Source organism: Haplochromis burtoni, unplaced genomic scaffold, assembly GCF_018398535.1.
Source record: "Haplochromis burtoni strain Fernald_Lab_line unplaced genomic scaffold, NCSU_Asbu1 Contig_155, whole genome shotgun sequence".
In the NCBI taxonomy this organism is placed as follows: domain Eukaryota; kingdom Metazoa; phylum Chordata; class Actinopteri; order Cichliformes; family Cichlidae; genus Haplochromis; species Haplochromis burtoni.
Genome location: NW_024582516.1, coordinates 389014 through 459355, shown reverse-complemented (window position 1 = coordinate 459355; position 70342 = coordinate 389014). Strand labels below are relative to the sequence as shown.

Here is a 70342-nt window from a genome sequence, read left to right as displayed (position 1 = left end):
TGTTACTGCCCATCCCTGTTCATTTCATCCATCATGCTAAGAACCGAAAAGCCTTAATTAAATGCTCTCAAAAGACCATCAAGTCATCGCTTTGACTATTTTAAATAGATGCCATGTTTTAGAAGAAGCATGGGAACAAACCAACTATAACTAAGTCTCATCCTTGGGGTAAAAATGCTGTAGGTGTTGAGAGTGACCAAAGACATTTGTCATCCAGATCAAAAAGAAATTCTTCTGGTGTTCCATTTGGATGATTTTCTGCTGTGAGAGCAGTAAACTCATGACTGAACAGCACAGGAAAATAAGCGCTGGAGCATGCAAGCAGCTATAAATCCTTCGATCGCTTTTTCTTTGATTAATTCTCATAAAGAACTCAGGTGAAATTGACACAGGGAGATGAAAGGTTCCTTATACCCCCTCTTCTCTCTTTTCATTCTCCTCGGGTTATTTCCTTCTCTCTGCCAGGGGACGTGTTTGGCTGTGAGCAGCAGAGTTGGGAACAGCATCAGCATCCATTTATCCACATCATTACCCACATCTACCACTGCTGCCACAGACACACAGAGCTCAGTCTCTAATCTCCAGTCCACAAGATGACACTTTGACCTCTGGGAAGTGCTGCCATGTGATTACAGAAGAGCAGCAGAGGAGAGATGCAAAGACACGGTGAACAGTTTTTGTTAGGGTAACGTGCTGTAACTTTGTCAAAAAATGACTATACAGGAAGTCATTAGTACTAATAAATAGACTCACTGACCACTTTATTAAGTAAACTTGTTTAACTGCTTGTTAACATAAGTGTTGAATCAACCAATCACATTGCAAAAACTCAATGCATTTAGGTGTGTAGACACAGTCAAGATGATCTGCAGAAGTATAAACTGAGCTTCAGAAAAACATGGTGATTGTCATTCCTGTTGACTACAACCTCTTTAACATTTATGATATGTTGTTGTTATTATTATTATAATACATTTGTTTGTTGCTCTGGACTTACTCCTTTTAATTGCAAAGCTGATGAACTGCTAATTTCTGACCACTTGCTTCTTTCTTTCAATATCAAAATGACCATTTCCATAACCAAGAACCCACGTACCATTTCTTTTCGGAATATTAAGAAAATCAATCCTGATACTCTTTCTTTTGCTTTCTCTAGTCATTTGCATTTTCATAACCTGCTTACCCAAGAGGACTTAGTTTCCTATTATAACTCTAGTCTAGTATTCTAAACTCTGTTGCCCCACTCAAAACCAAATCTGTATCATTCTCTCAGTCAGCACCCTGGTTTACAGCTGAACTCAGGCTCCTGAAAGCAAAAGGACGACGACTTGAATGCCTTTATAAGAAAACTGGTCTGAATATCCACAAGGAAATGTTTAATAATCATATTATGTATTATAAGGAGTGTATTAATCAAACAAAATCTGCTTACTACTCCACCATTATCTGTTCAAAAGATGACTCAACCAAGATACTGTTTTCACTGTTCAACTCTTCTTTCAGGTCACCAGATTCTTTACCTGCTCATCTTTACTCGTCCTCCTTTTGTGATTCTTTAATGTTATTTTTCATTGAGAAAATTCACAAAATACACCAAGAACTGGTTTCCGAGGTTCCATTTAGCTCTTCCTGTGTAATTCATCTCCCATCACACTGTTTTTCTGCTTTCCAGCTCCCCTCGGTTACTGATATTTCAGATTTCATCTGTAAGTCAAAACCTTCTACTTGTCAGCTAGACCCCATTCCTACAGTTTTGGTTAAGGCATGTCTATCTTCTTTGCTTCCCCTCATATCTGGCCTGGCCTGTATTTATATAGCGCTTTACTAGTCCCTAAGGACCCCAAAGCGCTTTACATATCCAGTCATCCACCCATTCACACACACATTCACACACTGGTGATGGCAGCTACATTGTAGCCACAGCCACCCTGGGGCGCACTGACAGAGGCGAGGCTGCCGGACACTGGCGCCACCGGGCCCTCTGACCACCCCCCCCCCCCCCCCCCCCCCCCCCCCCCCCCCCCCCCCCCACTGGAACTGTTCCTGCTTCCCTCAAAATTGCCGCCATCACCCCAATATTGAAAAAAACTGGTCTAGATCCCAATAATTTTGAGAATTTTCGGCCTATTTCCAATCTACCATTCCTTTCAAAAATTCTTGAGAAAATAGTTGCCACACAACTCCACTCACATTTAACTAATAATAATCTGTATGAACAGTTCCAGTCTGGTTTTCGCCCCTCCCATAGCACTGAAACAGCACTTATAAAAATAACCAATGATCTTCTTATGGCAGCTGACTCCGGTTTACTTTCCATTCTTATTCTCCTCGATCTGAGTGCTGCTTTCGACACTATTTCTCACTCTGTTCTCCTCAGTAGGCTAGCCTCCATCGGTCTCTCCCATACTCCACTAGCCTGGTTTAAGTCTGATCGCACTCAGTTCATTCAACTCAAATCCTTTACTTCTCAGTCCTTTCCTCTGACCACTGGCGTGCCCCAGGGATCTGCCCTGGGGCCCCTTCTTTTCATTATCTACCTTCTACCGCTTGGACATATTTTCCATAAATACAATATCGATTATCACTGTTATGCCGATGACACCCAGCTTTATCTGTCCACTAAACCTGATTCTGCTCTTCCCTCATCCTCCCTCACCCTCTGTTTAGCTGAACTAAATTCTCTTCTAATTTTCTCAAACTCAATAGTAATAAATCCGAGCTCCTCTTGGTCGGCACTAAATCAACATTATCCAGAACCAACAGTTTCTCTTTACTATCAATAACTCACCGGTCTTCGTTTCTTCCTCTGTGAAAAGTTTGGGTGTCATCCTCGACAGTACTTTATCTTTCAATTCAAACATTAATAATGTTACTCGGTCTGCATATTCTCAATTGCGCAACATCGTCTCCGTCCTTTTCTCACGCCACATGCCACTGCCATTCTTGTCCACAGCCTTGCTACTTCCCGGATTGACTATTGTAATTCACTTCTTTTTGGTCTTACTCAAAAATCCATCCACAAGCTCCAACACGTCCAGACCTCTGCTGCCCGTATCATCACCAGGACCCCTTCTGTCCACCACATCACTCCTGCCTTGCAGCAGCTTCATTGGCTCCCAGTCAAATATCGCATCAATTTCAAAATAATCTTGTACACATTTAAGGCTATTCATCATCTCTCTCCTCCATATCTCTCTGATTTGGTTAAGATCACCGCCCCATCTCGTTGTCTCAGATCTTCTTCTTCTCTTTCACTCTCCGTCCCTTCCCCCCGTCTTGCCACCATGGGGAGCAGGGCTTTCAGCTGCTCTGCTCCATGACTCTGGCATTCCCTGCCTCCTGATTTAAGAAATATCTCTTCCTTCTCTCTCTTTAAGTCCAAACTCAAAAGCCACTTGTACAAAATAGCTTATCCCACATAACCTCTCCACTCTGCTATTTTATTTGTTTATGTCTTATGCTTTTATGAGTCTGTAAACTGCTTGGTTTAAGTTGCTTTTATTCTAATGTGTACAGTGACCTTGAGTGTTTTGAAAGGCACTTTCAAAATAAAATGCATTATTATTATTATTATTACATCTTTACCCCAAGGCCCTGCATGTGTATACTCTCCTGTATATCCTCCTCCTGCAGAGTGAGTTCCTGAAGAGAGGAGAGCTCCTGCAAGATGTAACAACCTCCCCCACCAGTTGAAGACTGCCCCTAGGTGGCTCAATGCACCACCGGCACCCTGCGCCAGGACTGGGCCCCCATACGCCCACAACCCCGGCAACACACCAACCAGGACCCAAGCCCCCGAGGCCCAGCCAGGGCCCCAGCCCAGAGACAGAGCGCCCCCAGAACCTCACGCCCGTCCTGGACCCACCCAGGGGCAGCCAGGCTACCAGGTCAGTAACCCACATCCGTCAGCACATCCATCAGACCCTCCCCTAGCCCCGCTGCATGCAGCCACGAGGAAACGGTCACCTAAGAGCCAACAGAGCCCTTAATAGGCCATGACCGCAACCCTGGTTTGAGCCCTCCAAGGAAGATGCTCCTGGGGAACCTTTAGAGATATTAATTAACAGACAGCTGCATTAAGCAGTGTGAGCTTCAGTCACACGGTGAATAGAACACGAGTGCCCTTCTTGTACTGATGGTTTGTGTTTCTTTTCAAATGTTCAAATAAAGGAGGGCACCCATCATTCAGTCACTGCTTTCTTTCTATACTTTTTTATCTGAATAAAACCATATAGCCAGATCTGAAGTGGATTTGAAAAAATGAAAAAGCACTTAAACTTTTTACACAGAACTTTGAGTTCTTTGTCCCACATTCAATTAAAGTTTAGTAGAGGTTAACATAAGGGTTATTAATTTGAAAGGGCTTGGCACTTGCTCCAGGCCTTGAAATTAATAAAACACTTTACCCTTCTATTCTTTATCTCACTCAGTCCTTTGAAGATCTGTCATTAATGAATGAGTGTCGCTTCTAATCCACTGTGGGCCACAAAAGGTGATTTATTCAGAGTATATTACCAGGTAAAAGTATTGATTGATCAAAACACAGTTCAGAGATGTAAAGAATGCTACTATCAAAAGGTACCAAAACTATAAAGCTTATGTAAAATCATAAAAATAAAATGTAATAAATAAGAAAATTCTGCAGAGGGTAGAGGGTTTTTTTTCCACTGGGGAATGTATAAGTGTTTCTCTGCTTTAGTCCAAAAGTTATGCTAATCAAGCAAGCTGCATTGTAATACTTTCCTCCTACTCAGGCCGACCTTGTGGAAGGAGCAGGAATCAAAGCTGGACTCAAGGTTGAAGTTCGAATGATCAGGAGTTTGATATGGCACAATGTCAAAAGGTTCACTTTTTCCATTTGTGATTTCCCAGCATGGCCGAATACCAAACTCCAAACTCATTCAAACTCGGTTCTGCTCTGCTGCACTTTGACTACTCTACAGATCTGGTAAGATGCACGCATTTACATAATAATAGCACATTTAGATGGTGGATGAACAGCAGCTGCAAACCTTTACATTTTGATGCCGAGTCATTCTCCACTGCATACTATGTATCCTTATTCTTGAGCACAATCGATTTTTTCCAGTTGATAAAGTGTTGTCTGACATCCTCAGCTCCTTGCATACACTATAAATGCCTAAATAACAAACACTCAGGTGTTGCACTTTAAGGTAACTGCCTTTGCACCTTGGAAGTCAATCAGCCACAAAACAATAAATGAGTATTTGGCACAAGAACTCAGTTGTGTAAAAAGTTACTTAACAATTCTGGTACATGCACTCTGAAACATGCAAATATCTACATAAGAATATAATACACGTGATAGCTTGTTGGTATATGCAACCTTAAAAGTTATCCTTTAGGAACAAAGCCAATTTTTCAACATTAAAATCCCCTGATTTTGAGTTTGATCCTTTTCTCTTCATTTTGCGACAACCACGGGAGTCTAGGAGTACCGACAAGCTGGAGAGAATTGAGGAGGCAACAAGATGCAAGGAACCTACAGAGCACAAATATCTCCATTATAATGCAATAATCCGGATAATACAGTTTTATCCAGTGCCTGCTGCGTCTCCCTATTATAAACAAATTTTATACACAGTCCCAGGATTTTCAGAGGCTTGAAAGTAAATGGAAAATTGACTGACAATCAGTTTTATCGTCAGGTGAGGCCTGTTCTCTTATTAGTTTGATATTAAACCACACCTAATGTGTGAAGCTGATTCAAATGGTTGAATTTGTGTTTTATAGCTTTTTACTGTAATTTTCAATTAGGGGCCTAAAGAGATGTTAGCTCCAGAGAGAGGGGCCATTATTGGGCTAATAACAAAACCCGACAACTACGAATGGGAACTGATAAGGATTTAGCGATTCCGATTCCATTATCGATATTACTTATCGATTTGATTCATTATTGATTTTCACTGGATTCTCATTGCGTGCACTGGGAGTCACCACCATCGCATGTCAAAGACATTACATTCTGCAAATTAATTGCATGCTGTGTGGTCAAATGATTGTGTGTAGGAGTTATTTTTCCTCTTTGTTGTGATCAGTGTTGGGGTCGTTACTACACAAAATTTACACAGAACACTTTTCTTAGAAGTATTGCAGTACATTATGTAATTATTCCTTTTGCGTTTTTCTGCAAAATTACATGAAATAAAATGTCTCATAATTAGCATTTAACACTATAAATCTGTAGGCTACAGTCCCACACACCAACACAAATCCCTATCCTAATGAGGACACACATACGATCTTTCTCTTAGTTTTTAGGTAAGAACACAAAGCTGACAACACAAAGCAAAGATGAAAACCAGCACATAGACACTTCAAAGCTATCGCCAAACCAATTCTACTGCAGAAACAAGAACAGGTAGAAACAGAGGCAGCAGCCTGACTGCTCATCAGTTTGTTACCTGTTGAAGTTCAGAGTCTGGCTTGGCTGCTGGGCTGGAAGAGCATTTGCTCAGCTTTAACATTACTCTCGGTTCTCGACTAGCTTAGCGTTAGCAAAGAGCCAAAGTTGTAATAGCAGCATAATGCTGTTCTTTCTATTCTGGAAGCAGTTTCCACCATTCCACTCTTGTCCTTTATACAATGACAATATCTCCATATCAATGTTGTAGACTGCACCACTGTTTTCCCTCCTTCAGCACACAAACTTAAATCAGCTGATTGTACCGCAAGTGCAAATGGAACCGATAAGCGGGATCAATACCCAAGGAGACTAACAAGTCCAAGGAACTGGACTGGTAACCTTCTCAACTCCCATCCCTACTAACGAAAGCAAAAACTTTCTTAGTGACCAAATCAAAAATCTGGCACATTCTTAAAAAGGAATGAACTGGCCTGCTCACCAACACCAAAATCCTAAAAGATCACAGAATACACAAGTGCATACAAGTGCATGATGTAGATAATTATTTCATTGGTTTAAAAAAAAATAAACAGCCTCATAACATCTAACCAAGTCAAGAGCACTCCTGAAGAAGCAGGTGTCAAGGTGCAAACCACAGGTTATAACTCAAGAAAAAGAAGACCAGATTTGCCAGAAAACATCTAAAAGTGCTTAAACATGATGGAGCCAATGTTATAGCATGGCCATCTATAACTTCCAGTGGAGCTAATGTTTATTGATGATGTGGTTGGTGCCAGAAGCAGGAGGGTGAATTGTGAAGTGGACAAGGCTGTACTCACAGCCCAGATTCAGACAAATGCTGCAAAAATGACCGGATATAGGTTCACACTGCAAATGGATAATGAGGCAAAGACTTTTTTTAATACATAGAAATTAGATATTTTTCAATGCCCAAGTCAGCCACCTGATCTCAGCCTAATAGAGCATGTCTTTCAGTTACTAAGGATAAAACTTAAGAGAGAGCCACAAATAAGCATTAACTATAAATACAAATGGCTGTAATTTGTAAAAAGTAAAAGCAACATTTTTGTAACACTGCATAAATTAACTTAAAGACAGCATTTCATTCACATCTTGATTGTCTGATTTCAAATGCATTGCAGTAGAAGCAAAACTGCTAAGGTTGTGTCTCCAACAAACCATGGAGCAAAGTATATCTAATACTCATTCATGATTTACAGCAGCTGTAAACTAATATTTGTCACTTCTTTTGAAAGTAAATCACAAGCAGATTGAATGATTTTCAGGCAGCCTTGTGATGTTCACTTTGAACGGCTTTGTACAGTTGAAAAAAATCCAGCAGCTAGTGCTTTAATTAGAGATTTCCCATTTGACCTATCTTGCGTGTTAGTCACTGAAGAATGATTATAATATAAGACGAACTAAGTCTCTGTGTTGTGTCAGTGTGTTTGAGTGGTGGGTGAATAGTATCAGCAGTCTTGTTCATCATTGACTGGGTCACTGGGATCCTCTTGTGGATATGCAAAGAGTGATGAGCATCAGATAAAGGCTTAACGGGATAAAGAATGTGTGAGACGTCCCAGAGGATGTTGAGCCAGCACACGGTTTCACTGCCCTTTTCCACCTGAAGGAAAGAACAAAACCTGGCAAAGAGCCTTAGCCAGATGCTCGAGTTGCCAATCAATAACACAAGACCCAGAGTTATTTCTCTTTATCCCTCTGCCATTCCAGTGTATTGAAGCAGGAAGCTTGTCAAGAGACAAAATCTATAAGTGAAAGGTCATTGGTTTGTTCTGCAAGACCTAAAGCTCTTCCATTAACAGCCGTGTCTCATGTGGCTGGTTTCATATGAATTTAACAGAATGTTTTCAGTCATATCATGGCTGTAATAAACATCTTTAAGTCACAGCGGTAGCAAACAGAAAACAAAGAGTTGTAGATGTTATTAAAACCAGCTCAGCAAGCTGGACTCAAACACAGAAGCAAATATTGAAAAAAGTGTGAGCGCAGGTAAGAAGCTTGCAGGTGCATTCTCCTTTTTAAATGCCAACATAACCCTGAGACTCATTGTTTTTTTTTTTCACTTAAAATTATGTTGATGATCAAGACTCTGGTACATTTTAAAAACATATCTAACTAGGCAGCTAGAGATTACTTATGTGGGAAATTAGTTAATTCCATTAATCAGCATTAAGCATGGCTAAACAGAGCACTGCCTATTTGTCCTATGGAGCAGTGTTCAGTATACAACTGAACTTAAAGAGCAAAACTAAAGGCATACGCAAGTCAAATTTGCTAAGTAGGCTTACCAAAATCTGAGGTTAAATCTTATTAAACTAATGCTAACAACTGGGTTAATCAGCTTACAAAGATTAGCTCTTTCCTCAGCTGAGAAGCTAGCTAACTGTCTTGAGTACTGGAGGAAGCCACAAAGTTTTGATGGTCTCCGAATAGTCTTTGAGACTCTCATGATCCTCCCACCAAGCCTTTCAGAATGGTGACAGTATTTTGGAGGAAAATTTATCAGCAGGCTGCACTTTTCTGTGTCTTTATCTAATAAACCAGCAAAGGTTTCCACTGCAGTGCACCTGAGAAAAACCGCCACGAAACCTGGGGTTGGACCTGAAGTTATCTTACATAAGCACTCAGAAGCAGCAGCATCTGCAGGAGAGCCGTGATACTCGGGAAGAAACTAGATTTTAGATACGCATAGAAAACAGGCTAAACATGAGAAGCAGGCACAGATAATTAAAGATGACGAGGATGAAGATAATTCCAGGATGATAAAAGACATATTCTAGGCCCGGGCGCAGTGAAAAGGGCCACTGTGCTCACTCAGCTGCATTCTAATTCACAAGTTATTGTGTTGTGTTCTGTTGTGTTTAGTTGTCCCATCGGCACTATGACTGAAAAACAATAAAGAGGTATCTTATCTCATCTTATCTTAATGATATGCTATCTTATATCATATACAACAGTAAGTAAAAGTTGGTAATGAAAAGGTTAACCATCCACGCCACACGTTATTATATGGTTAATAGTAGCAATTGTAGCCACATGACTGATTTGGATCAGATGGGTCTCACTTTGGGAAGTACCCTCATGTCTCTTTGGAACTAGAAAGAGACCATTCATCAGCTTGTGAAGTAACTTTTAAAGCATGATCTCGCTCAGAAATTGCAAAACAAATGGAAATGTGCTGAGAATGTTCTGAACTGACAGTCAGTGACCGCGGCTGTCACAGTTCACAGTTCAGTTTCCTGCTTTGTACACCATGTGAGCAAAGACAAATACACTTTTATAACTGTTTTTAAAGTGTGGGTATATTTCATCATGGGGTTTAAAGTAGATCGTTTAGGATTTTATAATTGTAATTTGTTGTGTAGCCTTTAAAGTTAGTATGGTTATAAGTGTGTGTGTGTGTGTGTGTGTGTGTGTGTGTGTGTGTGTGTGTGTGTGTGTGTGTGTGTGTGTGTGTGTGTGTGTGTGTGTGTGTGGTATAAATGTTATAAGAATAATAAAAACAAATAAATCAGACATAATATTGTTTTATTTTTTCAGTTTTAGACTGAAAATGAAAGAAAAAAAACTACCAATTTTAAGCAAACTGCAATTGAAGACTATCAATAAAATTCCCAAATTCTTCCCTCTACTCTAAATTAGAAGAAAAATGTGACTTTTAAATTATTTTTTCTTAATATATGTGGTCCTAATATTCCATCATATTTTCATTTGGTCAGTTCCAAAGTATGTTGAATGGCCAATCTGTCTCAGTTATTCTTGATTTTCATCTTAAGTGCTGTAAGTTGTTATATTTCCCTCAAGCAAAGTGTCCATGCTTGTAATCTAACAGAAAGCGTGAAGAAATGCTTCATAAATGTGTGAGAAAGCACTTAAACACTGGTAGCATTCAAAGTGGGCCATCTTGAAGCCTCCCTTCAAAGTCAAAGTGGTGAACAGGCAGCTTGTGCCCACCTTTAAGACTTTGGAACAGAATATTTATTGAAAAGCTTAAAGAAGACAAATTGGTCTAATTAGAAACCCCAAAAAAGAAACACAGCCTTTATTCTCTAAAAGTTAAATGTCTGAGTTTTTTGCACTGTAAATGTCAAAGTTGTGCCCACAGACACACAATCACACCATGATGAGTGTATTCCCCTGTGTGTGTTTGAATTAGTGCTCTCTTGAGTACTTGTGCAATTTTTGCTTTGTTTATCGCGAGAACCCTTTTACCTTCTTGCCCCTCTAGTCTCCGGTCTCCTCTTTGTCCTTTAGTCCTTTTACTTCTCCGTGGGGAGAACACATTTTCCTCTCGGTTTGACACAATCGATCTCAACCCAGTTCAAGGATGTCTCATTTTTACTTTCTCACTCCACCTTTGTCTACCTATTGCTTTCTCACCATGTAATCATACAATTATTCAATTACTTTTGTAAATCAATCAGTCCACTCAGATCAAATTAAATTCGTTTCAGAGCTTAGTGCCTGTTTCCTACACACAGTCAGAGTTTGGCATGGAGACATCCACGAGACAAATTTAAATGACAGGGTGGAAGCTGTTAACATCATGTTGCTAATAAGACTGACTGAAAGGGAGCAGGTGGTAGAAAAGAGAGAAAAGACTTAAACTATTTCCTGTCTTGTACAAGCTCTTCTCCTAAGACTAATTAAACAACATCTTCTGTTAAGAAATATTTAATCCCAGAGTCAGAAAATTGTCTCAGAGATTTATGACACCCTTTACTCGTAGATTGCAGGGGTTTTCTCTTCAAGAAAAATCTATATTTCATATGTGTTATGGTGCAAACAAAAGTGGACCTATTCCCAGTGTCACTTAATACTGGTTTGTTTGGGGGGAGTTTTTATTTTGAATCTGCAATAGTGTGCAGGGTTAGCAGGGTTATTTTCTGCTAGTGTGAAGTCACTCAAAAAGTAGTATTAAAGCAGACAGACTGGCCTCAGCCCAGTTAACAGAAGTCCCAACACCTCTTTGATTACCATCACTCTGTCCCATAAACTGTTCATAATCTCTCACTCACACTAGCTTTAAACAGGGCAACCAGCCTGGTAGTTTTTGACTGAATTTTTTTCACATTTGGCAAATAATTGTTGTGACTAACTGGGTTCTCAGAGGTTTACCGTGCAACACCAACAACCTCTGGTTGACCACTTTTGGTTGCAAGGTGGCTGCACTTGTTTCCTGGTGGGAGGCAACCTGACTCCTGACAGATTGGCAAATCATTGCCAGCTGTTTGTATTCTGGACATGCTCCTATATAAAAGTCAACCACTTGTGTCATTTTGCAGTTAATTAATCATCCTCCGGCAACTACATCAACATTTTTGGAGGAATTTCTGTGTTTGTGTTTCAAATCTATGAAGTTCTGTCTGAACTCCCGTTTGAATTTGCATCAATACATTAACTTTTCTAAAAAAGCAAAAAACAAAAAAATACATTTAGCTCTATGTCACCAGATCATGATGATGACATTAGCTTACCTTTTGCTAAATGTTAGTGTTCTTCATTTTACTAGTATAAAGTCATTCAGTGAACATAAACAACATGTTTTCGGCAGCAGAGGAACTAATGAGGAGCTTCGGTGTGCAATCCCACTGATTCTGCAGGTCACTGAATAAGACTCTGCAATTTGAGTCTAATCAGTTCATTGATCCGTTCACGTGTCTGTAAGTCCACCCCGATAGTGTTTGGTTCGTGAAAAGACGGTATCTGTTCCAGTAATGCAACTTGATGCTGTCTTATAGACAATTTCAGGTAATCAAACTGAATTAAAATACGACCTTAAATGGCTGTGATTAAAACAGATGCAGCATTGCTGTGCTACATTTCTGTTACATCATATTTCATATGATGATTCTCAGGGAAAATCAGTTTTTACTGATGTATTGTTATCTAAGCTTTTGCTTTATCTAGTGATGCAGTTATAGAGACTTCTCCCAAGTGGTTATTTTGATCTTACAACAGCTCAATCAACACTAACAAGAGAGGTTAACAGCATCCTTTGTTTTAATTAAAAGAAAACCAAATATGCTTCTACAGATATTTTTATTCGGTTTGAAAATGTGGAAAAGAGTTGTGTAGCAGTGCATTGGTATTGGCGACATATTTAAATGATTATAATAATAACAACATGATAAGCTGTAACTGTTCTTTTTTGCATATTTATGGAATGGAGTCTCTGGACCTTTCTGCACATTTATTTTGGGTAATTCAGTTGTCAAACGGAGACTATCAGCCAAACTTAGTTTACCGTGCATTTTGTTGTTATTATTGTTAACTCAATTTCTATAATTTAGCACAATAATATTGTGATTGTGACTTCATTTGGGTATTAAATTAGTTTACTGGAAGCTAGTTTAAGCAAACATTGATGAAAGAACAGTTATAGAATTGTTGAGCAATGGTAAAAAAATAAATAAATGAGTAAGCAAAAATAAGCATGGACATACTACATTCTTGCAAATGCAGATTTGATGTGATTTTATATTGTCACGTATTTTGGGAAGGTAACTGTAGGCAAATGGAAACTTGATCAAATGTCTTCTTCTGCTTTGTTTCTAAAAGTGTCAGGTCCAAAAGGAAGTCTGTGAGCTCTAGAAAATCACCTGTTCCAGGCCTCCCATAATGAAAATGTTACATAACAAGATTTAGTGTGGCTGAAAAGACTGGTTACATTTTTGCCGGCTTGTTTGCCCACTGGTTATGTGCTTCTTTGCATATATCTGTTGTGGCATTCAAAAGCATCTATTAAGTATTTTTAGCATTATTTGAGATTCTTTTCATGTTGCTTGTGTTCTGTGGAGTATCCGGGAACAAAAAAATATCTCCACCTATTCTGTTCCTAACAGAGCATGTGAGCTGTTTCTCTCTGGCTCGTTTATTTTTTCTAAGATTCTAACCCTCTCAAGTACACTCATTAGAGCCTCAGTCAGGCATGGTTGCCAGATTGTGTTTGGCAGGAGCACAAACAACACTGGCAGCACTTTTTGTCTGCCCTCAAAGTTCAAAAGTTCAAAACCAACAACAACCAACCCAAAGACAATGAGAGGATGACATGGGTTTAGATCCAAATCTGCGTCACCATGCTTCTGATTTCAGTCTAATGAGACATGCCATCAGTTTGTGCCTCCTTGAAGTTCCAGTTCATGTGATTGACTGGATTGGACCCAAGAACAAATAAAAGATGGCAGCCCTTCAAATGAGAACATATGAACACCTAAAATGTCTCCAATGTTAAGTTACACTTTATATAAATACAAATGAGAAGCAGTACAAGTTCCTTTCAAGTTCCAGTTCAACCAACCAAAATAACGTATGCTGTCTTAAGATGGCAGATGCAAACAAAAATATCTAGCAAGGTGTAAATTAAGGTTAGGGAGCAAAAGTTTCCTTTAAACAAACCTCCTGTGTTTATTTTTACTGCAATTATGATTTGTGTACTTTAAACTGAATGAACAAGACCACAGAGAACTCTATGGTGGCCCCATCATGCTAGGCACAAATTATTTTGGAGTTGCATCAGAAAAGTGCATCCATGTTAAAGATAGATCAATAAAATCTGTCAAATCAAACATGGAAAGGAAGTTGCAGAAAGTAGCACCTAATGTCCTAGAAAAAATAAATAAAAACAACAGCATCCGTGATGGTGTTTACTCTGAGCCTACCACCAAAACACAGATATTCTTGAATCATAGATTTCAGAGGCTCTTGTCATGAGTTTTAATCCCACAGCATAAATGATCCTAAAAGATAACCACCCATCAGCAAAGGTGGAGATAAGCACTCAGTCACACAGCTTTAGAAACGTGTTGGTGAGCTCCTGGCAACCTCCAGGGTTGCTATAGAAAACTGATCTATATAGCACCTAATGTCAGGGTTCATCCATCATGTTACACAAAGTGAAAACTTTGTGCTCTGTCCATGGTCCTGAAATTATAACTGCTTAATTTGAATGTAATAAAACCTTATTAAGGAAAAGTGTGCTTTCAAAGTTCATTAACATGAAGGTATTGATCAAAACAAAAACAAACAGCAAACTATAAACCAATACAAATTAAATTGTTATTAAGACTTCACTTTTCCGACGTCGATCCAAATCTGAATATTTTTAGGACATTTTTTGGACATTAATTTCAAATTCAGTATCCTCATCCTCATCCTGTGAAATTTCTACCACACAAACCACATTATTTTGGAAGAAGATTTGAAAGTGTTGGAAGACCTCTTGTTGCATGACACCTGTTTTTAGTTGGAGGTTCCAGGTCATCGCTGAGATTGAGCAAATTTAACATTATATAGCTTGGTAATCTATACATTTTTATCACATCTTTGTCTGACATTGCAAAGAAACTGACACAAGCGAAGAAAAGTCTCACTCTTTCAGCACGAGCTCTTAAATCTCTGTAATGCCTTCTCCACACAGCAATAAGTTAACACAAAGTGAAAAACTGAGCTTGGTGTTTTACAAATATGTATTATAATATATTGCACTCTTGTAGGATTCTTCATTCTTGTAGTATTCATACACTCAACATGTACTCATGTATCTCTTTGCCATCATATATATGGAAGCTGTTACAGTAGAAACGGCCTTTAAGTGTGGTTTATCTGGTCTTTGTAGAATTCATCTTGTCTTTGGATGTGTCCAAAGCATTAGAAGAGGTCAACTGGAAACATATAAAGGTATTATTTCATTATACTTTAGTGTGGTGAGATAACCAGCAGGTTGACAGATATTCTCAGTTGAACTTGACATCCTAAAGGTCTTAGCATGTGTGCTAATGGTGGGTTGTGCAGAATTTCAATTATATTTAAAAATCCTCCTCCAGGCATGTTCAACGATAAAAGAATTAATAATCTTCTTAGAACACACATTTTAAATCTGTTTTTTTCTGTTACATGGACAGAAATTCTGCCCTCTACACCTCCTCTCTCAATGAGAAATGCAAATACTATGTTTCCCATTGGTGAATACAAGACCATGCAGTTGGTTGTGGCTCCCAGGAATGACTGATCACAAATCCTATTCGTACTTAAATGCCTTTGATCCTGTTTTTATCAGAGTTTGGCATCAGCCGATTGCCCCACAAGGTTTCCTTTTGGCATTGGTTCGCCATGATGTTGTGCCAATGGTTAGATCAGTCGCATGCCCAGCACTTCAGGAAGGTTTGGCGTCACATGTTGATGGACTGGGCAGCCATGAGAATCAGAATCAGAGAGTATACTGATGCTGATTTTAAGCAGGTTTAATGTTAATGTTATTTTTAGAGTGGGAAATACTTCAATCTTTTAGTTAATGATCTTGAGATCCCACAGCCACCCATCCAATCTCCTTAAGGGACTTTGTTGCTGTTTCAAACAGGACTGTTTGCTTTCAGCATTTAAAACTGTTAAGGGGCAGATGCCAAAGGACTGTGTTTTTCCTGATGTCTCCTGAGGTCTCTAATAGTAGATAAGATTTTTCTTGAAACCTTCATGAGACTTTGTAGGTGTGTTTAAATCCATCTCTAATAGTGCTTGAACTGGAAGCTGAAGCACTGGGGAGGCTCTTTGTTGTAGTAGAGCTTTGCAAACCTGCCAGCATTGCTGGGCCCATAATCGACAAGACTGTGGCAGGAGGTTTAGAACCTGGAAGGGCTAGAGTTTGGCAGCTTCACTCTTTTGAGACGGTTTCACCAATTTAGGTTTAGAGAATCCTCCAAAACAAACTGAACATAAGGCAAGGCAACATCTCTGTCTTGCAAAATGCTCCCTTCTAAAAATCTGTGACCCTCCTCCCCCAAATATTTCAGAAACCTTGCCTTTCCTCTCCCTGCCATCTGCAGATTCCAAGAACAGTACAACTTCTGTACAAGTCAAAAGAGCTACAATGGAAATGCATTGTGAGACAGCCTGAAACGCTTTAAAATTACACTATTTTAGATAAGCTATATTTATCTATGGCTGACTGACTGTAATTAAGTGGGTGGAAGGCACAACAGAATTACATGTTGACATTAATGAAATACAGCAACAGAAATTGTCCAGTGCAGTCCTTATTACACTTAGAAATCTCCCCACTATCGGCAGCAATGTATAGTCACAGGCACAAGTGAGCAAAGAGGTTTAAATATGTACATAAAGTTTGCATATGGAGAATCCAACATGATAATTACATTATCATGGTAATTACACCCATGTCAGCACTGAAATTTATCTTTAGTTGATAGGCAGGTTGAAGAAAATAAGGAGGAGCTGGCATGTCAGTGCAGCAGGAGCGAAGATGAGTTGTCATACACAAAAAAGTGATATTTTATCTTTCCCCTCCATTTTTCTCCTCTTCCACCCACATGCAGTCAAATGGTCTGAGTGAAATGTGTTCTTTTAAAAGGATTGAACCGTGTGATTGAAGCTTAAAGGTAATTTTGACAAATAGCTTTTCAGTGGTTGAGGAAATGAGTACATCTCCACTGACAGACTTAAAGTAACAGCTGAAAGGAAGATAAAGTCCTGCTGTATCACACAAGGTTAAATATGAAGCAATCATGTACGGGACGAGTGAACAAGGAGAGAAGGAAAATCTATTTGTGAAGTAGCCTCGGCATTACCGAACATGACAAAAAGTCTCATCTCTGACCTCTCCATCTTTGTCAGGAGTGTTTGTGAACAGCTTCCACAGTCTGGGAGGCCTGGATGAGGACAGAGAGAGTTATTGGAAGGTCAATTGTCCAGGTAGTCAATCTATACTATTAACTGATGTATTGATCCATCATGTGTTTGATCACTCTGTCAGGTAGAGCAGAGGCAGGTGAGTTCTGAGCAATCAATCTCCAGCAGTCTCACATACAGCCTCCAGCTGGTTGTCGATTGGCTGCAAGAGTCTGCTGATGAGCCAAATGTCTGAAAGGCCCCAAGGGAAATCAATGCACAGCCCCACACAAAGATTTTACACTTCATGTTCTTTAGTTGATCATATGTCTGAAAGGTAAATCACAGGTTCATGTACAGTGCTGTTATAGAGTGAAAAAAAGACAACAAATCAAAAAGCTGAAATACAGTTTTTTGATTAGTTTTTTTTAGTTCTTCCGGCTGAGTTAATAAATCCTCTTGTTTGGTTAAGTAAATATATAGTTCAGCTAATCAATGCCTTTCCTAGTTACTGTTGCTACAGCTGTCAAGTTTTCAGGTTCAGTAAACAGTTGGGGAAAAAATAACAGCAATTGATGTAACAGTCGAAGTTCTGACTCAATTTGACACGGAAACAATGAGGTCATCTTCGATTTATGACAAGAAAAGAAAAACATTTTGGATGCTTGGCTTACAAAAAACAAGTGAGATGATGACTGTGCTTGAATGAGCCTCTAGCAAAGAAGTGTATAGTGCACAGGTGAGCTCCTAGTTTATGGAAACCTCCACAAAACTGCAGTGTGGATATGATCAATTGTTTTTGCAGCAAGACTCTGGAAGCATTGGAATGCTCAATATTTGCACAAGAATTTTATGATGTTGTGGGGAAATAAAATATTTATTTTCACATCCACAGATAATGTCTAAAATTATCCAGTGCCTGCAGCTACTTTAGTTGGCAAGATTGCACTGTTAGTCTGATTATTTGCTGATGTGTCAGACTAATGTAAAACCTGTGCCAAAATTGTGTGGAGATGGTTTTGATTGATAGCTATGGACGGCAGACTTCAAGACCCATATACAGGGAGTCAACTAAAAACAGACTCTAACAGCTGGTGATAAGCTTGCAATAAAGAAAATCCCAAATGGATGATCAATAAAACAGTGCTGCACAGTGTATAAGGAGAGGTTACTATATAATGAGTAAAACAAGGTATTTATACACCGAGGGATGACTGGGGAAACGGGAAGAACAAGTGCCAGGTCAGAGTAATTACACACAGGTGAGAGCAATCAAGGGAAGCCAGAGAAATAAAACTATCACAGGATATGGAAGAAAATAAAATTTCAAATTAAAACAGGAAGTAACCAAAAGATAACTAGTAAACAAACAGACTTAAAGGAGCAAGAATAATAAATAATAAACCAAGAATTCAAACCAATGACAGAACAGTAAAGAAATCTAAATAGGAACCAGAACTCAAAATAATATGAGCTGTAGTGTTTATGAATTTGGCAGACTCGGGTTGTGAATATGGTCTGACCTCGATCCCACCCGACTATCACCTGTGCGGGTTTGAGCTAAAAAAAAAAACTTCCCTCATCCAGTATGCTTTGTATTCTGGGATGCTGCAAGGTACTAAAGATGTGCAAAGGTCCGTACAGGCTAACAACTAGCTGTGCAATGAACGGAAATTTTCCAGTAGTGCAGAACACAGCAACTTCTTCCTGTATTTACTGTTGTTGCTCCTGCCCCAGACACATTTGGCCTATAAGTAGACTGAAAGTTCTCACGTAGTGACACATTTTGGTTCATTTGTGGTTCGCTTGGCTTTTCCTCTGTCTGAAAACTAACCAAACCAGAGGGAAAAGATACAAGTTTACAAACTCATGAACTGATTTAGGCCAGAGTAAATTAACTAGTGTCGAGAAAAACTGGCCACCTTCTGAAACTTTCTGAAACATTTTCATGTGTCACAGTGTTCAGGACAGGAGCCTGAGCACAGAGTCAGCCTTTTTCCTCACACACATCAGTGAGCTTTGGACTCCTTGAACCACGTTTACTAGAAACACCCCACAAAACCTGACATTTTGGTCCAGCCATCTACAGCCATTACAATACATCCCCTGTCAAAGATCCTCCAAACCCATCAGCTACAAGAAGTGAACGATCACAATCTGCCTGATGTATCCCGCCCCTTAAAGGGTGTCATTTCAACAATAAAGCATTTCATATCAACAATGAATCGATTAAGCATCTATCTAATGCTGTAGCTAAGTTTACATAATCATGATAACACTAGAAGCAAATATCAAATTAAGTGATTTTGGGTGATATTAAGCAGGAATTTGATGACACCTCCTGATCACCACAGCCCAGTTTCTACTCGCCTCTTTTGTGTGTGCGTGAGGCACAAAGTGTGTGTGTGTGTGTGTGTGTGTGTCCCATTCATCATCGGTGAAAGTGACAGAGTGCTTACTGCTGTAGCTGAGAAGTGCAGTGTGAGCGTCCGGGTGCTGTCCAGGGATCACACTGGGCAATCAGACCACAATGCACTGCAGCTGCAGTCAATTCAAGGAGAGAGTGTGCGTGAGAGAGAGGGGAAGACAGAGGAGATGGTCCCAGAGGAAGCAGAGTAGACTTCCATTAGAGACAGGAAGCGAGCTTGTGACTAAGATAGAATACTTGGACAGGTTTACTTGAACTCTAAAACTGCGATTGCCATATTTCCTGGTGACTAAAGTCTGAAGATATGCCATAAACATGGATAAAGATGGATACTTATTGTATGTATAATAGAGGTCCCGAAGGTGATTTTCTAATAAAACCATATGTAGATTTCTTATATATTATAGCTGAGAATGCAGTGAGGCAAATGAAAAAATACTTCAATGGTCTCCTGAACTGAACTGAGATATTTTTGGTAGAGGAAGTACAGGAATATGGGAAGAAGAGGACCAACTCGCCCATCATTAGGGCTGAGGTTACAGAGGCTGTTAATAAACTCTTTGAATAAATTCATTGAATGAAATTTGCCCTGAGTCCTTGGATGTTGTAGGGCTAACCTGGGACAGTCTCTGGATTAGCTAACCTTTTAAGATACATGGTCGAAGGATGTGCCCCAGCTTCACAATCCTTTGAAAGGTGACTGGAGAGTAGACTCTCCACTAGTCGAACCTTGGATTGAAGAGGAAAAATGGGGTTTATGTCCTGGCAACAACTCTTTATACTCTTGAGGATATCTGAGGATTTGCATGCATGTGTTTTTTGCACTTGGAGAAAGCATTCAATCACTTCTTTTGGGGTGCCCTCCTAGAGTGTGGGGTATTGGGCCTGTGACAGCCAGTGAGAAAAGGCTTCACAATGACCAGATCACTTTACAGCGTGTATATACCCACTGAAAAGATATGGGGCTAAGGCCATTCAAGGTGTGGAAGGGTTTCGGCTCTATTCTTGACACATGAATATGCTTCGTCTGGGTTACCTAAAAAAAAAAAAGCCACACGACTGGGTCCTAACCAAGAACTGAAAGCAACACCATCTGGAGCTTTCATTCATCATGGAGAAAATATGCACACAACACAGTGACTTTTGAGTGTTCTTTAGGTTGTCAGCCTTCCTGATTCCTAGCATTGGAGGGAGAATTTGGTGGTCCCTCCATCCAACTCCATGCAGGATTTGGAGAACTGCAAGGGAAGCCTTACTCCTGAGAGTCAACCAAAACAAATGCTTGACAGACTGTTCTGACCTCCTACAGCATAAAAGGATATTCCATCAAAGACCAAGTCCAAAAGATTGTCACCCAGGTTCATTGGATGTTTTGAAGTTGGCAGTGTGATACCTTCTGCAGCCCATTTCAAATCACCTACAAACGGTGTTCATAATTCATTAGACATCTCAGCTTAAACTAGTTGTCTCGGGCCCATTAAATGCTGGCTCATCCACTCACTACTACTGGTATCAAGCTCCCTAGAGAAACCTCTAGGTCTTTGTTTCCCTGAGGAAACAATCTCAGGGATTAATTTTGGCTTTCCTGTGTCGAGGCCACACATCAGATACCTTTAATACCTGCCCACTCACTTTTACCACTCGGAGAACGCAGCCTCAGGACCCATGCTCCCATTCCCTTACATCTTCTCTTAGCCTGATTCCAGTGTCACATCGTGCTTCAGGGTCCACTTGCTCTGGTGTAAACAAAATAGTTTTAGGGGGATTTTTTCAGTTAATTTGACATTATTTAATCAAAGGATTAGTTTATCCCATTAAAATCAGACTTCCATATCCTTAACATCTTTGCCAACCACATATGTAGAGTTCCATCTCCGCTTTGTGTCTTCCAGTCTTCCCGCTGTATCCAACTAATGAAATAACCACAGGAAAGCTTTCAGAAATGAGATTACAGTTTATTATAAAACAACGAAGGCCATATTTGCATTATAGTCAGTGTCACATTAAACAGATTTCATAGTTGAACTTAACTGAATGCTTCACACATACTGAGTTATGACTGCTATAAACATATTCACCAAGCTGCTACCACCTGTCTGAAGTTTAATTTTCCAGTTTTGTTGTTTGTTTTTTTGTAAAAAAAAGAAACTTTTCCATGTAGCTGTTAAAATTTTATTATCTGCACACACGCATTATGAAATTTGGCATCGACAGCACGTAGCAGTAGCCCACTAAATCAAGTGCGTGACAGGTTCTTCAGCATGATGATTATCATACAGCAGAATCACAGTAAGAAATACTAACCATGAGTTTAAAGTAGCAGTAGATATCTAATTTGCAGAGATTTGACTAATACCCTGTATCCACGAGGAAAAGGTAGGAATATTCCTATAATAAAAACTAAAGACATCACTCAGAATTCCTGCTGTTGTAAAGCCAGAAATGTTTTGCTTAAAGGCAACCTGTGGAGTTCTTGAACTCTCAAAGCACTATGAAGCAGTTTTTACGATTCACATTGCAATTTGCCAGCGACAGCAGGAAAGACGACGACATGCTGGGATGTGAAGAATGCAGGTTTCAAGACTTTTGAATGCCTTTTTACACGAAAACTCCACGTGGACCCTTTAAGACACAAAAATACAGTAATAATAATAATATCTGATATGCCTTCAGTCATATCAACATTTTCACTTCACTGATAGATTGTTCTTCTGACCAGCAGTTAGCATCTTTGTTGACATGCTCGGTAAAATGTTTTATACAACATTAATTGTATATTTTTCCTAAAAGTGCAACTATACGCCAGCTCATACCTCCCTGATTCTTTTTGACAGCAAAAAGCCATTTGACATTACAGTAAGCTTATGCACACACACGCACGCAGACACACACACACAGGCCTCTACAACAACCTCACAACCAGAAAACGTCTGCAGCAGCTACCAGCTGAAACAAACTCTGGATTAATGCAATGATAAAAAAAAAGAACAACCAAAAAAAAGATAAATAACAACTGTTCAAGTAAATATTGTGAATCATGTAACAGCTGCTCCTTTAGGTTATAGTGAGCATGCATGTGAGTGACACAGGTAGCAGCAGGTATTCACACATGCTGCTTCAGAGACGCCTTTTAATGGTCATTAAAAAGCATCTCTGGTCTTTGGAGCAATGAGTCATCCTGCCGACTCGGTGTCAGCGCGCTGATCCAGATGAGCTCGGGAGCTTGTCAGAAGGTGACTGCCGCTCAATTTGTCCTCCTGCTCTCACTTCCTAAGAAGCAGAAAAACAATGTACAATATCAGCTTCTTTGTTTAGCATTCTGTACAACAGCAAACAATCGCTGAATGCTGAGTGTTTAAGCTCTAAGCAGGGCTGAAAAATGAAGCCAAAAACTGCACTTCCTGTAGTGGCCACTGGAGGTTGGTTAGAAAAAAAGCAGTGAATCGTGTGTTAAAATTCCTAAACTTACAGAACAAATAAACATGTTGCCTCTACATCTACATTTCCTGTTCACACTTACTCATATTTCTAACTAAGCTCACCTGCTCACATTTTTATTGGGGATGCATGAATGACAGATGGATTTTTACGAGGCTGCTGGTTTTCTGTTAGCTGTCACCACAGCAGAATATGACTTGCTGACCTCCTCTTGACCACGTTTGTGCTGTTATGTTTTCCTTTTTTTAAATTTTTGCAGTGTAGTCAACTGTACAAACAGAAATCCAGATACTTTATCTTACTGCAAACTTAATAGCAGGAGTCTGTGTCTGTATTTTACAAATCAAGCCTGCAAGTCTTAGTGGATAATTTACCTCTGGCTCCAAAAATCTTCCACATTCAGCGGTTCCACATACTTTTGACACTGCCCCCTAGTGACAGTAGCAGGTGACAAAAGTTTATTACTTTGATGAGACAATGATCGCTGAGTGTCAGCTGTGTCTGAGCTGACATATAATGACGCTTACTGTGGACAACAAATAAATGAATGACAAAAGCAAAATCCATAAAGTTAGATAAAAGTAAAAATGAGAACTTGAGGTTTTATTTTATTTTTTTTACAAACACTCTTTCCAACATGACCAACTGAAAATCTAAAATAAGAAAATTACTTGAGAGATTATTTTAGCTCAAGTTCTTTTTTTCACTGTGTCAACAAGTCAGAAATTTGACAGCCACAGGTTAAGAAGTGTATAAAATTTTCCTTAAAAGCAACCGGAGCAGCAGTCTAACAGGAGGATGGAGGAAGCAGATGGATCGTTAGCACATTTGTGCTTGTGCTGTCATGTCATGCTGACAAACTTAGCGGCACATTAAAAGCAGGTTTCAACCTGGGAGAGACATCAGCCGCTACACACAGTAGTAACTCAGAGCTCAGTACTACAAAAAACAAAGTGGGCATCCGCTCTTTTCTGTCCATTTACTGTTGATTACCTGTTGCGATGTGGTCCGTATGTGTCCAGCATGACCGTGCTGGCATGTTCCAGGTCCCACTGGTGATGCTGCAGCAGCTCCTCGCACTCGGCTCTTGAACGCAGCCCCAGCCGAAACAGCTGCTCCACCTACAGCGCAGATGGTGAAAGAAGCATTTTAGACACGTGATTTACCATCATTGTTTTTACTACATTTAACTCTCTTCTTGCTGTTCTGATGCTCTTTTGCAGCATGAACACTGGCTTTCTTTAGCAACAGAAAAGCTCCCACATCCTAACCTTTATGATGAAAATAAACTTTAGCTACCTATGTACTTCTCAAAAGCAGAGCCACTGAATCGCTTAAATGTTAAAATTGAAAGAAAACAATTTAATCCAATTTCATTAATTATAATAAGACCTTTAAAAGCACAGGACAAAAACAATCAGTAACCTCCTTAACTCAATGTGTGTGTTTACAATCCCTGGTATACAACCCTCTTTCAGTTCTATGGTTGAACGTGTCATTATTAGTCTTGTCTTTATGTGACAAGACTAAGCCAAAATATAGAATCAGCATGTGGAAAGCTAAGTACACCCCATGATTTAATAGCTTGTAGAAACACCTTTAGCAGCAATAATCTGAAGTACCGTAATTGTCGGGCTATAAGCCGCTACTTTTTGCACAAGCTTTGAACCCTGCGGCTTTTAGTCAGGTGCGGCTTTTCTATGGCTTGTCCATGATTTTTGTCTTATCGTAAGACGATTTGTTTTGTTTGTTCCGCTGTTGTACGGCACTACGTTGCCTGGCTGAAGGATCGGGGTTCAAGAGTGGTATGTTGGTCACATGTCCGTCCGCCAGGCAACGTAGTGCCGTACGAAGTAGAGCGAAAAACAAACTTCAAAGTAGCGCTACGCGTTCAGCGGGAGGCGTGGATGATGAGCGGCGATAAACTTGCGAAAAGCAAGTTATGCCCAACTCCACCGGTGGATTCTGACAGCGTGGAAAAGTGTGAAAACATCCACGATCACCAACGGATTTCGAAGGGCTGGACTGCTGCATGATGGAGAGGAGGACACCGCCACGGCCCTTCTGAGGGTGTTTGACTCTGACACTGACAACAAGGATTTCTTTGGTTTTGAAAGTGACAACGAAGGAGAGAAGCGGAGAGTGGATGACGAAGCCATCCTGAGCCTGTTTGTATCCGACACTGGAGAAGAGGACTTTGGTGGTTTTAGTGCGCAGGAAGAAGAGAAAGATGGTGGTGAATGACTGACTTTTCTTCTTGTTAAAGCCGTGTCACTGCACCTGAGCCTAAAAGGTAGTCCGAATCTATTTTTCTGGTGTGCTGTAGGTTACTGTTATGTACTACATGTGCAAATATGTACCCATAACTTGTTTTTCAAAATATTAATAAAAGGGGTGTGTCTCCAAACGGCCATCTCTTTCCTGACAATTCCCTTTGTGCATATTCTCTTACATATGATAAGTCAACATTGAAACACCATGTATGTACAAAACAGGATTTTCGCCTGATTTTAGCTTGTGCGGCTAATATTCAGGTGCGCTTTGTAGTCCGGGAAATACGGTAATCGCTTTTTGTAGGACTTTATCAGTATCTGACATCACAAGCTTGAATTTTGGCCCGCTCTTCTTTAATAGTTGCTTCATTGAGGTTTAAGTGCATTCATTTATGCACAGCTCTCATACCTTCCCACTGAGGTCTGGACTTTCGGCTATTGCAACACATTGATTCTTTTCTTTTTCAGCAATTCTGTTTTCAATTTTCTGCTGTGTTGGATCACACAGTTTACAGAGCAGTTCATGGTCCATCAGTAACTGCAAGAGGTCAGTAACACACTTAATAGCTGTTAATATGTCACTTTTTTGCGCTCTGATTCATTTATATATTGTTTGTTAACGGCAACAAATAAACTAGGAAAGTGTATAGACACACAGTTGCACCTTTAAATGGTTTATGGCCTGAGGGATGCTCCACTCGTGGCTCTGCAGAGCAGCCTGACACTCCTCTATCGTGACACCGTGCACAGCTCCTTGGACCTGACAATCAGACAATAAACTTAACGTCATGTTTGCATTTTAAAGAAGTGCAACTGTCATATGGATACACATGAAAAGAAATCTACTTTTATTTCAGAGAGTAACTCTGCGTGGGCACATTTGTTACCATGCTTGTACAAAGAGAAGAAGTGACAAAACGAGCAGGTTTCCTTCTTTTCAAACTCTCAGTCACTTATGCAATGAATCAAACTGTTTTTAAATTAGCCACAAGCCCTTTGAAGTTTTTCCCTAATTCGCAGTCCCAATGAAATTAGCAATAAAGTTAATGATTTTCTTTTTTAATATTATTCTTCCTCAGGTAATGTTAAAACCATATGAATATGATTCAAATCTGCAGCTTTTTGAGCATTACATTCTCGCAATTAAAAGCTTTGTTGATAAAAGGATGTGAATTCAATAAAAAGGGACAATTTAGCTTTTCATGTGTTATCTAGAAATCAGTGACTCTAATTTGTCTGCCTGTGGAAAACAACAGCATTCGGTGTTTGTCATTTCTGTGACTCTCAACAAATAAAAGTTATGACTTTTTTGTTTTAATAGAAAAAGTGACATTCCTTATGATCTCCCTCACCTGTGTGATGCTCTGTTCCCGTTGAATGCTGGGAGCTGCAGCTCGGCCGTTATTGTTGTTGTAGGAGGTGTTCGGTTTGGCTCCACTAGGGTGCTGCTGCATCATAGGTTTGACTGCCGCCATGTTGGCTGCTCCGTATCTGTTAAGAAACATGAAATATGGCATATGAATTATTTTGAATGGTAAATGGCCTGTATTTGTATATCGCTTTACTTTGTCCCTATGGACCCCAAAGCGCTTTACACTACATCCACACATTCACACACTGGTGATGGCAAGCTACACAGTAGCCACAGCCACCCTGGGGCGCACTGACAGAGGCGAGGCTGCCAGACACTATCGCCACCGGGCCCTCTGACCACCACCAGCAGGCAACGGGTGAAGTGTCTTGCTCAAGAACACAACAACCGAGGCTGTCCGAGCCGGGGCTCAAACTGGCAACCTTCTGATTACAAGACAAACTGCCAACTCTGGAGCCACCATCGCCCCTTAGCTGATGATGTTTCTCTGTGAATGACATCTGAAATTTTACTGTTGCACTGAAGAAATTCTCGTAATAATAAGTCTCTGACGACATTTTCCAACTATAAAACATTTATTTACGATTCCTCTGTGTCTTGTTCCAGTTGTACGTTACATTTGGTTAATCAGCACACACATCCATACATATGCAATAATACTAAGTGCAATAATCCTTTCTGTCATCGTTGTATTTTACTCAGTTGTATATAGTATTTGTATTTGTATTCTATTTTTATCTTATTGTATATTTATTTTATTTTATTCTACTGTATATAGTATTTTATTTTATTCTATTCTGTACAGTTGTGTACTGTATTTATTCTTATTGTATCCTAATTTTTGCCTCATAACTTTTGCACTGTCCACTTCCTGCTGTGACAAAACAAATTTCCCACGTGTGGGACTAATAAAGGTTATCTTATCTTATCTTATTTAAAGAGGAGAAAGGCCGGACTGCTTTGAGCTGATCAGAAGACGACGGTAACCAATCCCAACCAAGGTATGAAGAAGAGCATCTCTGAAGTCACTGCATGTCAAACCTCCTGTCCACTCCTGTCAGCTAAAAACAGGAAACCGACACTACGGTTTGTACAGGCTCACTAAAACTGAATTACTGAAGATTGGAAGACTGGCGCCTTGTCTGAGGAGTATATTTCCGCAGCAACATTCAGATGGTAGGGTCAGAAATCATGGATCCATCCTGCCGTGTATCAACAGTTCAGGCTGGTGGTGGTTGTGTAATGATGTGGATTATATTTTCTTGGCACCAAATGAGTGTCACTTAAACACCACAGCATACATGAGTATATCTTGCAAAATGAAAATGAGTAAAATGTGGCCTCCACAGTCACCACGTCAGTGCAGTGAAACAGGAGATTGGCATCACAAATGTGCAGCACCTGTGTGATGCTTTTATGTCGATATGGACCCAAATATCTGAGGAATGTTTCCAGCTCCTCGTTAATCTATGGTATGAAGACTTAAGGATGCTATGAAGGACAAACGAGGTCCAAACTGGCAAGTGGTTGGTGAGCGCAACCACTTGCCAGCTCCTCTTTGTCTTTGGTATCTGGTTTAAAAACTTGCTTGTTTTCTGTATTGGGGTCCCCCCTGAACTCAGCACACAGATGTGAGCTTTGTTTCAACAGCTTGACGACAAATTCAAACAAGCTGAAAAAATATTCTATTACAACAAATGCTAATAAAATAGCAATGCCTCATGCCAAGTGATTTGATGACTCACTTTAGCTCCTGATCTTCATGAAAATAAATAATAATAAATAAAAATTATGTCACATTTCTACCTAGGTGTTATTCACATAATAGTGGGTATTTGTCACTTGTTATTTACCTTGTGGGAAATTTGGAAATAAATATATCCGTGTAAAGTCAGTAAGCGCTGAAGAAGGAGCACACGTGCCATTTAGTTAGTGTCACGCAATGCTGGGGTTAATTGGATGATCCCTCACATGCACAAACACAACGTGTACCATTTCACTTGATTGGTCCCATGTTATTAAGTCCTCAAATCCTTTTTTTTTGTAGGGTGCAGTGCTAATGTCAGAGCCATAAAAATCTCTAACACTGAGCTGGCAAAAATATGTTACCCCAACATTACATTTGAGGACTATTTTTTGTTTATACATATATGCTCTGGAAGAAATATAAATTATCAAGGGAACAAATTCGTTTTTTGCTCTCCACCCATAAAAATCTGCCTCCATGAAAAACTCACCTCTCCAGGAAAGCTGGTCTCTCCGGCAGTGGGACGGGGGCAGAGCTCTGCGAACTGTCAATCAGTGAGGAAAGGCCACGCCCCTCACGAAAGGCGAGTGGATCCAGTAAGGACGTGGAGGAGTACGATGAGCCAGGAAGTCCTAAGCGTGAGGAATGGGATGAAGCTTGAGGCAAAGAGGAAGACGACGATGGAGAGTTGGAGGACAGGAGTGGACCCAGCAGTCCCGATGCCCGACGGGGCGAGACGGCGAGAGGAGGAGGTGGCAATGCTACAGGTGACGAGGAGCGGGAGCCTGGCTGAGAAAAGGCGTGGTCTCTGGGTGGGATCTGAGGGGGTGTGTCATCTTCGTTGCCCAGTGAAATGGAGCTGGTGCATGCTTCTGGGTTTATGGCACGGGCGGAGAGGTTGTGTTTGGAGGGACGCAGAGGAGGGACGGGACTGCGAGGAGGCAGCACAGGCCTGTCCTCAAAGCAGGAGGCAAAGGAGGAGGCAGACGAGGGAGATGGAGGGGGAAGATGGATCTGTCGGTGCTGGCCCAAAGGAGCCAGAGGCATGGGAAGTGGGGAGGAGGGGAGGGAGCGGCCTGTTGCCATTGGAACCTGCAGCTTCACCATCACCTACATCAACAGAGAAACAGCAGCTTTATGTTAGCTTGGGTGATAATTTAAAAGTAAAAATCGATCCCGAATGGCATTAATACAGCTTTCACTACCTCCCTCTGTAGCTCCTGGAAGAGGTCAGCTGACTGGGATTCGCTCCTTCCTGTCAAGCCACCACCAGCGGATGAAGAAGCTTCTTCAGTCAACCCTTTGTATATGGACCGCACTTCCTGGTCCTCTGATTGATCCTCAGCCTCTGCAGTAACTTCATCGTACGCTGGCTGGGGGAGAGGCCAGTCCAGAATGGAGGGAGTGTCCTGAGAAGACAAATAGATACAAGGAAAAGTTATCCAACGTTATTAAGATTTTTTCTGCATAACAAAAACAAAGTTTGAGCCAGAGCCAAAAGGAAATCATCACTGCTGCAGTAATATTACTTCTTTGTGTTCACTGGGGTTTGAATTACTCATATTTGTCCTTATTAATTCTTCAGAAATAACCAGAAAATGCACAGATTTCCATCAAATGTGGTACCAAATCATCATTACATTTATATTTATTTATGTATAGTTACCCACTGTTGGTCAATAAAACCTGACTTTCAGCCAGAAAATCCTGAAAAATTGTTTTGCAAAGGTCTGGATATCCTCTTTCTTTCTTCTTTTTAATGTTCAAGCCAAGATATTAAGTTAACCTTGTTTAGCTAACAGTACAGCTCTGTTTAAAGAACTATTACAGAACCCAGAAGTTGGAAGTGGTCATTTCTGGTTGACCTATTAAGGTCCACCTCCTCCAGGGTTAGAGTTTTGTTTGAGTCACAAGTTTCAATTATTCAATATTGTTATATTGTTTATTTGGTGGTGGTGGTCACCAAAGGTGATGAGACGGCCTACAGGGAGGAGGTCAGCGCCCTGACACACTGGTGCCAAGACAACCATCTCACCCTCAAACTCACAAAGACAAAAGAGTTGATAGTGGGCTTCCGGAGGTGTAGGGAAGCACACACTCCCATCACCATCAACACCGCTGCTGTGGAGAGAGTGAGCAGCTTCCGTTTCCTAGGCGACATCTGGCGAGGGATCTCACATGGTCAGTACACACAAAACAGTGAAGAAGTCGCAGCAGTGCCTCTTCTTTCTCAGGAGTCTGAAGTGATTCAGCATGAGCCCCCACATCCTCAGGACCTTCTACTGCTGTGCCATTAAGAGCATCACCACGTGGTATGGCAACAGCACCGGTTACAACTGCAAAGCTCTCCAGAGAGTGGTGCTGTGTTCTGAAAGGATAATTGGAGGTGGTGGTGTTGCCTGAGGAAAGTGGGTAGGATCATCAAGGCTCCAGTCACCCCAGCCATAAACTGTTCAAACTACTTCGGTCAGGCAGGAGGTACTGCAGTATCCGTCCCGAACCAGCAGACTGAGGGACAGCTTCTTCCCTCGGGCCACCAGACTGCTGAACACTCGATAGACACCTCACTCTCACCTACCGGAACTTCAACACTATGCACTGCATAATGTACATATATGCCATTTTTGTGCACAATATTCAGACTGCTGACCTCTGTATATTTTACATATATGTATGTGCACACACACACACACACACACACACACACACTTTGGCATAGATATTACTAATGTGCATACATCCTTAAAATTGTACATATTTATTCTTATAATTCTCACATTCCTGCTCTTATATTTGGCTTGTTTCTTATGTTTCTTGTATTTTTTGCACACCACTGTTGCCTGTGAAGCTTGCTCACATGTGCTGTACCAGTGTACCAGTAATGTGACGTGACACTAAAAGTGACTTGATTTGTTTGAAATGCTTTTCTATTCCCATGTGAAGCACTTTGTAATAGCTTCCTGTCTTAAAAAGTGCTATATAAATAAATTTTACTTTTACTTCAAAAACGTCAGTATAAATATCATGAAGCTGCAGCTTGGTCAGGATGATCGAAGGCAGACTGAAGGTATGAGGTGGAATTGCTGTGCAACTCCGCTGAAGACCACTAAAGCGTGAACGTGTACATTATCAATCAATAAGTACTGATCATCCATCACATTGCACGCGCCTTGGGTGAATTCAAGTGGAAGGGGTTATTTATGACATTTCTAGGCCAAAGGTTGGACCACTGTCTCTGGGAAACAAGACAGCTCATCATTTGTGAGTACTGGCAAAGATTTCAAGCTGTGTGTGCACCACCTACACTTGATTGAGGATACTGCCATGCATGTGGCCGTGTAAGGTCCCTCGTGTCTTGAAAACCTTTGAACTACATCACAATCATTGTTTAGTTGTAGAGGGTGAACTGAAAAGATCAGATGGCTAATTCTCCAGATGAGCTGGGAATATAAGACCCCTCTGCTGTGATTACAGGATGGTTCCACTCAGGGAGTGGGTGACATTCAAAGAAAGAAAAGAATCATGCCAACCTCAGCTTGATCAACCCTCAACAGTTCATTAAAAGACAGTTCTAGGCCATAATGAAAGGGGAAATGGGACTCATATTGGTCAATGCAGTCTTGAAGTCACATTAGGTGAAGTTAAAAAAAAAATCTCTTACTAATGAGGGTAAGAGCATCAACTATTACAGTCTGACTCAGGCCTGAGCTACCTTTAGGGTGTCCTCATCCAGCTGCCGAGACTCAGTGAGCGGAGAAGGTGTGGTAGAGCTGAAACTGTCATCGGTGAAGTCAATAAGCGACACCTCGCTCTTGGCTGAACGCACGCCTGTCCCCTCCCACGGCCGAAGCTTCAGACCTAGGGATGCTCCCAGCTTCTTCAACCCAGACGACGCGCTGGCGTCTTCCTCGTCATCGTAATCGTCCATCACAGAGTCGTAGAACGGCTCTGGACACACATGAAACTCTAGATTTAGATAATTGCTTCTACTGACATGCATGTGTTTGAAGGATTAAAGAAAAAATCTCACTCTTGAGCAGAACGGCAGGTTGGGGTGGACGAGGGGGAGGTAGCTCTGATAAAAACAGACAAAGGCGTTTAGGTTCGATTTGACATGCATCGGTGTAACAGAAAAGTTAGATCACTATTCAGCAAAAATACAGTCTCACGGCACAAATGAATTTACTCTTGGCACGGTTGGGAAGTTTGGTCGGTCTCGCAATGCCTGAATCCATTCCCAGGACATCAGGAGGGTCCATGGGGTTCCCCAAGTACAGGCTAAGGAAAGAAAATCATTTTTATGTAATAAAAGTTTAAAATTGAAAATAAGTCCAAGTCCCGTCCTTTAACTCATACTGAAGATGGTTGAAGCTAATAAACATACTTGTTAATAACATGTTAATAATCCCGTTGTAGGTACTGGAACATCAGTAAAATTATTTCACTACTCCTCTATTGTTGCAAACGGTGCAGTGATGTGGACGTGTCTTCTAAAATCCTCTAAAGCTCAACAGCAAAACATCTGTTAAACTATGCATGATACGCAGCTGCCCTCTAGTGGGGAGCTGCAGTATAGGCAGTCTTAAAATAGTACATGCATGGTTTCAGTTAAAAGGCAATTTTAGTGCTTTGTCTTTATGTGATTTTTCTTCTTTCAAACTGATTTTTTTTTTTTTAGAACTGTTATCTGTTCTCCTGCCTTATCATTGTGGAATCCTAATGTAAATAACACAAATCTATAAATCCTCCTTCCTAACCTGTTTTAAAGAAGAGTCTATTCTTCCAGTCTTCTATTTCTGCGTTCTGGACTTGTGGTGGGACTCTAACATTAGCCCAGCAGCCTACAGCCATCCATGGACGCAGAAAGCACAGTCACATCTGACAAAGCACACTGTATGACACTACATTACTGTAGGTACTGTATCATTAACCTGTCTATGCGGTCTGCGTGTCCCCAGCTCCTCTGGGGGTCTGTGTCTCCATGTCCAGTGTGTATAAAAGAGTGTTTAAGTGGCCGGCTGATGTCCTGGGCGGAAAGACCGGCGACTGACGTCACTACATGACGGGGAAACTGACCGACACGCAGTGTGCGCCTGTTCTGACCTCGCCACCAGTAGTGCTCTGCCCTGAAAACACACAAACAGGTATGAAAACAACGTGGTGACTGTCCTACAGTAATGTGCATTCTTGTAGCAGTACACGTTCTTAATTGCCAACTTCTGGGTTTTAATTTAGTAGTTAGGTAGTTACAGACATACAATATATACGATGCACACACGCATATTAATGTGATAAGGAAGTCATAAGATTATAATTGCAGTAATTTTCTACAATGTAAGGAATCCAGTTTCAACGGGAGATCCGTTGTGTAGTAGGCACTTACATAAGCACGACTCTCAAACCCACTAACCTGATTAAGAAACTGCTTGCTCTCTCAAAATCAGGCTAAAAGGATGCCTTACAGGCATGTTCTAGCTAACAAAACATCACACACTGACCTTCCTTCAATAATGGTGATAACATCATTCATTGTAATCTGGAGCTTGTCTTCCTCCTCAAAGTCCTGCAGGGCTCTCATATCTGTGGGCATGGTCTGCAGAGCACACACAGTGTCGTCAGTGTCACCAGCAGAGTCAAAGACAGCCTTTAGACATGGAATAAATACTTGCAGCCAACAAAGAATCGTTTCCTGAAGCACATTTAGTGATTACGATCGACAGTGTTTTACTTAAACTACTGTGCTACCTCGAGCAGGAAGTCTCTGAGGGCAATGAAAGTTGGTCTGTCTTCAGGTTTGGGGCTCCAGCACTGCAGCATCACATTGTAGATATCCTGAGGACAATCGTCTGGTTTACACAGCCTCTCAGCTTCCACGTCCACCTTGTGAAGGATCTGTAAACCCACACATAAATAATGGCGTGATTAGCTGAAGCTAATGAATAATTCATTTATTTTATTTTTTATGGCGGAGGGTTGTTCAAAGATGCACCTGGCTCCCATTCAGACCCAGCCACGGCTCCTGTCCGTGGGTGAACATCTCCCAAAGGGTGACCCCAAACATCCAGGTGTCAGATGCGTGAGAGAAAGTGCGAGACTTCAGAGACTCTGGAGCACACCTGGAGAGATCGGTGAAAAACAACTGAGACGCTGAGATACTGAAACACAGATAGTATGTAGCGACAGAAAAAAAGTCACTCTCACCATGGGAAAGGGATTTTGTGGCCTTCCTCCATGACGTATTGGTCGGTGTGTTTAGGCAGTGCCCTCATTAGGCCAAAGTCTCCGATCTTCACAGTTTCATTGGTGGACAGCAGCACATTACGGGCTGCGAGGTCCCTGTGGAGGAAACGCTTCTGCTCCAGGTAAGCCATCCCACAGGCCACCTGTGGAGAAGGTGTGGAGTGACAGATGGGAGCATTTTTGCATTCTTACACATGGGAAATGTCATAAAATAGAGCTGTATCTCCAACAAATAAACATTTAAATTTAAACAAATGTACAAATATTATGGAAACTGTACTCAAGAAAATCTAATAGAGAGAACAGTGTGATAAAACTGAATTTCATTGTGGGGGGTTTTTCCTTTCGGTATTAACTGACCTGCACGCCATAGTTACACAGCGAGGAGATGAGGATGTGACCCTGCCGCTTTCTGAGCCGATCCAACAGGGAGCCCAGAGGAGCCAGCTCAGTCACCTACACTCCAACAAACAAAATGTGCTCAGAGCTCATTGTGTTTATGTTTTGTGCACTGCTTTTAAAATATATATCCCGTCTGTACTGTTTTTCAGTGCTTTTTTAAAAAATATGTTACATCTGGAAGCGGCAAATCTTTAACTTGTAGACTGTGTGAACTCTTTTGTACTTGAATTTCCTCTGTGTGTGGGAAACACTGATCTTATATTCAGGGCTATTCTAAAGTAGCCAGACCTGAGGCAGCAGAAACTCCTGCAGGCTAAACTGAGCTTAACAGCTCTGAAACATTCACTGAAAACATCTGATAGCTCAGCAGCTACAATGTATCGACTGTTGGAAATAAATCAAGTTCTCAAAAAGAGGACAAACTCCCTCTTATAAGTGTGTGTGTGTGTGTCTCATGGATTACCATCTTCATAGGCTGTGTGAGGACGATGCCATACAGGCGGATGAGGTTTTGGTGGCTCAGTGAATGCATGGCATTCACCTCTCTGATGAAATCATCCAGACCGTCTGAGTCCAGTACATTTGATTTCAGGCATTTTACTGCCACTGACAACTACAAAGAAAAGGAGAGATGATATTAGAGAAACCTCTGTAAAAAATAAATAAGTAAATCACCTTGTGGAGTTCAAATGGGATGCTCTAACTTAAGAGGAAGTGACAAATACCCAGCAAATGTGTCCTTTTGGGGCATGTGTGGCCTCTCTGCGGGCAGACCCACACAACCCACAGTGGGCCGCAGAACACGCGTGATATTTCAGAAAATGAAAGATTGGACTGATAACATTCACTTCTTTTTCAGTATATCAATAAGATTCATTTTACTAAAATGGTTTGAATCAGTCACCTTCTCTCAGCCTCATATTTCTGACTGTGTACTAAAACATGTTCTGTGTTTTCATCTTCTCCAGAATAGTCACATTTCCTTGTATAATGTTTCTTTTTTTATAAATAATATACCAGCCAACATGCCAGTGTGGGCCCTCAGTGGGTAGCTGTGGGTGAACTGTGGGGCTGCAAACCCACATTTATCCTACGTGGGCCCCTAGTTGGTGTGCACACAGAGCCCATGGCAGCTTCGCCCTTTCTACCTCCTACGTAGGTTTTCTCATGCAAGCAGACTACTAGTTGCCCACAGATATATTTCTTACAGGCCCAAAAGGGATAAACTGCTATGGGACCCACATGCTTAGCCTAGATGGGACCCAAGTGGCTTGTTTGTGGGCAAACACACCCTGAGCCTCTATGTCATACATTCTCAGCTGCCTCATACTGTGTTTCTTCATCTCACCACTCTGCCGTTGGGTGCAGTCCACTCTCCTCGCCGCACCACCCCGAATGTCCCGTCTCCAAGCCGCTCAAACAGCTGAAGCTCCGACTCTCTAATCAGGCAGGTGAGCGCGGCCCCCGACTCACTACTGGCCGGGGCCGCGGCAGACGTTGCCCCGAGGGGCTGCTGTGTGTCAGCGTCCGGTCGTTTCACTGGAAACACCTGCAGGGCCAGAAACTTCTTATGCATGCGAACACGCTTGATTTGAATCTGAATGAATCTAAATTAACCTATTTTGATAAAAGACACACATAGACCATGTGACATAACATGAAAAAATAAAATAAAATTAGAATCAAAGCCACATCAATACAAACTAAAATTCCTTTTCCTAAATATACCTGAGGGTGAAAGCAGACATTTTTACAAATGCAGCTTATACATGAATATCATATTGTGAGATTGCAGCCTTGCTTGAGCAACTTTCAGGACAGGAGAGGTACTGCACCTTGCTCATCCAGGATTTTCTTTTATAAAGGGCTCGTCTCCTCTTGACTGCCTCCCAGAGCCTCCTCTGACCTGGACCAGCAAAAACACAAACACAAATAAACCTGGATTTTATTGTATGTTTATAGTGTATTTTTCTAAAAGACAACACACAGACACATCTGATATTTGTTTAGATTACCTGTTTATCACATAGGTTTGGGGTGAAAAACACTTAAAGAGGTACCTGGGCGTCCCATGCCGATCTTCTCCAGGTCTTCATTCTTGACGTAGTCAAAGTGTGAGAGTCGTGTGACGTTGAGATCATCACGGATTCGCAGGAAGTACTGCTGCAGCTGCACATCTGTCAGCAGCTCCAGCAGCCACTCTGTGCCCTCCTCACACTGCATCTGCACAGCAAACACACATTTCACCTGCATCAGGATGCATACAGTGCTGTTAACAGCCTCCAGTTTTAACATAGCTCTGCTTATGCGATTGAATTGTTCCATTACTGAGCGTGATGTTAATGGACCCCATTAATGGGCACACTGTAATGTGTGCTCTAAGTGCAGGAGCTACTCTCAGCTATGAAAAGCCAAAATGACTGATGGGATGTGACATCTGCAGCACCAATGTAATGATTAGATATCTGGAAAAGCATCAAGAATGGAAAACAGTAAGTGCTCATATTTTAAGAAGCTGGAGTAAGAAAATTTGGGGCATTTTTACTCCTGAAAATGACTTTCAAGATTCAACAAACACATTTTCTGACAATTGTTTAGGACGCTACTGTTTCATCTTTTTTTGCAGATTCCCCAGCAAAATGTACTTTCTGCTGCTCCTTTATTTCCCAAGGGGTAGCCAAAGTGGATAGATCTGCATATTTGATTTGGCACCGATTTTACGCTGGATGCTCTTCCTGACGCAGCCCTCCCACTTATCCAGGCTTTGTGCAGACACGAGGAGTACACTAGCTTGAGACCCCTTAAGGCTGGAATTTGTGTCTCGAAGCAGGAGTCATTTTGCATGTGCAGCAAATGTGCAGATTCACAGATTCACAAGTTGAAAGACCTTTAAAGTTTTTCACAGACTTTAAATTATTAACTAAAACCAGTTTTGCACCATTTCATGATAAGCAAACTACAATTTCCTCTTAACTAATTGCTTTAATTGTATACCGTATACTGTGACAATATACTACAACATTTACTTTGCCTTAATCTAATGTCACTCTTACATACTAACTTCACTCACTGATGTCAAGCCTAAAAACCAACAGTGGTTTAATTTAGCCAAGAAAAGAGGAGCTAGCCAGGCTCTATGTGAAAGAGAAAAATCCAAGTAAATCGCATCTAATTAGCAATATTCTGTGTTTGTTGAGGCAGAATAAGTGAAGTGACAATTTTCTTGGATAATTAATAAAGATACAAAATGTTCATTAGATCTTTAGAGTGTTTGTTAGCGTTACCTTTACAGCATTTGTCTGTAACTGCAGATGTAACCATGATCATTCCATACACATTGCAGTTTGTTGCTTATTCTAGAGTTGTGCTCAAGGTAATTAAAGGTTATAAGCTATAGGCAGCGCGAGTCTGGCTGACTTAACAGTCTTTGTTAAGCTAAGGTAAACAACCACTAGCTCTAGCTTCTTGCTTTTTGTATAGCTTCATCCTAATATTTCAAAACTATTAAAAGATGTAAACGCATTAATACAGCGCTGTCATAGAGCTCTTTGCAAAACTAAACTTTACCCTTGGGAGCAGCACATTACGCACAGAAACATGTTGAATTGGCTGAAATCCCCTCTCCATAGGCAAACGCATGTTCAAACAGCCCCAATTGTGGAACCATGACTTAAGCATTAGACTAGCATTAGCAGGTTCGCTCTGGATTCAGGACCCCAACACAAAATGGTTAAAATTTAACGGAAGCAACATTAAGTGTGAAGGCTTTTGTCTGCCATTCACAATTAAAAAAGATAACAAACAAAACAAAAAAAAAAAAAATCCAGGCAGAGGTAAGTTAAAATTTCAAAATGTTGACCTACTTAATCAAAAGTAACTTTAAATTTTGAGATACTCAATCAGTAAGTCAAAATTTTGACATGAAATTTTGAGACAATAACCCAAATTAACTTGATATTACCTCTGCAGACTTGCAGAAACAAGCTTCCATAATTAAGTGGCAGGAATACATTTGTTTGCTTGTTTGTTAATTTATTGCTTTATAGTCAATTGCTGTTGGGTAATTTTAGACCCCAAAACTGAATTCAGAATGAAGTATTTTGGTTTAACTTATAACTGGTGCAGTTACAGGGTTCACAAAGTAGACACTGTTTTTTAAACCATGAGGATACTAAATAATTTAAACAGACATCAAATGAAATCTGGTGTCTGTTGTAAGATTAGACCCAAGATCAATACACCTGCATCCCCACACCCACACTTATATTCATAGAAAAACACTGAACAAAAAGACACAGACATAGTGTAATTACAGCCAGAGAAGAAGAGATGCTGCACATCCACCCACAACTTCAGACTTTACCATTTGTCCACCGACACTCCTGTCTCCCGCCTCTTCATCCTCCCCCTCCCCCTCTCCTCTGGTGTAGGGGAGTCGCTGGTACATATAGCTCTCCCCCATACTGAAACAGCTCCTCTTGTCCTTTTTGTATTGAGCCCTCCTGTTTCTGCGCTATTCAGAGGAGGCGTTAGCTCTGCTGCCGCGCTCCCCCTACTCCGAGTCTAGTTTGCTAATCTCCTCTCAGCTCCATGACCTTCTCCGCTCAATCGATGCGCGCATGCACAAACACGGACACAAACGCACCGGGAGGCATTTGACGCCACTCTCTCCTGTCGTATCACCTAAAGCTATCTATAAACTCCTTCACTCCTCCCTCCCACTGCTCCTTTCTCTCCCTGCTGACTCACGACTTCCCGCAGTATCGGACACCTCCATGCTTCTCCGTCTCTCCAGCTTTTCCTCCTCTCCTCTTCATCTCCTTCTGGCTCAGCAGCCAAGCCCACTGTCTGATGTTAAATAATTCAGCAGCTCTAATGAGAGGGCGAGTGGAAGAGGGAGATCTTAGAGGAAGGAGGGGAAAGACTGCAGATACAAATAGGTGGACAGATGGATGGTCAGGCTGAAGAGAAAGGAGATGGAGACAGTTCCCAGCATGCATTTAATAGATTCTGACATGCAGATGGCATAGGCGCCAAGCTCAACCCAAACAAGCAGAACATTTCTAAAAGATGGTAACGTGATGTGGCCATCAATTTCAGGAAGTGTCAGAAACGTTGCTGAAATCTCTCATCAAGTAAAAACTGTGAAACAGTCACTGATTGCAGTTTGGCAGACGAGAGGATTTCCTGCTTTTCTCTGTTCTATATTAACCGAGCACAGTACTGTTTCAGGCAGATCATGAGGTCAATCTCAGTCACAATCCAGGCAGATCAGCTGATCTCAATCCCAGATCACATCAGCTGACGCCTCAGCTGATAAGCTTCCGCACATCCAATTAGCAAATCTCATATAGGGCGCGCTATTTAAGCTGCTTCAGATTGTGTACAGTTCCTGCATATCTGCAAAATTTACATTACAAGCTATCTCCACCCCAGCCTCGGGGGGTGGGGGTCTTGCTCCTGCTCTTAGAGATGTGTCCCAGAATAAAGCTATACCACTGAATTTAAATTAGTGCAGATGGAAGTCACAATCCTCCTTTTACTACAGCAGTCTTAAATTATAGTCCTGCTGTGAGTCAAGACAACCGTAATTTGTCTTGACTCACAACAAGCAATTAAGATAGTTCTGTGAGGCATTTAATCACTATTTAATTAGTTTAATTGATCAAAAAAACACTGGCAAAGAATGGAAAGGACAATGGCTAAGGAGCCTAAAGTGTGCCTAGACCACATCATTACACCACCACCAACCTTAACTGCTACACCCTATTCAGTACCTGCCATCCGAATGTCACGGCAGAAATCGAGGCCCATCAGAACAGGCAATGTTTTTCCAGTCTTCTGTTGTCTAATTTTGCTCAGCCTGTGCAAATTGAAGCCTCAGTTTGCTGTTGTTCCTGTTCTTAGCTGACAACAGTGAAACCCAGTGTGGTCTTCTGCTACCGTAGCCTATTTATTCAAGGTTCAATATAATATGCATTCATTACCCAAATTATCTGGAATATCACTCATTCCCACTTTTATATATATTCCTAAAGAGTTCACTTGCAATAAATATACAATTGTGCATAAAAGCTACATTGCCTGTCATGTCTAGGTGCAATCCTAACATCAGCAGCAAACACTGCATAGCCTTTATGCATTTACTGTGTACACTCATACTGTTTATAGCAAAATAGAATTTATTAGTCAGTTTTAATTCATTTGAGCAGACTTAAAACAGATGTTTTAGCTATTTAACTAGATTAAAAAAAAAACAAAAACATTTCACGATTATCAACAACATATGGATGCTGGATCAGATATAATATCTGAAAATCAGAATATCAATTACTCCATGAGATAATTTATTTTCTATGCAGCTCTAATTATTGTGGAAAACATTTGATTGTTTTTTCACTCCTTTTCTTTTTGAATTTATATTATCAACATAAAAGGATCTCAGTGTGGCTTTTTCTTTGTTTGAACTGGTTGAGAAGTGGGTGGGCTGCCATATACAGTTTCTGATCTGATTACGTATATCAAAGTACATCTTGTTTGGCAGTTAAAGCAGTTAACAGTGTTGAAGTGCAGTGCTGCAGATCCTGCTGTAATTCAAAAATGAAAGAAAGGCAAATGTGAGAAACTGGGCTGTTACTATTAGCAACATGTGACAGCAAGATGAGCTAACTGGTGCATGAAGTCACTGGTTGGATCATTCATGCTCATGTATGAGTGTGTGGGCGCATCTGCGGCCTAAATGAGGACAGAAGCAGATCTTTCATCTCCGCACGGCATCATGTGTTTTATTGAGGGTGATGGTCCAAAAATAGGAGAGCTAAATTTAGCTTATGTTCAGTGGCAATAGGAGGGAAGTGGCTGCTTAATTTTTCTCTCATCTTAGCATCAGATATCTGAGATTCAATCGGGACTGTCAACGTGCACAGATCAGGATTTATTCTGCATATTTCATCCCTGCCCCGTCCTGGTTTAGGCAGAGCATGATATGAATTCAACAGCACCTGGTAGAATTTCCTGCCATATTTGTTTGTGTGTTTCAATATTTCTGATATAAGTCACCTTAAAAGAAAAAGAAAAAAACACTGCAGGAAAAGAAAGCTTTGAGATTCATTCAGCCTGTGCTTTGGAAAGAAAACAACAGTTTTCTTCTGCAATGTCATAACTAATTCAAATGTTACACCAAATATTTGGTCACTAGAGTTAATGAGATAAAAAGTTTGAGGTTTTGGTTTCTTTCTGTGAAAGAGGCCACAATGCAGCAACTCCAGCAACACTTGAAGGAAGATGAACAACTTTAATAATTGACCAACGCGTTTCGGCTTGTGGCCTTCATCAGGGTCATGAGGTGTCAACATGATTTTTCTCATGATCTTGTGTAATTTAATCGCTTGTTATATGATTTAAAACTGATCCAAATGTTCCAGTCAAGAAGGGAAATGTAAACATGATTGTGATTTAATGCAGGTGAAATATTGCTGGTCTTACTGCAAACAGATGAAAATTAGTAAACTGAAAAGTAGGGCTGGGCCATATCATACAGTTCATAATACTGGTATAACGTTAGGAATGATAAGAAAATGTCGATATTACGTGCTGCACAATAATGTTTAATATTTGGTATTTACTGTTATATTCCCATATATCATCGTGATGTTGTTTATTCTATTGCTCTCGTTTATTATTATTATTGCTTGTTTTCTTTTTTCTTTCTCAACAGGTGATCCAGGTGATCGATATATGTATTTTTTTTGTCTGCTTATTTAGTTGGTTTGTTTTTTTGCCCGTTATCCCCGTCCCTCTTCTCCACAGTTTTTTCCCCCTCTTCTTTTCTCCCTTTTCTTTTCCTCATTCAAGTCTGTCCCATATCTAGCAAGTGAAAATAAAAAATAAATAAAATAAACAATAAAAGGTGAATCAAATAGACCACTACAGCAAGGCTGGGATGGTCAATTTGGTAAAGTAAATCCGTTGGGCATCTTTCCTCACCTTTAGACAAGATTTCTGATGGCAAAAGAACCAAACGGGACAGGCGCAAAAAAAAAAGGAATGATAAGAAAATGGAATATGGCGATAGAATATGGGTAAAACGCGCATGTGCAGTGCCTTTGTTTTCATACGCACATGGCAGAAAAAGTAAGGCAGCAACGGAGAATGAGAAGGGCGAAAGCAGATCGTTAAATGAAACGGATGAACCAGAATTGGTTTGTAAAAATGCTGCAACTTCAGTGGTGTGGAACTGGTTTGGCTTTCGTCCGTCAGATACACAACAAAGCACATTTTTTGCGGCCCGTCGTTATTACCGTGTTTTTCGGAATCTAAGTCGCTCTTAAAATTCTTTGATTTTCTGAAAAATCGACAGTGCCTTATGTATGAATTCTGGTTGTGCTTACTGACCTCGAACCCATTTTATGTGGTACACGGCGCTCGAAAATCTGTCAAAAAATGTTTTAGTACAACTTTGAAGCTACGAAGCCGCACCGCTTGATGGATTGTCCGAGCATTATGGCTACCGTAGTCAGGAGCCTCGCTGAGTGATACGTACTGTGCTTCAACATAATATTACCGTATTGTGTGTGTATAACCTGTATAACCTTAAGTTTTGTGGATATTATACATGGTTCTGCTCAGGATATGTCGGCCAATTTCCACCGGAAATGCCTTTTGGTCAAACTGTCAGCAAGGAATTTGCATTTGCACTGTTACATTTTTATATAACTTTAATGCACATAAAAAAAAACAGCTGCTTGTTTAAGTAAAAATACATTGATGGGGGTTATTTGCACTAATAAAGTTGCGGAGTTGTAAAGTTTTTTGTCTCGCGTCAATTATATCGTCAGTTATATCATTATTGCAAATGTTCAAATATATATTGTGATAAATATTTTTGGCCATATTGCCCTACTGAAAAGAGTAAAATATAACTGTCACAGCAAACTCCTTATAGAAACAAATCTTACCACAGACATTTTGGTCATATTCTCTAGGCGACTAAATAGATGAATGAGAGCCATAAGCTCACTTTCAAGGGTCAGCAGGATATAAATATTGCACGAGTTTGTTTTTTTTAGCTTTAGCTTATACCTTTACCACGCATGCTGAAAGTTACACATTACAGCTTCTTTAACAGCTCAGTCCAAAGTTAGGATATGATCAATGACTCATGGCTCATCCCATAGACACAGGAAGCTGAGAGGAATAAGGACACTCAGCTGATTTTTTACTTCCATAACAAATGGATATATGTCAGTGCAACAATATGATTGGCTGTTGGGAGACAGGTGAGGTTGACGGCCATTATTAGAGTTACAAACTTCTCATATTCAGGATTTGTTGAGTCTCGTGTCTCTCCTTTATAAAGTCTCTAGTTTCAATAATGTTACTGGGGAGGCCAAACCATCACTCATAATGTTTAACTGTATGTTTCCAATCCAGGTATGCAGTGTATTTGGAATAATTTCCATGCTAATAAATGAAGCTGTTAACAATCAGATTCTTTCTAGATGTTACTGCATAGTGAATCGAAATCTGATGGTTCTATGTGTTGAGAGAGATGAGGCATTAATAATTAGTAGGAACTGAGAATGTACATTAATATTTATTCCCATAACCAACTTCCAAATACACACAGTGCTAGTCCAAACAGCTCCAAACCATAAAGATCTGCACTTCTAAAGGTAACCTGAGGCAGCAGAGACCACCCTCAGTTACTTTGAGGCATTTAGTGGAATTGGTTGTGAACGGTCATAATGTTTTGGCTTATCTGTCACACCCTGCAGGGGTCCTCTGGTGGAGTCACTGGAGGTCATCTGGCTGCAGCCATGGACGAAGGGACTCCACATCTACACAAAGTTAAAGAGAGACGGAGAGCAAGTCAGCGTCAAAACTATTAACAAGAAAGGAAAAAAAAACAAAACACTTCAACAAAAATTTCCATCTGCTGCTGTGAAGAGAGCAGCAGAAAAACTCTCAGAAGCAACAGCCGGTAGAAATTGTGCAGGAGGTGAAAACGAGCACGCAGGAACAGGCTGTGCCCATATTGTCACCACGGGGGAGGCTCAGACAGACCTGCTGCCTCATCGCTGAGAAAGAGTGTAAAAAGTCAATTGTTTGAGAATGAACTCTTTTAAAAAAAGATTTTAAAGTTTAAAATGATTACTTTAGGGTTTAAAATTGTTAACTGTTTGAATACTAATTCAAGTGATCATAGACAGTCTTTCACACTATTGCATCTCATTAACATATGGCAGGAGGTGTGTTTGAATTCATAGTGTACAGGATTTTCTGCATTTCACAGCTGTTACTTTACTGGCTGATTGACAAATGCTCACTAGTCCAAAAATGACTAATGAATGTGTTTTGTAGTTGTGTTTGTAATCTTTCTCTACTTATACGGTAGTGTCTAATGTGTCCTCTTAAGCAGGAGTGTCAGAACTAAGGCCCAGGTCCAGAATCGCTACGGCAAAGCTCAGGCCCCCTGGAAGGCTTTGGAAAATGTGAAGGATACATAAGTTTTGGACTTTAAATAGTAGATAAAGACTTAAATCAGATAAAAGTTATTGTTTTTTCACTATCGACTGTTGAAATTTCAAAACAAATAATACATTTTGTAACCACAGAACAGTCTGTGCCCAGAACTTTTTCTGTAATTTCACCCTTTTGCTTATTTCTTACAAATTAAGCCCAAAGTTTAGTGGTAACGGTTACTTTCATTTACTACAGCATTTTGTTATTGTGTAGAAAAACTGTGCCCTACTGCTGAAACTGCACTTCTTTTTTCTTATATTGAGATATCTCAGATTGAACGTGTAGTTTACACTGACAGAAAGAGGTCTGTTCTGATCCAAGTGGGCTGCATGCGGCCCACAGTGTAAAATAACATCCCTGCCCTGCAGAACCACACCAGACATTGCAAGACTATTTAGTGCAGCTGCACACTGATAAACTCACATGTACATATAGTGGGCTGGCCCTTTATTTGTGACTAAAGATAAGATTGCTTTATGTTTTTGTAAAAGTTCCACATAAAGTTAAATCAGTCAGATAAACAGTTGAGAGTAAGCAGATAGCATCTCTCTCATGCTGAGAGCAGAAAAGATTTTAATTCATCTTCTCAGTCAGTCAGCCTAAAGCTGATTAGCCCTAAGTGGACACACACTCGTCCCAATACAATGAAGAGCCAAGGCTAATAATATTACACCCCCTTTTTACACTGTTTTATACTTTTTCCACTATTGTTCGCTTGTAATTTTTTTTATTTATGAACTTAACGTGTTTGTTTTGGTACAACATGCACAAAAACCATATCCAAGAAAGAGCAACAGAGATGACCCCCATCGTACCGACCTAAAACGACGGGCTTTCCGGAGGGGACAGTCCCTCTCCTCCGGTCACTCCTCACTCTGCCCGCCGTACTCAGCCGTGCCGTTTATCGGGTATCTGTGAAATTCACCTGAACCGTTTTCTCCGTCTCTTTCCTCCGTTAATTCCGGGACGCTTCCCAGTGAGCGTGCAGGGATTTCAGAGCGTCACGACACGTCAGAAGACGGAACTCGCCAAAATAACAGCACATCTTGTTTAGAAATTCAACTTTCAAAATAAAAGCACACGTTACATTAGTTTTCATTTCCCGCTAATTTTTACGTCCTCTTTACACACTTTACCATTACTTCATTAAATTGGAGGCAAGTATTTGATTTATATCGGTTGTCCGATGTAGGGTTGCTTGCGAAACGCTTGAGGTACACCAAAAATTTCTCTAAAAACAAATTTGTCTTTTTAAAATTATTTTACACAAGCTACAGTCATGATTGAAATTTAAAATTATTAATGAGAAAATTAGTTCAGTAAATCTTCAATTTACTAGTTCAGTAAATTGAAGATTTACTGAACATCTGAAGAGGGAGAAAAACTTAAAAAAACAAAACAAAACAAAAAACCCTCAAAGCTGAACCTGCCTTTAGCTATAACATAAACCTTAAGGATTAAGACAATGAAGGAGCGAGACAGTCTTTATGCTAAGCCAAAGGGTTTATTACAATTTTCTACTGAACATGGATGTCACGATAAAGAATGTCAACAACATCTGAAGTACAGAAATCAGTCTCAGTATTTTTCAGCAATACGGTGAGCCAAAACAAATTTTCTAATGATCACATTTCTAGTTCGAACTAGTGTGGAGAAACTTATTCTTGTAATGGATGCAAGATAATACAGGAGTAGCTGAACTAATGAAATCGCTTAAATAATGAAACAGTTTTTCAGTGACTGATCCTTTTGATACGATTAGTAGCTTTTAATATCCTGTACTGATTTATGACATTTTAACTTGACGGTTATAACTCAGGGATAACAATTCAAAAGGTTGGAATTATGATCAAACAACCACAAATAAATTTAATTTGGACAAGTGAAACTGTAATATTGTTCCACTCTGAGCTATACTTTAGTAACATGCAGTGAGGAGAAAACCCATGCAAGTGAATTCATTTGTGTTTTCAGTCACTAACAAAGAAAAGAGGTTTTGAGGTCACAAGGCTAACAGACCAGGTTTGTTGCTATAACTTTAATGATTATAGTGCACTCATTTCAACATCCTTCAGTGCTTAGAATTATTGTATAAGCAGTAAAAGCCTCATATGGACTGGATTCACTGGGAAGGCAGTAGGTAATTTAAAGAAAAAAAAATGATAATGAAAGCAGCAGTTTCCCTGTTATGTCAATTAAATGTCGGAATTTTAAAATAGGCTTGCCTATCCTTCAAGGTTAAGTCACATTAAAGTAATAATGTAGTTATAGACATCACAGCTATTAAAAGAGCGAGACCCTGTAAAAGCTTCAATATGCTACTGCAGGGTAGATTTAGGTGTGTAGCCCCTTTCTCCTTTTCCCAACCACTTCTCCTTGAGGATCAGCAAGTTACAATTTGATTAAATTAAGAAAAACTGATTAAACTCAAAGAGCAAAATTGTGAATCTGATGCAGGTACTGACACTGGTATACTTTTATTGGTGCCACAATTTAAACCTAATTGGCTATGAGCCGCTACTGATTATAATAACCCTATAGACACAGAACTATCAATTCATATTGAAAAGTTAGAAATGTGAGTATTGAGTTTTTCCTAGCTGATTTATAACCAATACAAATGACAAATTGCTTTTCCCACCACCCCATCTAGATGACTTTGTTTATGCGCCGTTTGGAATAATGTCCTCATTTTCTACCTCGACCTGTACTGTCAATCCTGCCCAGATGAGGCTCACTATGATTAGAAATAGTATTAAAGAGGAAATGTATGCACAAACAAAAACAGTAGGAACCAGAAGAGTGCACACACACTCTATGAAGGACAATACCTATATGCACACAAAACAAAAGCCCAAAACAAATAAATAAAGTATAAAACTCTGGGAAACACTGTTCCCGATAAGTTGTTCCACTTTTCAAGTGAAATATGAGAGACACTGCTCTCGATAAATACACGTATACAAAAAACACACAATGGTAGGCAAAAACTACCGTCACTGTTTATCATTATGGAAGGCACTGCTCCCGATAATGCGGTTTAGTTATGGAAGGCACTGCTCCCGATAAAAATATTACAACTCATTAAATGCTCCAAAGTAGACAGTGCAACATAAAGGTCTCTTTGAGCTCGGAGGATTTAGTATTGTGCCTGAATTGCTTTTGTTTTGTTTTTTAAACCTTATTTGACATTCACTTTGTCACCAATTGCAGAATAAACCTCTTTGCTTGTGATAAATAAATAATTTTCCACAAACTGCAGACAATTTTTTTGTTTCCTTGCCAGCTTTAGTCAGGCATTGGAAAAATCTCATTAAATACATTTTTTTTTTTAATCTACCAAGATACAATTTTTTATACCCTTAATTTCTCCACAGATGCACTTATGTCAGTCTATTTGTGAAAGCCTGCTTTTACAGCAGCTCAACGCTAAAGGAAGAAAAAGAGGGTAGAAAGATTAAACTTTATCTGGGTCTTTTTTTCCCAGCAACATTTGGAGTCATTTCTGTAGCAGATACTGCCGTAGGTTTCGACAGTATAACCGTCATAATTATGGAAGACACTGCTTCCGATAATGTCGTATAAAAAGACAAACAGCTTTATAGTGGACACTGCCACTGATAAATAATTAAAAAAACAAATACATATAAGGTCTTTTAGTGCTTTGATGGCAAGTGGTCGCAGCAAGAGCTTCGAGTCTACTTGAGAGGAGGTGGATTTGTCAGTAGCATTTCATTTCTTCAAGTAATCCTTCTTCACAGTTTTCAGCCCTACACTTTAACACTGTCCTCTTCGAGACTATTTGTGGAATTGATTTGAATTCCCCTGAAATCTGAGCATGAGCCTATAACAAAGGTTGGGGTTTCTGATTAATGGCTTGTGCTTTTAAGTGCTGATATTGGAGCGCTATGATTTACTTTCCAAAAAATACACATGCAAACACACAACTCCCACCCTCACATCTCTGCGTCCCACCAATTTAAATTTCTTCATCGAGGTCCCAGATGTTTCCCACCATGGCATTGGCACATCCCTGCAAGTTCCAGGTGGCTAAGGCCAGCTGGGTGTGGAGTTTATCCACGTCAGTAGTCTCAGCAATGGACGCCAGAGTGTGGGAGCCTCGGCCAAACAGTAGGTGACGGAAGGGAACCTTAACAGGTGAGACGTATGGGGAGAGGAGGCTGTGCTCAACCTTTAGTTAAAAAAACAAAAATTCACATAATTAGTAACTACAGAATAGCTCTTGCTGATTTCTTCCTTGTGGTTCCAGAAAAGAATGCTAGACTAGGTGTAGAAAAAGAGTCCCAGCTTTTTATTCATTTCCATCAGCTGGGATATAAGACACCAGGACGTCACTAGACAGTAACTAACAGATAAGGTACCATAAAACAATGTCGGCCACTTGTGTAGATTGCATGCATTTCCATGCCATGCATGTTTGCACGTTGCAATAAATCGATGCACCCACTTACCATTTCTTCTATCAAAATATAAAGCAAGGAACCTTAGAACATTGTGTTCAAGATTTTTTGCACAATATTTTAAGTTGGGTCAAACCACATCACTAGTTTTTTTGTAATTAAAATACAAAATCCAGCATCTTGTAGTTTTTTTTGTTTTGTTTGTTTGTTTTAACTTAAAACTTCTGCTAAGTAACAAAATGGCATGTCTGAGCTTTTGGTTAATGACAATCTTGTGTAAACCAACATTTTCTGATGCGAGCACAGCACTGCAACACAGACGCCAAGCTTCATAATGAAGTTTGGTCTGTCAGCATCTGTGACATCTATAAACTGACTGAGCTTACAATTCCATGTGGCCTTAGTTTTCCTCTTTTAGTAAAAGAGGAAAACTAGGGCCACAGATGTTTTGCATGCTCGTCAAGCTCACAGTTGAGCTTTAGGTATTACAACTTACAAAAATTAGGAATGAGAGGGGAGAGACAAATTAGATTGAGGCTCAGCAAACCTGAACAAAGGAGGGGTACGGAGCAGAAAAGTATTTTCAAAATGTATAGTTTTTTTAAATTACAACACACGACCCAGCAGAGGTCTTGTAATACATGCATTACCATCATGATCCTGTTGTTGAGGATTCGACAGGCTTCTTTGTCATCCAAGTTGGTGTTGGCAATGTCATTGTAGAGGTTACTGGCAGCACGCTGGAAGGAGCCTCGTGCACGGTTCAACCAGCTGGGACTCAAATCCTTCACCAGACAAAACAAATATTCTTAATCACATGAAATTCATAACATGGATAAAAATGAAACAAAAAGAGTCAGGAAGACGCCAACCTGCGAGAGCAGCCGGATGTGTTTGTAGACGCCCGCCACAGCCTTGGTGAGAGTTTTGCTGTACCGGTTCACATCCAAGCTCAGCAGGTGGTCATGAACCAGGTGCAGGGCCATCTGACCAGCAAACTGCGCTGCTATCGCCGTGATCTCGTTGGTTTGATTGTTGGTTTCATAGTTAAGTTGGTCCATGGTGTCCAATTGAGTGCCATAATAAGTGTAGACCTCAGACTTAAGTGGAGAAACATACAGACAGTTCAATACACATCACTGTTTGCTTAATGTTTAAAACGACAAGCAGACTTTTTTTTGTTTGTTTGTTTGTTTGTTTTAAATATATAAATGAACCACCCCTCACATGTGGTTTGATGAAGTGAAAGGAGACTGAGGGAATTCCAGAGAAAGCCAAGAAGGGATAGGCTGGGTCATCTATTGTCATCGGTCTCATTCTGCATGCAGGGAAAGAAGAAGAAAAAAAAAATTGTTATTGTAGATGGGTAAAACAGAAAGAAACAAAGTAATCCCTGATTATCTGCTATGAAATAACTGCTTTAGAGTCATTTTTATAAGTGTTTAGACAGTTATTTTAAAAGGGGCCAATTATACTTATTTTTGGCTCTAGTAGAACAGCTTTGTAGGACTCACACTTATTAATATTTTTTAATCTTATACAGAGCCTTTGTGTAGTCACTCAGCTCATCCTGTCTGAAACGAGCCATTTTAGCTCCTCTTCCTTACTTCCAATTGGTTCCCCACTTTCGAACAGGTGGATTGGGGTTACAACCGGAATACCTGGGATGACCATATTAAGCAATATTCCACTCGTTATGGCATTCAGAGCCGTGTGAAGCTCAAGCTTTTGTCTCAAGAGGGTGGTTATAAAACTGCACCAACATGTGAAAATACCTGGATTCTGATAACTGGCAGAAATTTGCAAGCTTAAAGAACATCAGATTTCACTGATTATTAGAGTCGTTTTACTGTACAAACTATTTAAGATCACCTTTGCCAACTTTGAAAATATACATATTCTCACACACACACACACACACACACACACACACACACACACTTTAATTTTGCCTACATAAAAACTTCGACTTGCAAATGTATATTTAATGTTTTAGGACTAGCTCATCAGCCAGATAGTTTAATAAATGAAGGTGTGCAATCTCAGAGTACAATCAATCATCATCAGTCAAATATTGTCCAGGGGCCTGTTTATAGTAAATCCATTTGTCCCTTCATATGCAAGAGTGTTCCTCTCTATTACTTGACTAAAGTTTTATGCACTGTGGTTCATTTCACTACACTGGTTTCCTACTTACACATTAGCCTCCCACATTGTTTCTCCTGCCATGTCGTACACCGTGCCAGCACCAACAGGACTATTAACCTTTAAGAACAAGGCAGATTACAGTCAGCACAAACTATCCATTTGTACGAAACGTGTATCACTATGAATCAGTGTAATACCTCTTTCATCGTGGTCTCAAGGAGGCTGTAGAGCAGTGGACTTGCTGAGGCCATAAAGCCCCCCTTACCTTGTAAAGGAGAGAAAAAAAAAACGAAAAAAATAAATAAATAAATTAAACACACACACACACACACACACACACACACACACACACACACACACACACACACACACACACACACACACACACACACACAAAAGAGGTCAACTGACAAATGCCACCGTTTAAGTGCTGAGATGTCCTGCATGTGTAAATTTGTCTACATACCCATGACAACCCCATCCAGGCTTATGTAGGTGAACACTTTTTTGTCAATAGAGGCCATATAACCCTTAAAAAGGAAACAAAACAAACAAACAGATGAGACATGTTAAAACACTATCAACACAGCAGGCATTTCCTTTCAAAAGGTATTCAGTTCTCACCTCCAGCCACTCTGTAGCGCCAACACTTCCATATTCTCCTGCACTCCAGCTCGCAAACACCAGGCTTCTCTTGGGCCTGAACCCATCTATAGACGACATGATACTTCTTGCACTGCAGTCCAGTGTACCCAGTCCCACCAACTGTTGTTTGTATAGCATTTTGTTTTTATTCCTTACCATTCTCGACCATTTCACGGAAAGCTTTGGCCAGCTGCACCAGTACTGAGGTGCCAACAGTGGCTCTGGCGTAGCCGCTACCCCAGGCATCCCTCTGAGCTCCCAGTACAATGTAGCGATCTGCAGATTCATGAACAAATCCATCTTAATGTCACACGTCTTGGCCTAAGAATAAGCAAAAGCTAAGTCACGCCAAATAAAAGTTTAGTCTTACCAGGATCATCAAATCCTTTGATCACCCCAAACACATTATGGATCTCCTTGTTCACCAGCTTGTTGTTGACCTCAACAGTGATGTTCTCAACGCCTCCCAGCCTGTAAGACACTTGCTTGAATCCACCTTTAAAACCACTTGTTTCATCTGGTTCAGGACCACCAATTTTCCTAAAAGAACACAAATGAAAAAAGTTTTAACTGTGGCAGATATATACTGAACTGAGGTGTCTGGCAGCTGTCCTGTTTAACTGATGCTGAGCCATGATCATCATGGTCATCACACAGTGGGTAAACATGAATGTTTCTTAATCTGTAGAACACTGTTCATGTCTGCATTGATCTGTGTGTGGCCTTACTGAAGAAGTTTTACAGCAACACTGCGGGTGAGAGTCTGGGCTGGGATTTTGGGGAGGCCAGATGACTGAGTTGGGGGAAACTGGGTGTGGTTAAAGGAGGGGAATCCAGGGGTGTAGGGGTCACCTGAGCCCAGATGGACCTGAAGGGGACATGAAAACACAGATTCAGGTAAAGGGGGGAAAAAAAAAAAAAAAAAAAAAATTCCACTATCATAACAAAACAACACTTTACTGCCTACTTGACTTATTTTACAAACTCACATGTCCATAGAGCACAGTGTCAGCTACATAATTGTAATCAGCTTCATCGGGGTAGATCAGAACAGCAGACGCCCCTCTATCTGCAGCATTGGCCACCTGAAAGAAGGAAAAAAAACAAAAACAAAAAAAAACTAAATTTTGTTCCTGGAACAAAACCTGCTCGTCAGCTTCCTTAATGTAAATGCATCTCAAAGCCTTCCAAGTGAAGGCTGATCAATGTAAAAGATAAAAGTTTAAGCCGAATTAAATTGAAAGTTTTTCAATTTAAAGAAAACTTTGACAACCAGCTGTGAGTAACTGAACCCATTTCCTCAAAGTTGCAGTTAAATTTGAGTTACTCACAAGTAGAATTCATTTTTCTAACGCTTCACTCTGCTGCCCTACCTACACCATCTTCATCATGCACACATACCTGCTCTGCAAAACTGATCTTTCCAGCACGGACGAGCAGCACGCAGCCTTTTAACTCAACCTTATTTTTATTCACGATATCCAGGTCCTCTTTACGCCCATAGTTGCCGTACACAAGTTTGCCCTGTAAATACCAATTAATAGCAGTTAGTTAAATTAACAAGATACACAAGGTTTCTGAACAACAGTCCTAACTACAAATCTTCTGACATTCGTGGTTTGTGTCACAGGTTTCAGAAAGTGAAACTAAGGTGGTTCTTTGCCAAAGCTTTAGGCTCACCTGAACTCTGTCTGTAGCGCTGTAGGCCAGATACCCAGTAAGGCTGAAATCTTCTGAACCAAACTGAACCTTGTTTGGATTCTGGCTGCAAAGGAGAAGGCAAGAACCTGTTAAAAATTATTTTCCTTGGACACACTTTATTTTACAGGTTTGTGACATTTCAATCCATTTCTCGTCACAAACATGCATGTGTGTTCCAGTGTTTATTTAACAAATATACAACTTATAATGAAGCATTAGAAAATGTCAATGGACAAATCCAGGTGTAATTTGTAGAATTTTTTTTTTTTGATTTTGTAACTCCTCCTTTTACACTAAACAGTTTGCCGTGCAAAACTCAAATCAGGAAATCACAGAGATAGAAAGCCTCCCTCTGATTTAATGCCACAATCATTTAATTAAATAAAAAACTTTTTCTTTTTTTTAAAGTTCCAGGTACCTGTCTGGGATCGGCAGCTGAACATCGTGGATGTCTGTCCAGGGATCCATCTCTAGTTTCTTGAATTCATCAAAGATGCTGTTTGCCAAACTCATGTCTTTATCACTTCCTGCTGAACACCCGGGATTTTCAAAGTCCCTGCAGAAAGGACATCTTATTTACTTTTTCTGTTGGCATCTCAATTTAGTCTTGAAATGATTGACATTAAATGTGTGTTTGGTTTGAAGGTGTGTGCATATTCAGTGTACCCTAGAGTCTTTTGAAAGGCCTCCCTGGTCATTTTCCTCGCAAGAAGTTGAGAGATGTTCTTGAAGTCCATCTCAACCTCTGCAGGTTGTGCAACCGGAGCTTGTGTCACTGGGCTGCAGTTCAGCAACTCCACTTTAGGTTTACTGTGACTGATATAACCAACCAGATAGCCTGGAAGAAACAGCACACACCAAAACCGATTAAAATGTAGTACATACAAAGTACATAAAGAGAGTCATTTTCCTTTCTGTAGACTTTGATTAGTATAAGAGGTTTTCAGAGCACAACCTACCAACGATCAATATCAGCAGGGTTCCCAGGAGCAGGAAGGCAATGGAACACCGGCTATAATTTTGAGGTGCCGGCCTGAAGCTTGGTGAGCCCTCGGCCTCCACGTCTGTAAACTCCTCAGTGCCATCTTCAGACAGTTTGACCTCCAGATGCCTTTCTCCATTCTCTGTGGGCTGCAGGGGGAACCTGCTGTAACGCACACTTCTAACCTGGAGAAGATCAGAGTGAAAACTATGAGAGCGACACGCTCCAGATTCAGCAGCTCCATAAGTAGTGACAATGCTACAGTTGTTTTTAATTAATAAAAAACAAACAAACAAACAAACAAAAAAGCTAAACAAAGCTTGTCACTTTGCGATTGCTTCCGTTTTATCAGTTTGCTCATGATACAAACAATGATAAAGACGTGACAATGTGCAAAATGTAGGCTGTGAACGTACCACGCCGTTAAACGCCAATCTCATCTGATCCATCGCTCCTGGTTTTGTTGTTGTTCTAAAAACAGAATATAGGACAAAGAGGCGATGAGGCAGTGGGCAGCAAAGAGAGAGAGGCCAGGAGAGCACACGAGAGAGAAGGGAGGGGGGGGAAAAAAAAAGAAAAAAGAAAAAGGAGGACGTGCAGCAAGTCAGGTAACAGAGCAGCTATTCATGGAATTGCAGGGTGGAGTGTTTCCTCTACACTAACTGCCTTAAAAACCTTATTTTATATACAGTAAAACCTTGTTTTATATACACAGTATTCTCGATCTGAGCTGTGGATCACACAGGATTTGGCTTTTCTGGTTGTTTTTGGGAATGCAAAGAATGCAAATATGTGCAGGAAAGACTTGGACGATAATGGAGGAGACACAAATCCCTTAGGGGGGTCAGGAAGGACATCTGGTATCAAAAAAAAAAAAAAAAAGCCAGCACAGAGCTGCAGGGGCTGTCTCCTGTGGTCCCGCACAGACGACAAGTTAACAGAAAATAAGTAATTGAGCCAGTTCTCAAGTAAAATAAGGATAAAGAATAGTATTCAATTGTCTTTACAGTACCATGCAGTTTACAGCTCTGCTTGGCATATAATACTGTGTCACCTTATGAAGGCTGTGCTGTTTGTTGTTGAAATTTGTTTTATTAACACTGTGTGGATCAAAGTGCATATAGAGTGAGAATCTGTTTAACTATATACTCTGTATAAGGGAAGAATGAGATCTGTGCAGTGCAGAATTACAGCATCTCTTTCTGCTATCCAGCCCTCTCATCTACAAGATGTGGGCCTGTAACAAACAGGAGCAGCCTGCTTCTTAATATATTACATCCAGCAGTTAACCAGCGCACCCAATGATTGGCACGAGTGGTTCATACTAGCAATGTTTAGTTTTCTAATCAACTTACAGGGGAGTAATATTACAGCCAGTACTAAAGATGTAATAGTTTATGTCTCTCTGCTGGACAAACTGTACTGAAATGAAACTATGGAACATTATCATACCAGCAAACATCAGAAAAAAAACCAACTAATTGTTGGTCGACTAATATCAGTGACCAAGTTTATCACATAAAGGCACCACACAACAAAAACGTTTCATCATTTTTTTTGGCATTTAAGAACACCAAGAACGTAACCAGGAAATATATACTGAAAAAATAACCTAAAAATATTTGTGCTATCTAAATGATGTCTACTTCCTTATTTAGATAGCACAAATATTTTTAGGTTATTTACTAATCTTTCTATTGAAACATGCCATGTGTGGTTTACTCAAAGGAGGAAGATTTCCCCATGTGTCACGTCCTTTGAAGACATTTTGTCAGCCTGCAGATAATACAAGTACTTCCTGCTGCAGTGCATCTTACAGCCAGCAAGTAGCTTAGTTTAATTCAATGATCTTCAAATAAATCCTCCCTCCATTAAGGATAAGGCTTACATACATTTATAAAACATTACCAGAGCAAGCAGGAATGAAGCAAGAATTTTACCCCTGATTTTGTGTGTTCATGTTCTGTTCTTTTGTATACTTCATCTGTTTGTATGTTGTATACTCGTTGTTTTTCCAATAAAGTTCATTAAAATAAATAAAGTCACACACACACAACAGCCACACACACACACACACATACATAACACATAAAGTTCATATAAAAATACACACACACACACACATACACACAACACACACACACACACACACACACATATGAATATATGAATAGTTCTAAAACAAGAAGCCGTTGGGGAGTGGTTCCTGAAGGTTACATCATGTACCAGCTCTAAATGAACTGGCCCAAGCTTAATAATAACGCAGAATGCGTTATTATTAAGATTGGGCAAAAAATAAAAGCATTACATATGTTTTACGCCTAACTATAACAGTGAAACATGGTGGCAAGAGAGTGCATTGAAAAGCCAGGTGACATTGCACACTATTAAGATAATTAGCAAAACGTTCGTTTAACACATATTCTGAGCCATTGCTTCACAGGAATCGAATGAAACGCACTACAGCTAAAGAAAAGGCTTTCTTTTCAAAATTAAAATACATTCGCGAATGATTGATTATTATAAGACCAAAGCGAGGACCCTCACCTCCGTTCCACAACGTCCGCCTCCTTACTGAAAAGATTCCTTTCTTTATAAAGCTGTGCCACTTCCGGGTCGTCTGTTAACACACATGCGCAGAGCCTGTGATTTGATGTGCGGAGAAATGTGTTATACATCTGTACAAGTATACAAGTATAATTTAATGAACAACTTAAAATTATCTCAGGAAAATTTACTGATTTTTTTTTAGTTGTTTGGGTTTTGTTTTTTCTGTTACGTATGTTTAATAAGTTTGGATAAAGAAAAAATTAAACAGAGCTTTTCTGCCTCCAAAAATTACACCTTTAAACTGTAACTTTGTGATACTAATAAATGTATATGTATTTTTTTCACATTATTTTTTAAAAATTGCATGACATGGTAATAGTACATGAGCTACACAAAAATGTAATAATTAAATAATTATCCAGGTTTATCTTTTGCAGTGTCTCCATTAGAAATAATGTTATATGCCACTGCTATTATTTTATTTTACAGCCCATTTATGGAGCAACATCTATACTATTTTAATTTTTACGTCTATTGACATTATATTTGTGTTAACCTTACGATAGACTAGCAACCTGTCCAGGATCATATAACCCTCCACGGTGTCCAAGGACAACCCTCACTAGGGTTTAAATACCTGGGACTCCCCCACCTGCCAAAACCTGGATCACTGATAACCTACACATATATATGTAGCTTTTAGCATGATTAGTTGATCCAGTATGAACTTTTGGTACCATTTACCATAATTAAAGAATTACAATGTATTTATGTATTTCAACAAGTAACAATTGGACCCTTAGAAAACGTTTGTACTTAATAGCTTTCCCACAGTTTTATTTGTCCATTACTTTTAAAAGGTTGTGGCTATTTTTCTTCTGATCTTGTGCAGTGTAGCACTTGTAGTACATTACAAAACTCGCCATTGTTAGCAGTGCTGAGAAATATGCTTTATTAAGTGGGTGGAGTTTGAAATAATGAACCTGGATTGTTGAGGCCAGGCTTCACATACCACACGACACCAATGCTTCTGTGAATAATGACTGAATTGTTGGCATGCTCTGTTCCTTCATTTTTATTTATTTTTTTAATCAAATGCCTTTTGTAGTCTACTTCCTTTTACCAAAACAAGCAGGACAGGAGGAACAAAATACTGAACAAGCACACATTTATAATTACGCCTCATTACTAACAACCACCCACTATAATACAAATGAATGGGAAATCATGCTGCTGTACACAGCCATCTGTGGAAGACACTTACAGTAACTTTAGCTCATTCTGTGATGTGAATACTGTGACGTATCCATGTGATGTGGTTAATGCTGGCCTGAGAAGACATTTCAGTCATCCACTCATGTGACAATTGTTTCTTCTCACTGAAACGGATCTAATTAGATCTGTAACATCAAAGACCTCCACGGCACCCTCTCTTTTTAAAAAAAAAAAAAAAGTACTTTTATTTGTATTTAACAGTTAAAAAAAGCAAACAAATAACCAAACAATGCAGTTTGGTATTCAAACCATCAACAAGGATTTAAACAAATTTCCTAAAAACTAAAAAGACATTTATAGTCATGTTGTACCAAGAGAATCTTTAAAACCTGTAGAACTCCAAAACAGTGTAAATGAAAAATCCATATACTTCTGCACCTTCTTATTGCTTGAATGCTTCAATTGCTTGACTGGTATTTTCATGAATGTAAAAAAAAAAAACAAGGAGGAAAAACTACTTTTTAACAGGAAGAAATGTCAGACAGAGCTAGGTTCAGGAAGGGGCAGCCATTTGTCATTAACAGTTGAGGGTGACAGATTATTTCATTGCTTTATTGTTCTGGAAGTTTTCCCATCAGAATTTTTGCAGAATGTCTACATGTGGTGAGGGCTTAAAGAGACAGGAACTTGGTAAACAGCTTCTTTAGGCTGATATCTCTATTTAACACAATGATAAAGGTTTGTATGCTGATACCTTTTGGAGGTTTTTTATATTAAGCTTAAAAATAAAAAAAATGAAATTTTATTTCATGTTTTAAGTATTTTTATATGATTTGATGCATATTTTATACATGTAGTTTTAGCATCTATTTAAATTAACTTAATTTAGAACATTCTTGAAGATAACTACCCAAGTAAGTGCCAAGAGATATTTCTTAGTTTCCTGATGAGCAACTTGCTTTTCAGCAAACTTTTCTCTCAGTTGCAACCATCAGACATGCTTTAGTGTTATGAAACCAAGATCAAGCTCTTAGGGCAATTTGTTGAGATGCACAAACAGTCTTGTAGAACTCTTAAGATTTAATGCATTCATGAAAAAAAGCTAAGCAAATGGTAGTAAAACTATAATCTAATGCATAATATAGTGCAAGTATTTTAATACTTAATATCAGTAGCCACAAACAAGATGTTGCTTTTGCCATCCCGGTCCCACCTTTAGTCCCATCCTTGCAGATAAAAGCGATCAAGATTTTCTCAAATGCAGCTTTTTATTTTTTTTTATATTTGATGTACAAAATCCCCCAAAAGGTGCTAGAAATCCTTCCCACAGTATTAGGAACTCTTGTTATGTTTTTCTACATTTACAGTAGAGGGCAAACTATAACTAAGGCTGAATCCATTATGTAATACCAACCCTCCGCCAGATGGGGTCACCTTAGTGCTTTGTGATAAATTATTTTTCTCTGGAGGATAATAACCACCATCTCTGATGATAAAACAATTCTTCATCCTTAAAGCAGCAGCATCAATGTGTGTGAGAAAACATCCTGTTGACACTGAGACAGTAAAAACTAACAGTGTTGCATTTTGTTGATGTCTGTTATGGCATTAAATTTGTGACATTTCAACTCCCACTGTGACTATGGTTCATTAAATGACACCATTAAAAACAAAAAAAACAAATAAACATTAACATTGATTTAAATTACTTAAGTGATGTAATAGAATTAAAATAGAAACGTAGGAGACTGAAGACGTAATCAAGTCGTTTGTGAAAATAAAGGTTCTTCTTTTTGATAACGATATTGAATTAGTTACAAATTCTGTATTGCCATTTAGCATAAAAGTAATAAAAAGATCAAAAGTCAATATCATAGGCAACTTCATTATCAATTCTGAAATATGTACAAAACATACACAGGACCGAAACATCATTTCCCCCTAACTAGCATGTGCAAGTCGAAGCTTATCATCAAGTTACGAGAGTATGAAATGTAGATGTGAACATAAATATCTGTAAGTATGAGTTATGTCGTTAAAAAGCTACTTAAATTATCAAAATTAAACTACTTAGTATGCAGAATAATCTCTGCCGATGCTATATTTATATATGTAAATGTTATTTTCTCCTGCTCCCTTTTTCACAAGGGGTTGCCAAAGGGCTTAGCTCTGCATATTTGAATTGGCAGATTTTTTTTAACCAGATGCCCTTGCTGAATGAATCATTATTAATGATGTATAAATATGAATGCATTTCAGTCCTACAATCCCACATACCATAGGGCAACGGCATTAGTCAGCATATCAAATGCATTTGAGAAGAGCTTTTGTATTTGATGCTTTTCTTTTCATTTCAACTAAACATGTAATATTTAAGAATCCTTACTTGTTTCAAAATGTGTGATTTATTTATAAAGTTTTGGAATAATTAGAAAATTAGTGGCTTTGAAATTGTAAATATGAATGACATTTTTTGACTTGAAAGATTTGCAGTAACCCTGACAACAATATTGTCAAGTCAATATGGGAAACAGCTAATAACATGTTGTTTAAGTACTACATTCTTTCCACATTATGATTTAATAACACAAGAAGACACAAAAATAAGCAAATCAATCAAAAAACTTGTTAAGCAGCTTGTTTCAGGTTCACTAATAGCTAAAAGAAAAGAGCATAAGCGTCTTTTTTCCCCCTCTCTTTGAAGCTAAGCTAATGTTGGCTGGTGCTTCATGGTTGTCATGGTAATCACAGTAAATTTGTAGCATTCTCATCCAACCCTTGGCCAGAAATACTGAATCTGAAGATTATTTTGGTGTCTTACACAAAACAGGAGTGTTGTATTGTTTTCTTTTATACTTAATAATATATCACATGCCACTCTAGTTTACAGCAGATAGAAGCTTGCAGCACTGTATCCACAAAATCCCTCACACATGCAAGTCAAGGTCAGACAACTATCCCTGGCGTCACGAACACCTGAGATGCGTTGACAAATATAGCCTATCTACATTCATGTGAATGCCATTTCTACGGCGTACTACAATTTATCATATCAGATCTCCTTTGTTGTCAGTAGAGCAGCTTGTTCTGTCAATGTACGCCAACTAAGTCGCAGCTGATTGTGAGAAAGAATCCTGGTCTCTTTCTGTCCGATATCTGCTGCATCATTTCATCGCCCTCTTTCTGCTGCTGCCAGCACATTCTCCCCTACATGTGGTTTGATCCAGAGAGGGCAACAGCACTGCATCAGCATGGTGTGAGAGAGCGTAATTATGTGTTTGATGGTGTATAAAAGTCTGAATACTGTCTCTCACAATCAGAACACTATATTACAGTCAGCATATTGTGTCTTTCACGTTAATTTTGGAACAGCCTTATTCATCAGCAGAGGCCAAAGGCAAGGTGGAGGTCTGGAAACACTCTTATTTCTTAGCAGGATTAAGCAAAAAATAAATAAAAAATGCCAGCCTGAATTTCATAAAAGTTGCTTGACAAGTTGAATATGGGCACAGGGAAAAACCCGTTATTTGCAGATACCAAATATGTCTTTGGCACTCGCATAGGCACAGGATGTGTTTTCCAAGGTTCTTCGCAGTTACAGTTGGTTGTCTAGAAATTTGAGCTTACACAGGTGTGAGACTTTGAGCTCACACCAACTTCAAAGGCTGTTGGAAATATTGACATATTTACTGAAACCCACATAAACTACCCAGATCCGGAGTGTTCTTATTTTTAGAGAAAAGGCATTTCAGAAAATGCTATTTTCCAAGTGAATCCATTTTTCCAAGTATTGAGGGATGAATGTGCAGATTTGGATGAATTGGTTACAGAAAATATTTATTTTATTTGTAAAATGATTGCAAATATAACTGTTATTTAATGTAATACAATGGTATTCTCTTTATGTTATTACATAAATATTTTTTTTCTGCATCCAGATTTCTTAAGCTCAAAATCCTAAAGATTGAGTAGGTTAAAACCTATCTTTCTTATGCTCTGTAGCACTTTTTAAGCATCAATGCAACGATGCAATGGCCAAACAAACAAGCAGAACAAACCAGTTGATAGTATTTGTCCAAGATGGAGCAGTAAATCAGAGGAAGCAGAAAATTACTGGATGGAATAGGGGACTGTAAGATGTTGGTGGTCATCAACCCGTTTACAATTCCTCTAGAAATTCCCATCACCTACTTGAGGCGAGACTTGCGGCTCTGATCTAAACACAAATGACCTACTTTGTCAAACCCACAGTCCCTTGTGACAGTACATTTGAGAGGAAGATGTTCTGGTAGCAAATTGCATGGAAGTAGTGCAGCAAGGCTTGAAAGAGAAAATCTTCCCAGGGGAATTTGCAAGCAGGGGCTTTGCAGGAACATCCACAATAAAACCACATAAGGACCTGGGGATGAAAGTATAAGTAAACCATCAAGACAACATCAGAGGTGGCAGAAAGCTGCAGTCAGCAGCTGCAGTAGAAAAGAAATGATCAATGTTGGGCAGGAAAGTGAGCAGACTGTGGAAAACCTGGGGTAGATAGTTGTAGGATCCCAGAACTCACAGAACACCGAGGATGTTGGGACACCCACTGACATCCCAAATAACAGGTTTTCATAGCTCCACAACCCTCCAACAGGTGCTGCCAACTCTGAATGATAGAGGAAGGGCAAGTTAGCACATCTCTAAACAAATAGGCCTCACCTGCTGTCTTTTATTGTTTCATTTCAGATCTAATGTGGTTGAATAAACAGTCGAAATTCTAAAATTTATGTCAAAGGTTTACATAACCTATCAATAAAAGTAGTCAGAGTGTTCAGCTATATAATACACATAGAGGCTGTCAGAAATCCACCTGCACGCACTGTGCACACAATGCTGTGAAAAAGCATTGACAGCATTTCGAAAGTTTTTTCTTTGCGTTTTTGTTTCAGATCCAATGAATCTCAGTGTTAGACAAAGATGACCTGAGTAAATGTTGATTCAGTTTTGATATAACGGGAAACGGCTGTCCTGACCTACCTGGTCCCATGTGAAAAAGTCATTTTCTCCTAAATCTGGTTGTGCCACTCTTGGCACCAAGAACTGTTTGTTTGTGTTTTGTTTGTGTTTTTTTTTTTTTTTTTACCATGAGGCGAATGTCGTAAATTTGAGGTATTTAAACAGGATTTTTATTCAAACTGGCTGTATGAGATGAAACTGCTTTAAAAGGTTTCTAACATAAACTTGATCAAATGTGGGAATCCTTCCATAGACCTCAGTTCTTCTCTTAACTTACCTGACTTCCATTCGTCGTTCTGATATTTACTGAAAAGTAGTCACATGTGATGTCAAAACAAAAAACAAGCAAAAAAACAAAAAACAAACCCATGTTACACTTTCCATTGCACTGCACAGCGCGTTTTTTGGGTGTTGGGATTTCCTGTCCCATAACACAGAATTTGTCCCTGCGCCATCTGCTCCGAGTACATCACGCGTGGTGCAACACATTGCGTCACAGCGTGTTCGTAACGTACCCTCCTGCTGTGGCTAAATACGAATGGGGAAGTCAGAGTTTACACGGTGCAATTGAAGGCAACGCGGGAGAGAGAGGGAGAGAGAGAGATTCGTTCATCAGCTCCTTTTCCGTCTCTGGTCACTCGCTCTGCCTCCTCTGCCGTGTCACCGGAGATAAAAAGAAAAAAAAAGAAAAAAAAGAGGAAGGAATATGGTTTCGTGTGACGCTCCTCCCGTTTCAGCAGCACTGCTGTAGCGGATCTGTAGCACGAGCAGGAGGCTGGGGCTCGGTCCGGCGCAAACCCCCTTTATACCTGAAACAACCGCCTTCCCCGTTACCGAGCAGGCTGCAGGAGCACTACCAGCACACCGGGACACATAAATGGGTAAGGTGACGCTTTTTTCCTCTCTCTCTCTTTTTATTAGCTTGTTCTTTGTAGAAATTCCCAGAATAGCCTCCAGTGCCTCTGCGCATCTGGATGGGGACAGGAATCAACCTCCGGTCCAGATGCGCGCAGGGTTCAGCCTCTCTCCTTCCTCCCCACCTCACCTCCCCTGACGTCGCTCCATGCATAGCAGGGCTGTTTCGAAGGCGACCGCAGGCTCGGGGTTGTACTCTCGCACATCAGGCTTTATTCACGATTAGAAAGCCCGCGCGTGGGAGTTGCAGCGCGTCCGCACGGGAGCGATTTTAGGAAAGCAGCGCCGGGTAGCATTGATGAGTTGCAGATGTTGACACGTTTACATTCGCTCTCTGTCTGTCTGCCCATTGTGTCCCACGAAGTCTCCCCAGCTCTGTGGATGAAACAGGCCTTACCGTTCTCATCATCGCCATTATTTCCCACGGCACTGCGTTGTTGCACGCAATTCATGACTATTAATTACCCACAGAGTCCGCGGACGAGTAATCAATTACAAGTACAAATGAGCGGATTGTCTCACAGGCGTCATGCAGACTCGGAGGTTCAACTTTGGTTTCCATGCTACTTTCCCCCCTCTTTTTTAAAATCTCTAAAAGAATTCCTTATATTTATTATTTGAACGGCTGACTCACAGATCAGCAGCACTCTCTACAATTCTGAGCAGTAATTAAGATATTTTGCAGATATTTTCCAGTTACATCCTATTGCTTTTAAATACTTTTTTTTTTTTTTTTAATTGGAGGTCTCTCTCTGCAGGCACGTAAACAAACAATACAAGGCTGACCTCAGGGGAAACACGCTTATAAACAACTTTCAATGCTGGAATGCCAACTGGGGAAAGCAGTAAATTACCCCAGAGGCCCACAAATCCCTGTAGTCACTATGTTAAGGTGTTCGGCTTTTAAACAGATCATAAATATGGTGTATGGGAAATGTTTACAGGTTAAGAATTCACCACTAACACGGTGCACAGTCTCTTAGTTCATTCTTTTTATAGGTTACAGGATGACTCATTCACACAAACTGCTGCTTAAAAGAGAAAAAGACAGTAAAAGAGCAGACGGATATGACCTTTTACAGTGCAAATGAGCTTTTTTTAAACCCAGTAAGCCTTATTGGTTAAATATATAACAAACCAATCTGTTGTTGTTGTTGTTAATCCACTCAAGTTAAATTAAATAATTTTTAATCAGCCAGGACATGTTTGACCTTATAGCTGTCATTAAATCACTTTTAATTGTTCAAACATACATGCCAATTAAGTAGCATTTAAGGTGGGTTGGAGTAGGCTTCTTTTCTCTGGAAGAAGACACTGTGCTGGTAATTTTTATACAGTATTCTAGCCCTTCATCCATGGTTGGTTTTTGATTTAGCCATGTGTTAAGAGAAAAAAGCATATTCTCAGAAACTAGAAGGTGTTTTTTTTTTTCAAAGCTTTAATAAAAAAAGGGTATGAACCTAACCTCGCCCTTAACTGAAGATGGATCGGCATCGATTTGCTGGACGTTTACAGGTTAAGAATTATTATTAAGTTAATTGGTTAATTACTCAACTCCAAGGTATTGTCCTGAACTACACCTGGAGTATTGTGTCCAGGTTTTACATTTACTTTGAACAAACACTAGGGTGGTCAAATATGAGAAACACCTCTGACTGTACAACCTGAGTGCCAACTATGGTTTTTGATGATTAACATATCAATAACAGCCTTTATTGAAGAAGTGCTAGAATGATTCAATTAGACCGAAACCTAACTCTCTGTGACCACCTGAAATGTAGCATTTTGCAAATGTTTTCTGGTTAAAAAGATAGTTAGCTGAGCAACCAAGGATATCAAGTTTATGTATATATAGTGCAGTCAACTGAAAATCCTGAGTTATGATAACTTTAGATAGCTCGCCTCTTGTGAATTTCATAGCTCAGGCCACTGGGTGTAGTTCCTAAGTGACACTGTGTGCCAAGGGACTCTAAACATCGTAAGTATTTTTAACTTAAGCACTTGAATTCGTAATGAACTCATTAGTGATGTTTAATTTGACAAACATCTAATCACCCTTGGATTGAGCAGCTAGATAAACTCAGAGTATGTCATCTCTTAGTTAGGTAAACATAAAAACCTACAATTTTTATAACCTTTCAGCATCAGTAAACAAGTATTTGTATATTTAACTGCGTTTATTTACATTCGTAGTTTCACTTCATATTTTTCTCTGGGCATCTACACCCCCATTCTGCAGTGGCCTTATAGTTTGAGAAAGCTTGCGTGCTTACTTGTTTGCGTGTTCCTGCACACATCGTACAAAATGAAGGCCCAGACATCAGGCTTACAGTGGATTGCAGCTTTGTGTAATGCTTCAGTTATCAGGGAAAAAATAAAAAGTGTCAGACATTCTTCTCTTTAACCTTCAGAGGCTCAAAAGTGTAGTAATAAAAAGGCTTTCTTTCTTCTTTTTTTTTTAAGTCTTTACATTTTGTGCATTCAACCATTAAACACAAAGACACGCAATGTGTTAATATATGCAAGTTTCACTACTGGCATTATGTTACTGTTTGGCCAAGAGCTGTTTCACTTTTGTCGTCTGAAACTGAAAAGCTTTCTCTCTCTTCCTGCTTTTGTTGCCAGCATTGCTCACCTACGCTAAAACCCCAAGAGGAATGCACTTGGGGGTTATCACTGGGAGTTCTGGGAAATGAGAGCGCTGAGAAAGGGGCAGCTCGAGCTGGGGGTGAGATTAATAGATTTTTGTCACAAGATGCGCTCGACAGCAGAACGATGAGCGGAAAAGCGGCTGGAATTTCTCTTTAATGTGGGGGAATTTGCTGAAGCCTGTGATTTGATCCACAGTTGGAGTGGGTGGCTTTGACTCCCAGTGGGCTCCAGTCCAGAGTGAATGTTTTACAGAGAGCAACACACAGCTGCTCTTGACATCATCAGCCACAGCAGCACTGAAACTCACCCACAACTAAACACAAGTCCGCTATTAACCAGTGAAGTGGCTACACAGCTTTGCAAAGTTCACTGTGTCTGCATGTGTTGCTTCCTCTTATCTAAACTGTCTTCAGCTTTTCGGGGTATGCTGCGGGCCCATCTCGCTTCTTGTGCGAGGGTGTATTTCTTGACCGCTTGACTGGGAGTTTTATTTTGTCTGCAGGCTTTCAAATATTCACTCTTGTCTTCTCAAGGCTTTTTGTCAGTCTCCTTTTGCTCTGTACTGACAACGTATTACCAACTGCATGAGTATAGAACAGACAGACCACCACAGTCGATTAATCATTTCTTCTTTAAAACATCTCAAAATCGTTTGAAACTTCGGTTACTGTCACTCATGCAATGAAAACGTGCAGTTAGGAAGAGGAAGAGAATACTTAAACGTAATTATGATTTTGTCTGATATCTGCAGCTGATGTCTAAAGGCTGCAGGAGCATTAATTGTTAAGCTGTCAAAAATAGACTTCCTGTAACCAGAATCGCCTAAATTAACTGTAATTTTCACTGTTTCTCATCAAGAGTTTTATTGCATTTCATGGCACAGTGAACAATGACAGATACCCAACTAAGCCTCATGGTCTGCACTTGCATGGTGATTTATGACTAAAAGATAGACTGTATATAAAAGATAGCCCTTCAGAAGTCTCGGTTTCTTGTCGCTATTGTCGATATGGTCGCTACTGTCTGTTGAATTATGGTGGTTTCACTGAGATGCAGACAGATAAATAGTCACTTGTTGGGTGTTTGTAAATGATTAACCTCTGATAAAACTGCACTGCATTATCGCCACAGGCTAAAGTGATGCTCGCTGGCCCAGGTTGCATGTATGTTTTCCCCTTATAGCTGACAGGTTATCTGGATAAGAAACATATGTTCTGTTTATTTGCAGTTTATGCTCAGCGCTGTTTTCAGAGACAGACATTGGAAAATTTTGGAAAAAGCAGTGGTTCTTGTGTGTCATTGTCTGACTGCTTTGTGTGGAGGGCTACATCTTTGGCTAGCTTTTCAGTTGCTGTGTCACATTTTTGTATTCGAGAGTGCAGTTCTAAGGTTTAGGTAATGCTGGCATCTTATTTAGTAAGGTGTAACTATATACTCTCTACAGAGGTAGCATGTTAGTATTTCTCTTATTGAAAAAACTGGAATGGAGACCTCATCGCTGAGAAGTCCAGTTCTGCAATTCATATTAGGAGAAGTGACTTGTAGTAGATGCCTAGTTGTCTGGTAGAAAGCTAGCTGTCACGCAGAGCTACCATGCAGCTAATACTTTAATGGGTGAGACAAAAAAAGTAGTTCTTGCAGTGGGAAATAACCAATCCAGTCCAAAAGTATTTCTCTAAATGTGCTTTTTAACACTCTTAATGTGGAAGTCTATGGGTATTTACAAACTGGTCTCAAGTGGCTATTAGAGGAACTGCAGTTGTTGTCACTGATAAACATGTGCCACTCAACGCCATGTAACACATTGCTGCAAAAACAGCAGCAGTGTTATCTTTTATCATCGCTCTCATGGGCCATCAGACGAGCTCCCTTCATTGCCCTCTTGGCTCATTAGTGTTCTTTTCCCAGTCAAGCAAAAAACATGTATTGTTTCTAGAAAAGTGACAAAGGAAATCTAGATAAAGCCCTATTTTTTGAAACAATGATTCAAGTTCATATTCTGACTTCCTGCTTTTGAGACATATCAAATTCATCTTTAGAAAAACATACACGTGCATTATAATTCCCAAATTGTATAGCTGCACCAACACAAGCAAAAGAATCTAACAAAGTTAGGCGTAATCTTTGTGCGTGTGGTATTACCAAGGAATTTATATCTTAATATGTTATCTTTACAAGTCATTGCCGACATTTGAAACATGTCCTTGCTATCTCAATCCTCCTCACATCTCAGCATGCCATCCAGAGGTCAAACGAGGCGACTCCTAATGGGCTCTTTAACTAAAATACCCCCTGCAGCTGCCTGTATTCTTTTGGTTTTGGTGTTTTGGTGTTTACATATCTAAATACCCAAACCAATGATGTGTTACTCTAATGGGAATAAACAGTAGCTTTGCTGGGTCCTTTTAGTGCCACGGATTTAGCACAGAGGGCGGTGCATAAAGAATGTGTTTGTGGTACTGAAGGACTGTGTGATCCAGAGTAGCAGTGTGGTTTTTTGATGGGTTTCTTAATAGAGTTTGCACAACAATAAGGAATAAACATTATTAGACTGTGAGTGACAACTGGAACAATATATTTAATTTAGTGAATTTCCCTATTACGCCTTCTTACCTCATCTCTCTTTCCTTTTTCACTGTTTCCTGTCCGAGTCCGTCAACAG

At 39.9% G+C, this 70342-nt stretch overlaps 3 protein-coding genes across 11 annotated transcripts in view; 1 reads left to right on the top strand and 2 right to left on the bottom strand.

Annotated features, from left to right (window-relative positions):
* Positions 1–21394: 21394 nt before the first annotated feature.
* On the bottom strand, positions 21395–46747 carry tnk2a (tyrosine kinase, non-receptor, 2a). 6 transcript variants are annotated; one of them, XR_001336679.2, is made up of 22 exons: positions 39296–42563; positions 36993–37155; positions 36768–36838; positions 36281–36481; positions 35396–35545; positions 34891–34986; positions 34492–34673; positions 34280–34406; positions 34036–34182; positions 33789–33883; positions 33222–33416; positions 32477–32568; positions 32321–32365; positions 32003–32238; positions 29496–29699; positions 28781–29400; positions 26524–26662; positions 25836–25931; positions 23892–24019; positions 23273–23329; positions 23003–23166; positions 21395–22730 (listed from the first exon to the last, which is right to left on the bottom strand). XR_001336679.2 is itself a non-coding variant. In XM_014336748.2 (22 exons), exons 3-22 carry the CDS (start codon positions 37153–37155, stop codon positions 22724–22726), a joined length of 3051 nt encoding a protein of 1016 aa, XP_014192234.1. In that variant the 5' UTR covers positions 44702–44771; positions 46276–46747; the 3' UTR covers positions 21395–22723. The 6 variants fall into 6 exon arrangements, 4 of the variants coding, with proteins under 4 accessions (XP_014192234.1, XP_014192235.1, XP_005932208.1 ...); XR_006054882.1 differs by having other exon boundaries at positions 23011–23166; XM_014336748.2 differs by lacking the exons at positions 23003–23166; positions 39296–42563 and adding exons at positions 44702–44771; positions 46276–46747.
* Positions 46748–46859: 112 nt separating this feature from the next.
* Positions 46860–57976, bottom strand: tfr1b (transferrin receptor 1b). Of its 2 annotated transcripts, XM_005932148.3 has the most exons (20): positions 57904–57976; positions 56072–56077; positions 55770–55826; positions 55331–55538; positions 55038–55209; positions 54790–54927; positions 54351–54435; positions 54072–54194; positions 53660–53755; positions 53399–53538; positions 53041–53210; positions 52827–52946; positions 52650–52735; positions 52492–52555; positions 52223–52290; positions 52075–52142; positions 51105–51195; positions 50750–50977; positions 50528–50662; positions 46860–49648 (listed from the first exon to the last, which is right to left on the bottom strand). In XM_005932148.3, exons 3-20 carry the CDS (start codon positions 55800–55802, stop codon positions 49436–49438), a joined length of 2238 nt encoding a protein of 745 aa, XP_005932210.1. In that variant the 5' UTR covers positions 55803–55826; positions 56072–56077; positions 57904–57976; the 3' UTR covers positions 46860–49435. The 2 variants fall into 2 exon arrangements, with proteins under 2 accessions (XP_005932210.1, XP_014192237.1); XM_014336751.2 differs by lacking the exon at positions 56072–56077 and having other exon boundaries at positions 55770–55824; positions 57901–57967.
* A 6781-nt stretch (positions 57977–64757) lies between these two features.
* Positions 64758–70342, top strand: part of sh3kbp1 (SH3-domain kinase binding protein 1) — a 43868-nt gene continuing 38283 nt past the window's right edge. The window contains exon 1 of one of the 3 annotated variants that reach the window (XM_005932151.3): positions 64758–64994. In XM_005932151.3, the coding sequence (XP_005932213.1) occupies positions 64991–64994 (4 nt within the window). In that variant the 5' untranslated portion in view covers positions 64758–64990. The remainder of the gene's footprint in view (positions 64995–70342) is intronic. The other 2 variants (XM_005932150.3, XM_005932152.3) reach the window with 2 other exon arrangements.

What these genes read in the sequence shown, in the direction of transcription:
- tnk2a (XM_005932146.3), bottom strand. Translation starts at nt 39,394, where the DNA reads ATGGGGGAGAGCTATATGTACCAGCGACTCCCCTACACCAGAGGAGAG. An exon ending in CACAAAATCCCTTTCCCATG is followed by an intron (nt 34,407 to 34,491) that starts GTGAGAGTGACT and finishes CGATCTCTCCAG; the next exon opens with GTGTGCTCCAGAGTCTCTGA. An exon ending in TGGATGAGGACACCCTAAAG is followed by an intron (nt 29,700 to 32,002) that starts GTAGCTCAGGCC and finishes TTGTCTTCTCAG; the next exon opens with GACACTCCCTCCATTCTGGA.
- tfr1b (XM_005932148.3), bottom strand. Translation starts at nt 55,802, where the DNA reads ATGGATCAGATGAGATTGGCGTTTAACGGCGTG. An exon ending in GTTGCTGTAAAACTTCTTCA is followed by an intron (nt 53,211 to 53,398) that starts GTAAGGCCACAC and finishes GTGTTCTTTTAG; the next exon opens with GAAAATTGGTGGTCCTGAAC. An exon ending in ACAATGTGGGAGGCTAATGT is followed by an intron (nt 51,196 to 52,074) that starts GTAAGTAGGAAA and finishes CCCTGCATGCAG; the next exon opens with AATGAGACCGATGACAATAG.